Source organism: Fundulus heteroclitus, chromosome 23 (assembly GCF_011125445.2).
Source record: "Fundulus heteroclitus isolate FHET01 chromosome 23, MU-UCD_Fhet_4.1, whole genome shotgun sequence".
In the NCBI taxonomy this organism is placed as follows: domain Eukaryota; kingdom Metazoa; phylum Chordata; class Actinopteri; order Cyprinodontiformes; family Fundulidae; genus Fundulus; species Fundulus heteroclitus.
Window position 1 is genome coordinate 12,208,528 of NC_046383.1, and position 61,643 is coordinate 12,270,170.

At 39.2% G+C, this 61,643-nt stretch overlaps 3 protein-coding genes across 18 annotated transcripts in view; all 3 read right to left on the minus strand.

Moving 5' to 3' along the window:
* Positions 1–16,485, minus strand: part of prom1a (prominin 1a) — a 130,634-nt gene extending 114,149 nt beyond the window's left edge. For 10 of the 15 annotated variants that reach the window (XM_036126925.1, XM_036126931.1, XM_036126932.1 and 7 more), the window contains exon 1: positions 15,946–16,485. In XM_036126925.1, the coding sequence (XP_035982818.1) occupies positions 15,946–16,174 (229 nt within the window). In that variant the 5' untranslated portion in view covers positions 16,175–16,485. The remainder of the gene's footprint in view (positions 1–15,945) is intronic. The other 5 variants (XM_036126930.1, XM_036126927.1, XM_036126926.1 and 2 more) reach the window with 1 other exon arrangement.
* Positions 16,486–21,137: 4,652 nt separating this feature from the next.
* Positions 21,138–42,686, minus strand: tapt1a (transmembrane anterior posterior transformation 1a). Of its 2 annotated transcripts, XM_036127323.1 has the most exons (15): positions 42,466–42,686; positions 37,256–37,386; positions 36,182–36,300; positions 35,571–35,603; positions 32,507–32,669; positions 31,405–31,540; positions 30,874–30,971; positions 30,518–30,587; positions 29,171–29,251; positions 28,505–28,614; positions 28,349–28,408; positions 28,162–28,230; positions 27,901–27,977; positions 24,410–24,579; positions 21,138–23,388 (listed from the first exon to the last, which is right to left on the minus strand). In XM_036127323.1, the coding sequence occupies exons 1-15, from the start codon at positions 42,653–42,655 to the stop codon at positions 23,084–23,086; spliced, it is 1,812 nt and encodes a 603-aa protein (XP_035983216.1). In that variant the 5' UTR covers positions 42,656–42,686; the 3' UTR covers positions 21,138–23,083. The 2 variants fall into 2 exon arrangements, with proteins under 2 accessions (XP_035983216.1, XP_012726294.2); XM_012870840.3 differs by lacking the exon at positions 35,571–35,603.
* A 4,285-nt stretch (positions 42,687–46,971) lies between these two features.
* On the minus strand, positions 46,972–59,226 carry LOC118557402 (LIM domain-binding protein 2-like). Its single transcript, XM_036127355.1, has 2 exons — positions 59,203–59,226; positions 46,972–48,970 (listed from the first exon to the last, which is right to left on the minus strand). Exon 2 carries the CDS (start codon positions 48,962–48,964, stop codon positions 48,740–48,742), a length of 225 nt encoding a protein of 74 aa, XP_035983248.1. The 5' UTR covers positions 48,965–48,970; positions 59,203–59,226; the 3' UTR covers positions 46,972–48,739.
* Between the last annotated feature and the right edge of the window lie 2,417 nt (positions 59,227–61,643).

Consider the following 61,643-nt stretch of genomic DNA (forward strand, 5'->3'; position numbering starts at 1 on the left):
CTAGTTTTATTTGATGGATCTGCACAACATGGTCTAAGTTGTTGAAGTCAAATGAGAAATATACATATATTATATTTTAAAAAAAAAACAAGAAAAAGAGGACCACAATAAGTTCTATACGCCACAGAGCTGGGCTTTATGGAAGAGTGGCCAGAAAAAGCCATTACTTAGTGTTTAAAAGAAGAAGGCATGTTGTGAGTTTGCCAAAAGGCACATAGGAAACACCTGGTCAGGTTTTGCAAGCTTTAGCATTTTGGCATCAACTTCTTAAAATAAATAACGACACTGGGGTTGGGCTATTGTTTTTTGCATTCTTGAGAATACATCTATATTTCACGACTTGATAAAGTCTCCCTAACCTAATATGTATTGATACAAAAACCTTTGAAATAAAAGAGAATGTAGTTTTATCGTAGCCTGAAGGCCTTAGAGAAGTTCCCAGAACTTTTTATTGACCAGAGAGACACACCAAAAACTGTATGTGGGTCAGAAAAGCAGGTCTGGGAGCCTGAATAGATTTTTAAATATTAAAAAAAAACCAATGTGCATAGGTTGGGTTTCCCTTTCCATCTTTAGGCATTATTAGATTTGGAAACATCCTTACTTAATCATGAGCATATGACCAGGTTGACTGGAGCACATCTAAATGGACATGACGATGAATGCATGAGATAAAGCTCTCGTTTACTAAATGTGACATCTGGATGTGACACATAGCCCCTGTTCTGAGTCATTCAATCTTGTGTGGAAATGATCGTGGCGGAGACGCAGATGGTACATGATATGTTGACGCTTTGCTTGAACAGCTTCTGAAAGCCAAAAGTAGCACATGACACAGCTATCATCTGTTGCCAAAAAAAAAAACACTGAATGATCTCTTAATGCCTTTTCTCTTCTTGACGTCTAATTTTCAACTCTATCACCACAATATTCAGCCTTGGGCACAGCCGTTTGCACAGAGCAATTGTTATAGACACCAGAATTTCCCAAACAGAAAGTGCCGTATTTCACCCCTTTCCTCCACCTCATAGTCCTACATCTCTACATGTATCCATGCTGGAAGTTCTTCCTGTCATTTAGAGGAAGGTCAAAAGGGGAAGAGCTTGGAAACCCGTAGAGGCTGTGCTAATACACTCACAAGTGTATCTATTTTCTCTGGTTAATAGGTTTTTGCTGGCATAGAATGTCTACTTTATGTATTCCGCATTACATTTAGTATATTTCTGCTTACATCTTTATAAAATAGCATTTTGTTCTCCTTTTAAACTAATTATTATCACAGTAGTAATTAAAATGTGCTGCTTGGTGTATTCTGATGTATTAAATGGATGTTTTGAAACTGAACAACAAAAGTGATGTACGTTGTGGGCTGAAGCCTGTTGCAAGCTGTCCATCCGTTCATTTATTTTATCCTTTCAATTTAAAGCCACTTAAGAAGTGCAGCGTTGTTGTGGGGCTGGTGCGTCTCCAGCGGGCAAGTGACAGGTTATGCCCCGGATAGAACGCCAGATTATCACAAGACTTCACAGAAACAAGCAGGACAGACAACCATGCTGGCACAGGCACACCAAGGGCAATTCAATGTAAGCAAATAACCTAAAATGTGTATTTCTGGAATCTGGGAGGAGACCGGAGCACCCTGAAAAAGGTTTACAGGAGAAGGGATCCACATTAAGAAAGATTGGGATTCAGATTCAAGTATTAATTAAAATATATATTTTTATTTAGTAGTAGGACATTCCCACAGAGTGGTTGATGTATGTACGTATTTTATGGTACTCCGCTATGACCTTAAAAAGCCTTTTATTGCATAGCATTTATTAGAGGATGAGTTTAATGAAATTGCATTAGCTCGTTTTATAGCCGAGGTGAATATACCCTGTTTTTTTTTTTTTCCTTTTATAACCCACAGCCGCGTAGACGCTTTTTTGATTAAATACTTTGTAAATAAAGGAAGACACGAGCGGTCCTGAGAGTTGTACATCAGTTATTCACCTGTCAAAGCCTCCTTAGCTCTGTGCTACGGTGACGCGTTGCCTCTGGCTTTACGTTGGAAGCAAGTGAGAATCTGTGTCCTGAAGCTTCCCTCTGCCAAGGGCGATCACCGTCAGCACGACGACGTGACGCCACGCGACAGCTCAGAAACCGCAGCGGTAGAACCGTTCACATCACTTTCTGCCATGACTGGGCAAAGGATAATGTACAGATGCTGAACCAGTTCATCAAAAACCAGCCTTGAAACACACATTTGATGTTATTCAGAATAGATCGATTAACTGATGAGCGGGATGAATCTATATTTTCCTGTAGTTACGGTGTTGCATGTTAAAAAAACAGTTCTTGGTTTAGATCATGTTGCAGCGACATCCAAACTGATCTAAATGACTGATTGTTAAAAAATATAGGATGTGATTTTTTTTAACATTTACATCTTGGAAAATTGTATTTATATATTGGGTTCCATATTTGTAGGAAGTATAATTTTTCATTAATCGTTTTATGTACCAGGCGGAGTGATCCGGGTACTTTGTGCTGGTTCAGTGTGCATGCAGGTGTTCTGGCTGTAGAGGAGGGGGAAGAAGAAGAAATGAAGACAGGCAGAGGTTTGAACCTGGAGTTGTCCCCTTGGTGTTTCTGACCGTCTGAGATTCAACCCAAAGTGTTACTCTGAGAAAGACTTGTTACTCATTTCCATCGTGCCACAAACAGCCTTAACAGAGGCACTGAGTCGTGTTCAGACACACAGCCCTGTCGGAGGATTTCTGCCCTGTTGGTGCAGCGCTGCTGCCCATGACTCCAGTAGAAAAGGGACTAAAGCTGTGACATGATGTACAGAGACATAGAGCCAAGTTGCTCTAGCCCAGATTTTCAGTGAACCTGAAGGTTTTTATCTGCCATGGAATTTTTACTTCTCTTTAAAAAACCATGGCAGTTCAGTTTTGTGGTGCGTGGTCTGCTGGGGAAAGAAACTTTAAGCACATATTTAACATTTTCAGAAAGAGTTCTGGTCTCTGCTTTGAGTCGCCTAGAGACATTTTGTGCCTCTGCTGGTGAATTACATCTTACAAACGGGTAAAAGTACAAAGAATGTTACAATAATCAATAAAATCACTCCAAAAACATTCACATTTATTATCAAAAAGGTAAATAGTTATTGAAAGTAAACAGTAATAGTAATATGGGACATCAGAGCTTTATTTCAACATACATTAATTTATCTGCTGTTCTCCTACACTGAAAGCCTTGTAAAAATATCAATTTGTAAAAAAAAAAAAAGCCAAATGTTATTTCTATGCTGCCATTCTCTCCTGTCTTGTCGTTGTTGTCTCCCTCTTCCGTTTGCATTGTTTGCATGTTTAAATGACAATCACACAGCGGCATGTTTAAGCTGCCATGGGTGTGACTGATATCATGAATTAATGATGAAAGACACAAGAGTTTAGGTAACCAATTAAAGACCAGGAAGAAATCACATGGAAGTAAATAAGTAACACATGACGTCATTTATCTGGCATTCTGGGCGATTTTAAAATATAGACATATATATATATATATATATATATATATATATATATATATATATATATATATATATATATATATATATATATATATATATATATATATATATATATATATCCATCCATCCATCCATTTTCCGAACCGCTTTATCCCTCATGAGGTCGCGGGGGGTGCTGGTGCCTATCTCCAGCGTTCACTGGGCGAGAGGCGGGGTACACCCTGGACAGGATGCCAGTCTGTCGCAGGGCATATATATATATATATATATATATATATATATATATATATATATATATATATATAGATAGATAGATAGATAGATAGATAGATAGATAGATAGATAGATAGATAGATAGATAGATGACAGAAATAATGGATTTAAAACATTATCAATCTGTGTTAATCTATACTATGTGTTTCCCATAGTGAATTGAGTGACTGAAATAAATTAATTTTCAATAATATTGTAATTTGAGTAATATGTGTATATATACAGACATACACACACACAGATGATTGATTCAGGTCTCTCCCATATCTGAATTGTAAATCTAAGTCTTTGTGAGGGTCATCAAAGTCCCTCGTGGTAAACTCCTCAGATGTTGCTCTGCTCAGGAAGTCTCTAATTAGGAAAGGTTTTACCAGAAGGAAGGAATGTTGATCAAACGTCTCATGACTCTCCTTTGTTTCGAATTTTCCGGACTAAAAGAGTCGCCCTCTCCAACAGAGATGCTTCACGGTGCCACTGTCTTACACTCTGCACACTGCGTTGCTCAAGGACACTTCAGCCCAGCAGATGTTGGCTGTCAAGGGGCTCGAGCTGCAACCTTCCAGCTGAAGGACACTCTCTGTTATCACTTTAGCAGTACGCTGCTGTCCGACACCGCCCACGGCGTAACCCGGTCATCACTGTGTACCGCAAACTACCTTTAGGCACAAGCAGTTTATGTTCTGGCTCAGGCTTTTATTCTGCTTTTCCCAGTGAAGTTAAACCCTTGAGAGAGGACAGGCTCAGCTGAATTCAAGGTCAGAACAATGCAACCAAACAAAGCAGACACCCAGACAACCTCATCTCCATATAAGAGGTATTCTCAGGGGAAAAAAAGGTATAGCCTTCATATAGATGTATTTAAAAAGGTGGACTGTGTGTTCTGGTGAATCACGTAATGAAATTTTTATCAGCATCAAAAACACAGAACAACTGTGAAAGCAGTCTAATCCAGAACTAGCAATTTGCTATGCTTCTGATTTGGCTCTTGGCTAGTTTAATGCTCTACAATAATATTAATCAGCGTTTGTCAGAAACAAATCAGCAGAAATGATTAAACCTTGTTTTAAAGTGTTTGAGCTACATGCATATATTGTAAGAAATGAATAATGAACAATCTGGATTGTTGTGTACGACATTAAGTCAATGCAGATGTAAATGCAGGGATTCTGGATGAGGGAAAAATGGGTGTAAAGGAAAACTACACAGATTCTGTATCCACCATTATCACAGAATCAAGGAGCAAACAGGGGCAATGTAACACTTTGTTATGTCTGTACAATTGAAAATTAAAACTCAGAATCGAAGACTAAACAGTGTTTAGATCAATGTGTTCCACCATCGGTTCTTCCAAACACCTGCAAAGAACACGCTGTTCTGCCCTAGAGAACAGCGAGGTACAACTGTCCTGTTTTGGCGCTGTGGGAAAAGTCTCTATTGTCTTTAAAAGCTCTTTTTTTTTCATTATTTTGTCTAAAGAACACAAAGTACTAGAACAGGAAAAAACATTAGTGGTTTTCTTTTCATTAATCTGATTCATCAGAACTTACTTGGAATGTCTGTTAATGTGACGGCATGCAATTAAGACTTTGGTTGAAAATAGCGGTCTGACAACCTGTCCCAGAGAAGGACCATCGTGTTGAACAAAGACATTTATGTATGCAGAACATTTTTAAAAGTAGTTTAACCAAAGGTACTAAAAAGATTAAGGGTTAGGGGTTTAACCTTACGCACCTTTTAATTTAGTGCTAAGTCAGGGTAATGATTAAGCTTTTGCCACAATTATGTCTGTATATTTAAATATTTCTTCACTATCAGCTGCCACATACCTGGCTTTTAAGGATGGCTAAAAAATACATAATAATAGAGTTGAGGTGTGTGGGGGGGGGGGGGGGGGGGGCGTCCGAGAGATTTCATGTTAGCTTATTATAGAGATATTTGAAACCCCCCAGTGTTTTGTTTTGACTTGTTTGAATTTTTATTATAAAGTTGTGTTGCTAATTCTAGTTATGGTTCTATAAAACTAATTCAAATATTTTTTATGATCATTCTTTCTTGAGGAATCAATGATTTAACTTGGTCATCAGAAGCTTACAGTTGATGATATACATGGTCATGATGCGTAGATTTTTCATGCATTTTAAAATTCATAATTTCTTTTAAAAAAATTCTAAATATTGCATTCTACACTTCAGCTTTATCCCTGGAGGTGCAATCTTAATTTGCACAAGTCGTGCGTAAATGTGGTAAGATAGATAGATAGATAGATAGATAGATAGATAGATAGATAGATAGATAGATAGATAGATAGATAGATAGATAGATAGATAGATAGATAGATAGATAGATAGATAGATAGATAGATAGATAGATAGATAGATAGATAAAACTACCTGGTGTCGATTTCTCAGGACATAAAAGACTAAATAAAATGGCTGCTGCTCCAGTAGATGTGAAATGCAACTCAACAGGTGCTTTGATGTTTAATCTTTGTCCTTGCTTAGAAATGCTGCAGTTTCATTAAACCTTCTTTGTGTGTCATCTGCTCAAAGCCAAAGTTATTGGAAACCTTTTTAATGAGTGTTAAATAGCAAACCTGTCGTGACATCCAGGCTGAATACAAAAAGCATTTTTCTGATAGACGGGTTCTCCCTGGAAACTGTAACTTTCTTTGAATCAGCGGCAGATATTCTCGGATCCTCCTGGGGTTTGAATTCTATGTAAACCTGATTTTACGAAGCGAGGGAACACAGACACTAATGAGAACACGCTTTTCAACAGGGATCCGCAGCCTGACGGTGACTGCCATCTCTCCCACAGGCACAGGACGTTACCCAAGGAGCTTAATGCACCTCTGTTGTCAAGTAAAGTCTGACTTACACAAAGATTAAATTTAATACATGGGATTTAAATACAACTGAAAACACATTGAATGCACTGTTTATAATAGTCCTGTCATCAAGACCATTTACAGGGCAAGAATCACAACAAACTGATAAACTACACTGTCTTGCAAAAGTGTTCAAACGTCTTGATTCTTTTCACGGTACAACCCGAACTTATCTGCATTTCTTTGTTTTTTTTTTTTGTAATGCTGGTGTACGTGGCAAACCCGATATTCAATGCAAACGGAGTTACGTTAAAAAAAGGTTATTAATAAGGTGGCAGATGACAAAAGAGTGAGCAGATGATGCACCGGTGAGCAAGTAGTGGATGACTTGAACAGATGAATGCAGTCAGAATCAGACTGACCCAGAGTGGTAAGCAGAACCAGACTTTTTTTGAAGCTGCAGGAAGAAGCAGAACTGCACAGGAGCTGCAGGCAACATCAGACGTGACCAGTGGTTGTAGAGCGAATCCGACAGGAATCCTTCTTCCAGGCGGTGCACATAAGCACCAGCAAGCAAGCTAGCAAGGGCAGGGCGAGGACTGGTCCCACGGATAACAGAAGAAAAACGATGGAGCAAACAACTGATCAGAATCTGAATATTTTATTTATTTATATGTTATTGTATTTATTCGGGGAAACAAGATAAGACGTTCTGGCTGGGAGTGGTTGAATCTGGCCGGTATAAGTAGGCAGGGTGACAGGTGAACCGGGTGAGACTAATTAGTGGTGGCGACAGGTGAACAGGTGGACAGGTGGAACCAATCAGTCCAGAATAGTCCAAACACAAACAAAACAACTAAATAATGACATTTTTGGTGATATTGCAACACAAATTTGATATATACTAGCCATACTTTGACATAATAGATCATTTTTGTTTACAATGAATACCTAATTTTCCTTCCATGTTATGACTGTGCACTACTTTGTGTTGACTTATCAAGTAAAAATCCTGATAAAATACAATGCGGTTTGAAAACTCTACATTGTTTACCTTTTGCTAGAGAAAGACTTCATGAAATCTACCCTGAGATCTTTTCCACCTGTGGGAAATACTCCCTATCTGAAGATGCTTAAAGCCATTGTTTTGTTTTTTGTGCCAAAGTTCTTTGATATCTCAAATTCTTCATGTACAGCTGAATCCTGATTCCTCAACAATTATTCTTGGCATCGCTGATAAAACTGTGGCCTTCAACAGTGTAGATCGATGTTTTATATCCTACGGCATTATTATTACAAAAAAAATACTCATTGGGGAAAAAAGAGATGCTCCTCCCATAAAACTCTTATGCTTAATGAACTTATACATCAACATCTATACTCTCTCTGACAAACTGTTCTCTTCTAGTAAAGTTTGGGCTCTTCTTAGCTGGCTTTTCCAGTCATAATTTGTTATGGTCCTAGACTCCTCATGGTTGTATACTGTGACCTAAGCAGCTGGGACTAAGGTTATGTCTATGTGAGGGAGGCTTATATTATATTATATTATATTATATTATATTATATTATATTATATTATATTATATTATACTATATTATATTATGCTTAGTTATGTTGTAGGATATGTTATGTTTACCTTCATGATATAATAGAAAAATGGAGCAATGATCGGATATTATAAATTCCAGTACAACAATGTAAATATGTGACCTGCTCAATAAAATATATCTTGACAAAATACATTGAAGTTTGTTGTTGCACTTTGACAAAAATGTGAAAAAGTTCAAGCAGTGTGAATAATTTTGCAAGACACTGTGAAGACAGGAGCATCTAAACCAGTAATCTTATATACAAACTTATATACAAACCTCTATGAGTTTTATGCTCCTAATTGACCCAGATGTATGAACTAAAAGCATTAGTAATTCGTAAGATTGTGCTGTTCTGCTGTATTTTATGCATAGATTAACCAGTTTTAATAAATCATGAACTATTTTAATTGAACTGCTCTCATGTCTTTAGAGACGCTTTTATTGTTTGAGTGTTTTCCTGCCAGTCTCATACACCACAGCAGTTTTCCTTCAGTGACTTGGCTCTCTGTGCCGCACAAGGAATGTTACACATAGATTATCTGGAAACAAGCCTGTGGACCCCAAAGCTAGCCTGGGTTGTGTGGGTGTGGGCGTGACAGGGGGGGGGGCATCAGCAGCAGCTGTGGACCTCCACACTGCACAGAAAGACCAAACAATAAACGGCATTAAACACGCAGCCCCGTTCCTCGGTGCAATGTGGGTGTCCACGGTGGGAATTTGCTGCTCGTCTGCTATTAACACCTCCTACAAGCTCGCACAGTTTGATTAAACAGTTACTCAACTAAAACACAGCCAGAACACCCAACATTGGAAAACATTACATGCTGTGATTACAGAGAATACACTGATGCTAAATACCAGATGGTGACAGGAATCATCTTTGGCTCAACGTGGTCCAAACTTTATTTAAACAGATACAATTAACTGAAAATTGAGAATTAAAAATCAGCTGGCAACCTGGATTGGAAAATTGTCACCTTGATGATCCCTGACTGATGACCAGTCGGTCAGAGACTCAATAATCTCACCAAAACCTTTTCCAGTCAGTGAATGCACCATCCCAACCGTTCAGTGTGGGTGTTCTTAGTAAAGGGATTAGCTTTAAACTATTTACAGTGTCAGTGAGGTGATGTGAAACTGAAGTCAGAGGAATCACAGAGATGTAAGGAGCTTTTAAAAAGGAAACAGTATTTTTTTTTAACGCATACGTAGGGAGATATGTCACAGCAGATATTAGGAAGGCTGAACAGAGCACTGAAAATTAGCTGGGATTAATTCCTTAGTTTACATCTTCTAAATGAACCAGAGGAATCCTGCTAATCACGAATATAAGATGCTTTAGAGTTAAAAAAATCAACTTTGATCATTTTGTCTTTGGTCTAAAATGTTAACAATGTAACCCTGTTTTATTGAAGATGCTTTCTCCCACATGCATTGATCAATGCATCTCTACTTTTACCTTTAATTTGGATTTTTTTATTTTATTATTTTTACAGATGAGGCTCATATTTACTTTTATACTTGTATTTTAAACAAAGTCATACTAACAGGGAGACTTGAATCATTTTATGAAAAGCGTATTTATTCTAATCAGATACATAATCATTTTACCAGATACTCATCAGGGACTAAATTAATTATAAACTGTGCTAAGACAAACTTGTTGCAAAGATCTGTTGTTTATAGAGCAATTCAGGAATGGAATAAGTTAGCTAAAAACATCAGAGATTTAAAAAGCATACTTTCTTTTACAAGAGCACTGAAATCTAACATTTTAAACTTAAGTTTAAATTCAAGTCTATGTATGTAATTTATAAAATGTGACGTCAGATGAATTATGTGCATATCATATTTTAACGTCAAATTATCCTAAATGTGTATGAACAATTTTGCATTGTTTTAATTGGACCCCAGGAAGGTTAGTAACCACTTTGGTGGAAACCAACTAAATATTGCCTTTTGCAAAAGTGTTGCGTTTTATTAATTTAGCCCATATGTCTGAAACCCGAAATGTTGGGAGTCACTTAGACGAACAGTGCTGTTCAGAAGAAGAAACACAAATACTTGGTTCATGTTTGGGAGACGTTCAGGGAGAACCACAGTGTAACAATGCGTTAACTTTCTGTGCTTTGTGTTTTTGTCTTGTTGAAACACGCACCCAGGTAAGTGCCGAGTTCATGCGTGTTACCACCATTCTGCTTATCCACAGGTTTACGTCGCAGATGAACCACTGCTTTGAAAAGATGGCCGAAGTTCTCCACAAGAAGATTGAGCAGCAGGACACAACATGAAGAACTCTAAGGCTCATTGAGCAGGTTTGTGGATCATTGCTTATAATCTGGTGCATCTCATTTGTGGACAAAGACACACATAAACACGTTAATTCACGGTGCGTCTTAAAGCACTTGCTTTGCCCTTGTTGCTGACTGACAAGTGCACCTGTAGCTACCTGTGATTTTACAAATGCTTGGGTGGCCTCCGTGTGACGGCTGGCGGCCTAACAGTTCATATCTGTGTTGGGGATCACTTGTGGAATTTCCTTCATCTTCTAAACGTCAATGACTTGTTTACGCGGCAGCACATTTCCTGCTGGGTTTTGCAGAGCAACTCCATCGCAGCGAGGAGAGCTTGCAGCCTTCGAACACGAGCTTTATATCTCAGTGGCGACCCTGAAAAGCCAGTGAAGGAGTGCATCGTGTCATCAGGCGTTTCAAAAGGAATATTTTTCATTCAGCATTGAAGAGTGCTCATGATAAGTGCTGGTAATTAACTCGCTAAGAGTCAGCGCCTTTGTGAGGGAGAGTTGTTGTGTTTTACCTCCACATTCACGTTGTAGCAACAAATATCGCAGAACTTATAATTTGCACACTTTGATGAACTGATCCAATACCAGTTGTTTGTTAGAGGAAATTTTCCCTCAATATGGTCTTTACTTTTTCTCACAGTTGGTTAACTTTAATTTCTTTTTATTTATCCGACTTAACTTACGGTGGGGTCAGTTGTCTAGGGGAGTATTAAAATAATGAAAGCTTCATTTAAATTATGAGCTTTCAATGGGAGAGTTTTTTTTAATATTATCTTGTCTGTTTTTCTCTGCATTTAGTGGGAGAACTCTGGTGAAACTCGGGAAGATTTGGATCAGACGGTCATCTACGTGACTTAACACATACGACCTGAGCTTTCCATCTGACCTCAGGTACACGTCTGAATTAATTCAAAAGTTTCTGTTGATGCTTTTTGCGAAGTCCTCTAAGAGTTTGTTGATTTGGCCACAAAAGAGAAGATTGAGTTTTTTTTCTCATCGTGTTTTTTTACACTATGTGTACAACAGATTTAGTTGCTATAAGCTGCCTTTCACTGAAGCCACCATCTGCCCTACTGGGTAAAACATTCTGGCAACCTCATGGTGTTCTGATGCTCATTTACTTACTCTCATGCAGATACTCAGCATCATACTGTGGATTTTCTGCTGCTGATTGGACCAGTTAAAGCTTGTGAATCCTGCCCAAGAAGCATAGCCCTTTCTACAGCTGGAGCTAAAAGCTCGGATATGTTTTCATTGTGTAGCAATTTGTTCATTGGAAATAAAAAGAAATGTGGCATTTAACCTTATAATAGTATGTTAAAATGCACTTGTGTGCTCTTACAGTTCAATCATTTAGATTATTTCAAATACGGTTCAAATTAATTTAAAGAACATAGCAATTTCATGGGACGGTCTTTGTTAAGGAAACAGGAAATATTTATACACCTGAAACATTGTTATGTTTTTGAGTATTTTTGTAACAGGTAGGGTTATCAAAACTATTGATACTCTGATAGGTATCGATACTCAAACCCTGTAACCAGATACAATACTAATTTGGCATTATTTTAGCATATGAGGCAAACAAAAAAGGGAAACCCAAAGATCTTGACAAGCCTGTGTGCAAACAGAGCTTTAAAGTGGTGGAAACGAACTCGAGCAGCTCAACAAACGTGGCCAAACATCTCAAGGACGGACACCCTGGCCTTCATATGTTAGTGAATTAAAGTTCCCGTTAATAATTTAATACATTGAGCGTGTTACTGATACTACCGGGACAGGGGTCAGCATTAATTTTGTGTGGCGTGCTACTAGGCACGTGTCATATTATTTGCAGACTTATTTTAACTAGCATCTGTGATGCGGTTGAGAAAGCATGTCCCATGTTAAGATTGAAAAAGGTGAGTTTTTCATGTTAATAAAATATTTTTTATGCCTTTAATTATTTGTAATTACTTATCCTCGCGCTATTAAAATGGTTTCAAGTATCAAATATTTTATGTAAACAAACCATCCAGCAAATGATTTTTTGTTGCCTTTATTTTTCACTACATGTATAGATTTCTTAATTCAGCAGCTGTTTTTGTTGAAAACCTCTGGTAGGTTCAGCGCTTGTCATTTCTGGAACGAGACGTCTTTTTGATTTTTTGAAGCATCTAGCTGTAAATCAAACAAAAATGGCAAATGTCGAGTTAGCTCAGATACGACTAACTTAACCATATCAAGTCACTCCTACTCAATAATCCTGTATTGCTTTAATGTGCATCAAGTTCATTCGCTGAACCTAACCATCAATATGTTTAACATGGGCTTCATACATAAAAATAAGGGAAACAAATAAAGTTCAGGTCTGGAACCACCGGACATAACATTCTTAAGTAGGTCCAAAATACTACTGGTAACAAAAAGTTAAACAGACAAAGCAGATAATTTTTTTTGTTCGATTATAACTTCCTTACTTAGCTCAGCCACTAAGAGCTAGGGACTTCTGGAGGCAGAGGACTACTCAGATGTTTTCAGTATAACCTTAGGGCAAACACCTTTTTCAAAACGTCTATTCATGAAAACTGAATACATTTCCTATGAATATATAAATATAGTTTTAAATGACCTTTGTTGTTATATAAAACACAGACCTAATCTTTGAAAATCCCACTGGGTGTGACTTTATTTCTTTTTGGGAACTAGTGGGCTTTATTTGACAGTAAGCTGACAGGAAATGGGGTTGAGAAGGAAAAACCTCCAGCAAAGGTGCGCGGACTGGGACTCGAACACAGGAAGGCCGCGTCTGTGGCCTCCGATCACGGCTCATGTGTCACCGCCACACCCATGGTTTTATTTCTTAACCAAGACATTGCTGATATTTATGGGACTACTCTTCAGCAATTGGAAAACGTACCACACCGTTCCACTGCAACAAAATCTTCTTGTCAATCTCTCTCTTTCTTTCACCTTTTCTCCCTTTCTTTTTTTCTTCTTTTCTCATTTCTCTCTCCTCTTCTACTTTATCAATGTAGTGTCCACATAACATGAGTTATTCCCTACATAATAAAACTATTTACATAAATCAAGCAGAGCACTATGGCGAAAGCGATAATGCTCCACTTGTGAGAATAAAATCTGTTGGGCTCTTTCTGGCATTAAGACAACAATTCTTATTGCCACATTGCCAGACAGGACATACAAATAAATAAATAAATAAATAAATAAATAAATAAATAAATAAACAAAATCTTCTACAACTGGCAGGTTACCTCCATATTGAATCTGCAACGTCTCGGCTCACAAACCATCAGAGTGGAAACCTCTTTGTGTGCAGATCTTCATCTGCACTCGACATTTGCCATTTTTGTTTGACTTACAGCTAGATGCTGCAAAAAATGAAAAAGACGTCTCGTTCCAGAAACGACAAGCGGTGAACTTCCCAGAGGTTTTCAACAAAAACAGCCGAGTTAGAGTGCTGAATTAAGAAATCTATACATGTAGTGAAAAATAATGGCAAAAAAAAATAAATAAAAAATTTGCTGGATAGTTTGTTTACAAAAGTATTCACACCCTTCAACCCTTCCCTCATTTTGTCAACCCTCACCCCAAAATTTCTGTGTATTCAGGATTTAATGTGATGCAGCAACACAAAAGAGCACATAATTTTGAGGAGGAGGGTTTGCAAAGATCTTCAAAAGAAAATGGAAAAAGAAAGTTTTTGTATGCATTAAAGTCAAGTGCAACTAATTGGTTCCTAATTAGAAGTCAGCTAATTATTACATTCCCTTGAGTTTAATCTCAGTAAAAATCCAGTTGTTTTGTGAAAGCCTTACATAAGTGAACAACCAGCGTCGCAAAGACCAAAGAAGACAGCAGACAGGTCAGGGAGAAAGTTGTGGAGAAGTTTAGAGGAGGGTTAGATTATAAAACAATACTCCAAGCGTTGGAAATCTCTTTAGCTCAGTTCAACCCATCATTCAAAAAATAAAGGAGCACAGTACAACCGTAAACCTGCCAAGACAATCACATACATTTACAGGCTGGGTAAGAATGTTATTAATCAGAGAAGCAGCGAATAGTAGCCATGGTAGCTCTGGGAGGGCTGGAAAGACCCACAGCTCAGGTGGGAGGATCTGTTGACAAGAAACTATGAGTTATGCACTTCACAAATCTGGCCTTTATGGGGGAGTGGCAGGAAGTGAGAGATTGTTGAAAGAAAGCCATAAGAAGCCCCATTTCCAGTTTGCCACAAACTATGTCCGGAATAATGGCAAACAAGCTGAAGGCACTCTGCTTAGATGAGACCAAAATAAATTGTCTTTATTTTTAAAATCCCAATAAAACACAAAGCAGTTTGTGGTTAGAACATCAAAATTGTGGAAAAGTTCAGGGACTGTGAATATATTATCACAATGTCACTACAAACAAACTGTCCAGCAGGTTTGTAGATCTTTTTTCTTATTATATGGTTCTTTTCTTTCTTTTTATTTACATTCATACTGCACTCCATGCATGTTTAATTTTATTAAACAGCCAAGCATGAAGTGCAGTATGAAAGTCATGATCTGGGTGTTTAATTTCATTAAAGAGCCACACCTTCTGGTGTGACTGTCTTCTGGTCATTAGTGGCTACAGTCATGAATGACTAAAACTTCATTGAGCAAACAGGTCTGTCTCCAGCAGAGTTTTAGGCCAGGAGCCCCCTGAAAGCCGGTGGCAAACTGAAAACTAAGGGGCCAACATATGGCGCAGAGGCTTATGGGATTACTCAATTAACAAGGTGACTTGGAGAGCTAATCTTCGAAATGCTCCAAAAGGACTATGGACTCAGAGTGGGGCGTAGGGGCGCTCCCTTTTTGCGGATCCCTTACCCAGTTAAACACCAACCTCCTTTAAGTGGTCATCTCTGAAATGTAGAGGCGCAGTGACCGTCTCTGGGCGCAGCTCCAACAAACTTTTTACACACACGTAAAAATGTCAGGCAAACCAACCACAGTCCACCTGACGTTGACAACATGTAGGAGCGCTAATTGCAATCATCCTGACACACAACGCGCCGCAGGCATAAACACCGCTTTCAAGATGCGCTGCTGTGCGCACGGAGCCAGGCGCGCACCGCCTGGATGGACGTCACGCACACGCATCAGCAGCAAATCAGCAAGTGGACACATTTCCACGCAAAGGGTGTAAACCAATGATTCAAGCAGCACTGGACCTGTTTTGTTAAACATTTGGTGTGTTGGCGCTGTGAAATGACCCAATTGTTGGGATTTCCAGAATGTCCACGGGTGGGAGTTCATAATTTAACAATAAATCAAATATAGCTCAAAGGGAAATCACCACAAGTCCGTATAGCCCTGGTCACTTTAAATGTTGACGTGCTGCCAGTTCCTTGCAGCCCCGGGGTTTAACGCACATTTAGACCGGACGAAAACGCCTTACCGTGGGGGAAAGCGTTGGGTTGCACCGCGTGGAGGAAAGCGTGCACCAATTGGAAGAGGATTCCTATGGGTCCTGGTTCGTAATGGGCCAGGGTCTCATAAACTCCCGCAGGCACATAACCAAAATCCAACTTTCCCGGCGGCGGTAGTCTCCGTGGTTCCGTCTCCTGCTGGAGTTCGCTGGACGCCCACAGTACCGACAGTAGCAGCAGTGTCCCGGGCTTCCACATCGTGTCCAAAGAAAAGCCCAATCCACGCTAAAATTGCGCCTAGATAACTAAGACTGGACGATCAGAGCCAGGACTCGAGATTTACAGAGAATAACTGGTGATGAATCTTAAAGCCTCGGTGGATGGAAAGCAGGTCTTCAAGTACGGCTGCCCACGGAGCGACTCCTTCTGAGCATCCTACCCAGCGGTTCGGGGTTCCCTGTCGGATGCAAACCGGCTGATCTTCCCTCCACCTTGACCAGTCTTCGCTCCCACAGAGATGTGCGCGCCTGTCGCTTCGACTCCAGCTTCAGCGAGCAAAGAGATGCGCTGCGTCACGGGCGCGGGCGGGGGTGTGCGCTGTCCAGAGAGGATGATCCAAAGAGAAGCGCTCCGCCTGCCGGGAAAACGAGGCTGGGGGAAGGATGTGAAAGGCGAAATGAAATCTACCTTTAAGTCACTTTCCATCAAATTTGTTTATTGATGCTTAAAGGTATGACTTACTGTTAGAGTCGGCCTAAGGCGTAACCAAACCAAGCAGCTGCCTGAGCCCTCCTGACAGCGGAACCCTGAGAGCTTTGGACTTCTTATTAGAGCTGCACAGCGAATCTCAGTCATAATCAGAATTTTAGGACATGCAAAATCCTAAAATGTCTGCTTATGTGCGATATTTGGAAAGATGTAATATTTCAAGTATCTGCAGTCATCCTCTCCATAGCAATAAATCTGTCCTGAATGGATTCTTAACAATCCAAAAGTTATTATATGATGGTAACAGAAGCACAGCTTGAAAATGAAATCGCTGCCATCCAAACAAATATTTTCCTGTAATTGTGCAACCCTACATGTGAAGTCAGCTTTTCTGAATGGGGGACTGTGGGGAGAACACAGTTATGAATTGTGTTTTATGTAATTCATTCTCATCCTGTAAAAGCTCCTGTCTGAACAAAGTAACATTTTAGTTTTTAGAATTGTTTGGGACTCACTTTTTATGCAATCATCTAAACTTTGGGCTAAAAATGCTTAAAATATTGTCCGTATTTGAAGAAATCTTTGGCTTTCCACTTGTGATCTGGAGTCGATTTTTAGAAAGGGTAAAGATAAGTATCAGAGTTAAATAGTTTTCTTCCTCTCAGCAAATACTGATTTCTGGAAGCCACAATATTCAGGCGACACATGGTTGGTTATACAGTCCAATGACACTGAGACCATGTCGATGGTTACGTTAGATCGATAACACAAGTGATTTTACATAAATAAAGGGAATGTTAGTTGAGCTGCTTTCCAAACCAGCAGCTAAAACCATAACTGCTGGTTTGGAGATAAGTTTGCCATCAATTTTTACATATATGGGTTCAGACAGTTGATCATTCTGCAGGTTTTACTGCTCAGACGATAGTAAATAACCATTGTTCACAATTTAGTGACAGGGCTTTAAAAGTAGTTAACCAAAAATAATTATCCACCACACTAAAAAAAGTTACATTTGCTAATATGACTATAATGATTTTCAGTCTTTCATATATTTTATGACTGTAAACATCACCCAGTTTGTTTAAGGCAAATTTCCAACCAATATTAAAGACAAAACTTAGCCTTTATGCAGTATTTCATCAGAATCATCTTTTATCTTCTTCATTTGTACATTTTTTTAAACTGCTACTGTGAAGTTAGTGTTGGGAACACTTTCTGATGGATCTTTTTGATTCTAACAGTTTTTCTAGTAATGCCTTTTGACTCCATTCATCTTGAAAACATTTAGCACATGCTAATACCAGCTCCTTTTCTTTTCCTCCTGCTAACAGATGGTACCGTACCTGTGGCGGTACCAACCTGACCCGCTGGTGTGATCCAGCAACACAATAACGTCTTTGTTCTGTCTGGAACGCAGCGGGCCTCGTTGGCTCTGGCTCAGAAACATTTGATAGGTGGTTGAGATCACATTTCTTTACTGATAACAGAAAACTCATTAGACCAGCAACGGGCCCAGCTGTACTGCTATCTGCCAAGCTTCATATCCTGAGTTGGGACAGAGGACTCACCTTGGAGCTAAAATACAAATAATGTATGGTAAGAAATCATATTTTAGCATCTTCCATTTCTGAACATTTTCCCATTTCTGTTTAATGTTTTCCTTTTTACTAAGCCTGATAAAGATTTACAACCAAATCACTGCTGCTGCTCTCAACTTTGTCTGTTTAAGCTACAACTACACCTGTCGTCCACCCGATGAACAAGCTACTGCTAGCTGTAGCACGGCTGCAGCTTGTCTGGGCTCTCGCCAGCGTAAGGAGCTTATCCCTCTAAGAATGTCTGGTGCAGATTTACTCAGCCTGACCTCCGCTTCCAAACAGACACTGTGCAGGTAAAGGTGAGGTCATCATCCTTTATGGGAAGCCGTAAATAAAGAACAGAAACATTGCTCCAGCTTTGCGAGGGGCACTTTCAGCTTTGGACCTTTTTCATTTTGATTGATTTTTTCCCCCTAAATAGGATGAGGACGTCACCATCTGTAAAAGTATGGCGTCAGTACAATCTAATTTAAAATCTTACTTTAAACTTTGGCGTGAGGGATAGAGCTTGAACATGTTCCTATTTTTTTATTTAAAGCAACACCATGTAAGTATTCTTAAAGATTATTATATTCCTTGAAATTTCTGCTGCTCAACATATCTTCCAGTTCTTTCTTCCTTTAGTTAAAGCCACAGTTTGGCATGTTAGAATTATTAGAAAGATGTCATTGCTTATAGGTAGCAGAAGAGTAAAAATAGAAACAACAGTATTATTTATATACAATCACAGAACAATGATGATTACCAATAACTGGAGAAAACATGTGACAAGGAAAAAAAAAAAAACTGGCAAGAAACATATTTGAAAAACAAGATGGAAACTGGAGCTGCAGGAATATCCTACAAGAAATTGCTTAGCGGTGTGATGACAAAAGCCTTTTTTTTTCCTGTAAGAAAACATCCAGATCTGGCTATATTCTCCCAAAAACTTATGGGAGAATCTATTATAGTCTCATAAAACCAAACTTGAACCTTTGGCACAAATATTCCAAAGGTATTTTTGGCACAAAAACGACTAGAAGCAGCATTAAAAGAGGATCCCGCTCTCATTGAAACATGGTGACAGCGTTATGCTGTGTTTTTTATTTTTCATCAGGGTGTATGAAATCATAAAAAAGACAAGAATCTTGATTCAAATCAGAGTTCATTCTGATCAAAACCCTTCAGGCGTCTGTTGGAAAGTTGAAGATAAAAACGGATGTTATTTCTCAGCATCACAGTGGGTTGAAGCCCACATCCAAATACACACCAAGAACAACTTCATGTCTGCAAACTGAGGCCCCGCAGCCACATGGGGCCCTTTAGACCTCCTTAATAACTTTGGACTAAAATTCTAAAGAAAAGGGCCATGTTTTGAGGTATAAGGATTATTGTAATAATGTGATCTTTAGTTTTAGCCTATTTTCCACATCCTTAGATGCTTTCCTGCACCCCCACTATGCCCTGATCACTAGCAGCTCAACATAGTATACCTCTGCGTTGTCACCACACAACAGACCTCATTATGCTAACACGATGAAACTGGAATCATGCTAGCTGTTGCTCTAGATGAAGCCACACATTTCCCACATCAGGGATGTGCCTTAAAGGGGGCATATCCTGCTAAATCCACCTTTGTAGCCCTTAAATACATTTTGTTGTGTCCTTGGATCTCTAGGAGTGCAGAAAATATGAATGTAGTCAGTCCAGGTGCTACGTAGATATTTTTATATTCTGCGTGGATCATACTTTTCAAGCCGTTCAGTTTTGTTTATTATCGTTTTTCTATCAATTACGTCGAGTTACGAGTATTTGCTGCGGAACTGCTAAACAGGATCATGGACTTCTGGTTAAAAAAATTGCACATTCACCAATTTTAATTTGTTCATCACGATTTTGGAGTTTAGGGAGTTCAAGGATACCGAAGCTACAAGTGGATAAGAGAAAATGGTCGGTTGTTCAGTGCATTAACCCTCATGAATCATTATACTGTCTCCCAGAATACTAAAAAAATGTGTCCATACAGGGGTGGACTGGAACGCTCTGTGACCTGGAGGGGGGGCCGGGGTGCCTCCTTTAGGTTTAAAGGGACGGCAGCTCAGAACCAAGGCTCACATTTTCAAGGTCTTAGCATTTAGAATAACAATGTATGTGACAAGCAACAGATAACAGAGTTGCATTTTTGACCCCAAATAAGACAAACAGCAAATTGACCCAAAAACACATAATTAGAACTGCAACAGTCAGCTTTTGCATAGCCATAACGTTATATACAAATAACAATTTATATACAACTGATACAATTGTTTGTCATATTTGGGAGTCGTCTGATAGTGAACTTTTAAATATCAGTTAGTGAATTGATCTGTATAAAGAAAATAATAGTCAAAACTGTGCTTTTAAGATTCTTTGTATTTCATCATTTGCCGTTTACAAAAAAAAAAAAATCATATAAATACTTTTCAGTCATAGTGTTCCTTCTGATAATCCCTTACTTTTCTTTGGCATGGTTTATTTCTTACATACAGCAAACAAATGATAATCACCAGTGAGATCCTGGTGACTGAGTGAAATGTGCTCCACCCACCAAGTGGCTCACATTCAACCAACCTCTTGTTTCTGATCAAGGTTGCATTAAACCACATCAGAGAGCTCCCTCAAAAAAAAAAAAAAAAAAAAAAAAAAAAAAAAAAAAAAAAAAAAAAAAAAAAAAAAAAAAAAAAATATATATATATATATATATATATATATATATATATATATATATATATATATATATATATATATATATATATATATATATATATATATATATACACACACACACACACACACAGGAATAGCTGTTTTCTGTTTCAGATCTACAGTTATATAACAGCTGTTCAGTCATTGTCTTCCATAGCATTATTAAAAAGAAACATTTACATTCACCATTTTTAAAAAAAGAAAGCTTTTATTAATCCAAAAAGCAAATTTCATACATGAATTAAATATAAATCCAAACTGATGAAACAGAGCAGGCAGTGTACTGGACATAAAAACACTCGACTTCATCAGTTCTGTTGATCTCAGCTTCGGCCCGCCTCTGATTCGGCTGCCGTTCGCTGTAAACAAAGAAAACACTTCGGACGCCGCCGAACCAAACAAGGAGGAGTTCCGACCATTTGTTAGAACCATGCGATGGTTTCAGGACTCACATTTCACACGCAGAACATTTTTAAGAACTTACAGTTCCCCATGGAGAACCATATTCTTTATATTAAAGGCAAAGGACAATATAAAGATTAGTTTTTCCCCCAAATAGAATCAAATGGATGCCAATATGCATAAACATGAACTTTTATCTGTTTTCTGCTTAAAACATAAAACAATATTGTATTTCCCTGTTCCAAGTATATTCTTTGTTTCTAAAAACAGTGAATGGTGAAGAGATTAAATTCCTTCAGATGAGCCAATAGTTCATCTGAAATGTAGTTTTAGTGAGAGGATGTTTGTAATGGTGGTGGAAACAATAAAATATTATATACTATAATTTGATCCAAATATTCTCAAACTGCTTAAAATTGATATTTCAGATAAAAATGACAGGCTTTGCTTAACTTTCCACTGTAAAAATCTAATAAAGTTCAGAATTTTTATATTGTCCTTAAATATCCTGTACTTTTTAATCACAATAAAAAAAATACAGTTCACAATAGCTCTTTAAAGTCAGTCCAATCAGCACTTGTAAAGCACACATGCAAAAAAAAAAAAAAAAAAAAGGCATTCTGTTGTGGAAATATTGCTTCTATCTTTCCAAGATGTTCCTGTGAAAACATCAGCTGAGGTGAATGTGAAACACGACTGGATATAAACAGCATCTGGTCCATCAGTGCAAACATTCGAGACCAGAGGAAAAAAAAAAGAAACTTGGTACATTCCAGAAGAGGCGTGTCACTCGGCCAGATCCTGTCCTAATGAATAATGAGATTGTATGATGATAATATTGAATGATTGGTAACTCTGTCTATAAAAAGTGGGGATAAACATGTGCCACGTGTCAAAGCATAATGTGCGGACCAGCTCTGCTCTTCATCTGCTCCAGGAGTTCATGTCAGCAGGGTTGGGAAACAAGGCGCTCCTCTTAAGGCTAACAGTTTAAAAGAGATTTTTTTATTAATTATGTTTGTGACATCCCCAAATGATGCTTCACTTTGGATTTTTTACGTATTAAAAAGGGCTCAAGTTTTAGATTCTAGATTTTTTATAGACTCTTGTAATACATTTATAAAAAAAAACAAAAACTTACTGGCTGATATGAGCAGAAAAGTGTTTCCTGCTCTCCTCTTTCACACATCATGTCCTTGAATGAATTTAACTTAAACGCCTGGAAGGATTACTTAGTCTTAAAAAGCCAATGTATTGATGCTACTTCATCGGGTTTCCTGGTGGAAAATCAAACAGTTCTGGTGCTCGCTTCAAATTCAGCATCTTTAGTCTGTTTTCTGAGCGACATTTCGCTCCTTCTGGTCCCACAGCTGCTCAATGAGGAAGTGCTTGTGTGCTGTCACACTCACACATATGTCATCGCTTGCTTTCACACACACACACACACTCACTCACTCAGACTCACACACACACGGCAGATCGCCCAGACGACTCTGCTGCCACATTCACACTTTGTCTCCTGCTGTTCATCGGACACCTGAAGCTTTTCTGTGTCAAACTTCTCGACTCGAGGCGTCAGCCGCAGCAGAATCGTCTGACACTGTGTCCCTGTTAACAATAACTTACTGTATTGCCAATAAATACTCTGCCTTCAGCTCAGAGGACTTGGCTCAGACCCTTTGCTCTCCGTTATACCTGAGTGGTTACTTGCTACATCAGCGGCTGCTGCTGGTCAGTCGATCCGGTTGCCACAGATGGTGAAGCGGTCGATCTCCAGCAGGTCTTTATTGGGAGCTCTGTGGTTCGTTTCCGAGGCGTCGTCTGCCTCCTCGTCCTTTAACGGTGAAGCTGTTGGCGGGTCGGCGTCGGACTGAGGTTCTGTAGTCGGAGGGGAGCCGGCTGCTGTCGCCGGTGAGGCATCGGTGGGTGGGGGGGGGAACCAATCCGCCCGTGGGGCTGGCTGCGTGGTCACAGAGGACGGAGAGGAGATGGGTGGGCTGCAGGGCGTGGCAGGAACCTGATCAATGCTGGACTCGCCTGATGATGAAACATGCAGAGGAGTAAAAAATTATGTTTCCCTTTTCTAGAAGAAATAAATTAATAAAAACTAAATAATTACTGTAAACACTGGAGTATCTGTCAAGTCTCAACTGATTTATTTAGAATAAAATCAAAAAAGGCAGTAGACACTTCTCATCAGATGACTTTGTACAGGGTTCTTGTTGCCAGGCAACTAAGGCAGACTAGCAAGAAAATACATCAACTTGTTCCCAATAAGGCAAATTAGTGCGAGTTTGGTGGTTTTGTCACCGATCACACAAAAAGGATGCTTATTAATAAACCCCAGTGCTGCAGTTAGCTGACTTTTAACCCGCTGTGTTGGCTTGCATATGAACTTCAGAGACGTCCCATTCCTAATCCATAGGGTTTTCTTTGATCCACTGTATATAGGAAGATTCACTGTATATAACTGATGCACCTTTCCTACCTTTGCACCTTCTCTTATGAGCCAATGTGGCAAGTGAATTTCTCCAATGTGAGATCAATAAAGCCTATCTTATCTTATCTTAAAATGATGTTGGTTCACCCTCTGCATTTGACCCTTCTTCCAGATGTACATGTGTGAGCTCAGACACGGATGTTGGATGAGAATGACCGGCTCTCAGTCTCCGCTCTAATTCATCCCAAAGGTGTTCTATCAGGTTGAGGTCAGGACTCTGCAGGCCAGTGAAGTTCACCCACCACAGACTCTCTCATCCATGTCTTTATGGACCTTGCTTTGTGTTCTGGTGCATGTTGGAAGAGTAAGGGACCATTTCCAAACTATTTCCACGATATTGGAAGCATGAAATTGTCCAAAATTTCCTGGTATGCTGAAGCTTTCAGAGTTTCTGTCACTGGAACTAAGGGGCCACGCCCACCTCCTGAAGAACAACCCCACACCAGAATCCCCCCTCCACCAAACTTTACACTTGGCACAATGCAGTCAGTCAGACAGTAAAACCCAGCTAGACAAATCCATCAAAGAAAAAAAGAGGAAAGATTATATCTTATTTACCTGATGGTTTGGCACATTTACGGGGGTCAGCTTTGGCGGGGCTCTTTGAAGAGGAGGATGGAGCGGTCAGTGGCCCCTCAAACAGTTTGTCCTCCATGTTGGCTCTCTTGACGTAGACGCAAGACTTCCCCAGCAGCACAATACTGTTTAAAACTTTCAGCGTAACCATCCTACCATTAGAGCAGAGACAAAAATAACAATATTATACTCCACTGGCAAGAATAATTAAATAGTTAAAAAGATAATAAAGATTACCAGTTACTGATACAAAAGGCAGAAGTGGAAAAGTAGTCACACTTTCCAAGTAAAGCAGGTTTTAGAAATTTAGATAACGATGATTTAGGAGCATAGCAGAGAGGAACATTTAATTTATTATTTTCTTTTAATTTGGAGACAAAGCTATCTGAACACATCCTGTAAATCTCAGATGTCATAAACTTACAGGTCTCAATAAATTAAAATGGGATAAAAAAGTCAATTTATTTCAGTTACTGAATTTAAAAAGTGAAACTCAGAAAGCTTGATTACACACATTGTGATATGTTTCAATCATTTGTCCAAAATTCCTTTGGGCACAATACAACACTAACACAAAACCATACAAACATGTCTGGTTATCTCAAAAGCCAATTACCGTATTTTTGCACTATAAATCACACTTTCTTTTCATAGTTTGGCTGACCCTGGGACTTATAGTTAGGTGTGACGTATATATCAAATTACGGAGCCCTAGAGGGGTCATTGCAAAATGTTTTGCATGTTGAGAGAATGTGCGCTCGTTTTACTACATTGTGCGCTCGTTTTACTAAATTGTGCTCTCGTTTAACTATATTGTGCTCTCGTTTAACTATATTGTGCACTTGTTTTACTAAATTGTACGCTCATTTTACTAAATCGTGTGCACAATTTACTATATTGTGCTCTCGTTTTACTATAGTGTGAGCTCATTTTACTAAATTGAGCTCTCATTTTAAGCATAGTAAAACGAGGGCACAATTTATTAAACGAGTGCACTATTTACTCAAACGAGAGCACAATTTAGTGAACATGGTTATAGAACATTGTGTGCACAATCTACTTAAACGTGGCCACAATATGTAAAACGTGCACTCAATATTGTCTTGACACATGTAAACATGAGCACGTTATAGTATATTCGAGATCTCGATCTACCGAGGGCTCAATTTAAGGAAAACGTGCTCACAAATTATCACGACCTGAAAAAAAATATCACTTAAAGTGAGTTCTCCCGGGCTCCATATCAAATACAACGTATTGTTAAATGTTTATTCATACTAACCAACATGAACCAAGGAGTAAACATTACCGTCTATAGCCACAAGAGGGCTCTCTAGGCTTGTAAAAAATATATGCTGCTCCTGTACCAATTAAACATTAATTGAAACAATAACGTATAGGACAATAAAGACTTTTGCAGTCTGCATTCATGCAGCGGCGTGTTGCATGTTGCAGCTCGGAGGGGGAGCCCAGAGCGCGACAGAACCTCATCACTGGGCTGTCCGTGACGCTAATAACAGCTAGCGTTAGCTTACGTCGTCCGAGCAGTTTACATCTTCGCTGATGCTCGTTCAAGAGCTTTAGTGACCTTTCTATGGTGTTCTCAAACATCCGTGTCGTACTGTTAGCTTAGTAGGTAGCACTGTCAAGCTCACGGTCTAATTTCAGACCGTGAGCTTGTAACTTTGACAACTTTCAGAGTAACAGCTCGTTACGCTCAAATACGCTGGCTAGAACCAAGAGCCTCTTTTCATAATTTACCCCATTCATCCTTCCAGGTATGTTCAACAGTGTTCAACCTGTTGTGAATGCAATTGTGTAATTGAATAAGTTGCCTTACCAGATTAAGTTTCAGTTTTTAGCCTTGGATTGTGTGAAACACACTTTTAAAAAAATGCGACTTATATGTGTTTTTTTCCTCTTTATGACGCGTTTTTTGACTGATGCAATTGTTATTATGGAGCGATTTATAGTCCTAAAATACAGTAGTTAGAATATTAAAAAAGAAGTTTTAATGCACAAATCTTATTTTATTACGGCTGCACAATATCAGAAAACTTTGTGAGGGAGACATAATTTGTAAATAATGCAATGATGATATGAGCTGTAAAATCTGCCTATTGTCTTCTTTCTTTTCCTTCTCATCTGTGCTTCCATCCCTCTGTGACCTTTAACACTGCTTAAACACGCCTGATTCAAATAATTAGTTCATTAGCTGGAGTCTGTAGAGCTGATTGTTGAGGAGAAAATTCAGTCATTTAATTTCGGTGTGTTGAACCAGAGACACGTCAAAAGGTTCCAGGAAACCAGTCCTGAAGGATTGGAGTTTGAAAACCCTGCTTTAGAGGATTTTGGACCAACGCCCATTGAAGAGTTAAAGGGAGATTCCAAAGGTGTGTCCAGCGGTGCTTAAAGATCCACCCCTCATAAGACATGGATTACAATTGTCACATCCCTTGTGTTCAGCCATAACTGTAAAATCCGATGTAGGAAGTGACTGATCTCTGGGGTTTGGGTCAAGATGAAGACGATGCAGACGAGCTCAAAACTATCAAAGCACCCGTGGCTTCATTAGCACCTCGCCTACACTGTGCAGTACATGGACATACTTTTAAGTAGGCTGACATTCCTGCCTTAATTATTATTTTTTTTTAAATTGCATTTAAAATTCTCAGAGAAACTAAATTTAGCATTTTACAACAGCTGTAATAAATAATCTGGAAACAAAAAGAAATGTGTCCCTCTGAGTAACAGTTTCTTTTAAATCCAGTTACTAAAATAAAAAAGCTGAAGTTTATTGGGTCACACGAGTATTATAGTGCTTTCTTAAGATAAAGCCAAACCATTGTATACATCATGCCTCATCACTCACACCAGGAGGAGGATGTGCAGTAGCCTTCTGTTTGCAGAGCCTAGACTCTGACACTGATGAGTGGAAGACGGACACATTTGGGTCTGTGGAGCAATGTTCGCTGTGACAGGCCATTTGGAACCGAGATTGTGTCAGCTAAATCTTTGCCAAGGCACAGCGATATGCTCAAACAAGGGCTATTTTTAAACCGGAGCAAAGGGAAGGCCAGAGATGACACAAGAGATGAAAACATTGTGTTCTTCTCCCTGAGGTGGATCCTTCATCGGTAAGAGCCCAGTGAAAAGTGGGCAAAACTACCAACAGCACGAAACTGAAATACGGCTACAGTGCCGACGCTTATGGAAGCAGATTTGTGAGTTGAATGTGTCAGTGCGCCCTTATGAAGTTCAAAGTGTAGGTCAATTATAAAATAATACAATTAAATCTGTTAAAGATTCAGTAAAATTTTCTTTAATGAAAGACAACCTTCATTGACGATTTGGTGTGAAGAGCTACTTGCACCCAAAAAAAGTCTTAAGAGCCTTCTCCTTTTGGCAGCGGGCTAATAATGAGCAATATAAAAAGCAGAGATAAAATTAGTGGAGCTACGCTAAAGACTTACCCGAGATAAAAGAGGAGCACACATGTGTATGACAGAGCTCCCTGCACCTTCACAGAACTCATCACCACTCGGATTAGCTGCAAATAAATAGCAAAACATTTTAAGGTCGGAAGCTTTTCCAACAACCGATAAACCTAAAACCAGTGAGCGGCAAGTTGACAGACTGCTGTCACGACGGGTTATCCTGAGATCTCACCCGGGTGTCCTGGTTTTTGGTTTTGTTTATGGTTACTGAGCTGGGAAAAGACTGCAGTCACTTACCAGGACAGCCAGCGGCAGAGGGATGAAGCCCATCCTCCGGGCCACTGAGTCACTGTAGTCAGTGTAGGCCTGCAGTGACAGACACAGGTTACACCTCCTGACATGTCAGTCTGTTAGCTGCATGCCCTTTATGATCCTAGACAACAACTACGCTGATATGAGAGCAAAAAAAAAAAATGATTCATACGTTCTTTTGCCGACTGCTGACGAGATCGAAGGCCAAGCTGGCTCTGTATTCACTGTACACCTGGAAGATATACGGCGTTATGCACATGCCCGGTTAGAGGCTTTACTCAGTAAGCGACGCGTAAACGAGTTATTGTGGCGCCGGCCTGCTTCTTACGTCTGCTGTGATGTCGTTGAACTTTGTGATGAACGCATGTTTAATGATGTCGACGGCGACTTCAGACAAGACCACCATGAAAACATCAGGGAACAGCATCCACAGGTGGTCTGTGGGAAAAAAAAGACATCACGTTTTAGTAAGCACGTGTTTTAGTATCAGCGGGTGAGCCACACCATGAAAACACAATGATGAAACATTTTCAACATTTTCAGAACTCGGTGATTTCTACCCCTCTTTAGCTAAAGGACACGACAACTGTACTGCTTCAAGGCGTTTAAATTTCAGCCAGCAGTCAACGTCTGTCATCGACCGGGCGTCTGTGTTTTAGACTGGCAGGAGGAGCAGAGTGTTTTCAGAAAGCTGTCAAACTGTAACGCCCAGCTCTCATCTCTGACTTCACTCCCTTGTTGACTGAAGGTTCTGGGGGGGGGGGGGGGGGATCCCCAAAGTCCCACAGGGGTCAGAAGGAGGAGAAAGAAAGGAACTGCTCAGCATAAATATCAGATTTTTATTCATGGCAAGCGCCGAGATCAGTGCTGGGACATGAATACAGCTAAATGCTTCATAGTAACAACAAAAACGGGAGTGATGCAGCTTTTGTTTATATTTGTTGCAGTTTAAATGTTAATGAAGCCTTAGCTTAAAGTGAACACAAACAATTACCTGGGTTCCAAGAGAACTGCTCCATGTTCCTGAGACAGACGATGAGGAGGAGAACGTAGCTGGTAAACCGTTCTTTTATATCTGCAAAACCAAATAAAAGCTTCTAAGTTTGTTAAACTGTATGTAAAAAAAAATAGAAAACATCATCTCTCTGAATTCAGGTGGAATTTTTATGTGTTTAGTGCATTTTGTGTTTAAAAACTCCTATTTTGTATTTAAATAAGTTCCAATTTATTTTACAAAGGAGTCACGGCCGTTAACTTTTTTCTCTCACATTAATGTCACATCTAAGCCGAAAAATCAAGAAATGTTCTTTTCTTAATGAGCTACAGTTATGGAAGCCTGTACTAAACAAACAACTATAATTTAAATCCTATGAGTGGAAGTCCAGCACATCATTCTGTAAAGTTTTAAACATAATAATGAACACTGAAGGTTGCAAGATGAATATAAACAGTGAGACGTAAACTGGTTAAGGCTCAGTGTCTTCACTTGCCATCTGAAGACAGTAAGAGTAACTGTGATTATAAAAAACATTTTTGCCAACCGAAAACATCTTTCCCAGCTGAATCAAGAGACATAAAATAAAAAAAATTAAAAATATCAAAATAAAATAACTAATATTTCGGCTTTTCCTGTCAAAATTTACTTTTAATGTAACTATAAAGGACATCCAACTTATTGTATTTTTCTGACCTAAGGCGCATACATATTCTTCCCAAGCATATAATATCACTCCTTCATGTCCACAGCTCTATCCGTCTCTGATCGGGAGGACAGAGTAGCTGGACTACACTGCCCTGTTTCTAACATAAGGCTAAAATAAACACAACTTTTATATTGGATTAACTTACTAGGTTTATTGTTGCTTTATTGAGACAGCCGTGCTCAACCCCCCCCCCCCCCCCATACACACATTTAAAAGGTTTGATTTCTTTACTTTTATTCTTATCATCAAGTTTGTTGAAAGGCCTGTTAATCAGTGGGAATATAAAACAATGCTGAAAACATGATACTGTGGTTAATATTCTGCTAAACAAATGCAATCACTGTTGAATAGTGAAGAAAATAAGACACGCATTCAAAAAGTGATTTTTCTTGACATATTTTGTATTATTGCTCATGGGTTTGCAAAGAGGGTCCCTGGTCAGAAGCTAATGCTGTATATGGAGAAGTAATCTGTAATCTGAAAAATAATCTGTGTAGTTAATGTTGTGCAATGGGAGACCTCAACCCCTTTGTCCTCTTAGGATGACTTTTCCAGAACATTTTATGGTGCTAAGAATGAAGGCGATGAATGAAAAAGGATATTCAGTGGGGGGATAAAAAAAAACAATAACTACTTACCACTGTTAGACATTTGGAATAAATTGTTCTTCTCGAATTTCTTGAACACACTTCCCTTGATCTCCACAAACTGTGATTCATAAAACACACATTAAAAGGTCAGGAAATCTATACTGTCTCAGAACACAACGTCTGCATAGCTGCAGCAGTGAGATCTCAACATCTGAATGCTAAATTAAAAGTTTTAAGCTTCCGGAACGTAATCATGCAAAGTTTTAGTGCAATGTTGCATGTTAGCGTCATGCTTGGACAAACATCTGAGTGGGTGGGTGCTTCCGCTTTAGAATATGTGGTTTACTGAGACGTAGCTGTGTGTGTGTGTGTGTGTGTGTGTGTGTGTGTGTGTGTGCACTAACATTGTTGGACATCATGATGGTGAGCAGGGACTTGTTGTGCGAGTTGAAGGCGACATTAAGAGTGGAGGCCTGCACCATGATGAGGATGGAATGAAGGACTGAGGAAGAAATACTGAGGAAAAACACTCTTTAAAAATGAAAGAAACACAACAAGTTCATTTAACACAGTGGGTAGGTATAACACTTGTAAACTTATCTTGTGGACCACATCCAGTAGCTGTGAAATCCAGAGATTTTCTGAGGCATTTTTAAAGGAGATCAGCTGATGGCTGCAGCACAGAAGCCACACCAAAAATAAATATATATTTGTATATATTTTTTTGATCTGGTCCTGAATTTGGCATCCCAATATTTGAAAAACTGATGTATAAAATTAAAATAACTAGATCTATCATTATAGATTTTAAGCAGTATTCATGGGCCTCGTTTAAATTCAGGGTGATCACTATTGCTTTAAAGGAGAAAACACTACGTTAAAGTGATCATTCTTCTAGACAGTTTGAGTTTAACAAAGATAAACTGGAAGGATACAGACATAAAAGACAGCCATTAGAAAGTGAGGGATGACTCCTATATTGTCTCTTTTCCGTTCTTTGGGCTCGGTGGCCGTCCAGTACAGAGCATCCAGGATGTCTTGCCCGAAGGATGAGAAGAGGCGATCTGCAACCTTGCAAAGGAAACACGGGCTGGATATTCAGTTTCTCTGCGATCTTTACAAAGGCGGTAAATGTCGCCGTACTGGTGTCATCTAGCAAACAGTTGGTTTATTCTGTTAAAGCAGCAGCACTACATCAAACCTGGCATGAGGAACTTTAAATAATGTGCTTCGAAGTATCAAAAATTCAAAAAGCTAGAGTCTGTCTGTCATATTTGCTTTTCTTACAAGATTGGAGGGTTAATTTAGTAAATGTGTGTGAGGGATTTTTTCTGAAAAGGAGGTTCTCACAGCTAAATATGACCCGCCAATTTATTCAGCCATGAATTTTACACTTTAATAAGCCGCTATACTACTGGACAGTTAGATGGGTCTGCAGAGAATTTAAGAAGCACTAAAAGTCTCAATTATTTCATCTTATATCCCTGAAAACATCATCTGTACTGAGCTAGGAGACTTAGCGTGCAATTATTAGATGTAAAAAAAAAAAAAATATTTGAAAGCTAATGATATTTTTTTTATTGTAGCATTTCCCAAAACTCTGTTCAATGCATCTTTAACAAGAAGTAAAATCACTTTGTCTTTCCCTGAAGAGAAATAGTTCTTTTAAATACTAGAAATAGCAATTTATTTCAAATACATCGACAAACTAATACGTTTTCCTCTGGATTTCATGCAGTGGAACAAATTTCTACACGTTAAAAAAAGTTAAAAACAATAAAAATAAAATGGTAAATAAAAACAACCACTGTCTTAGAGTTTTACGACACAAAAGGAGAGAAAACAAGAGAATCAGCATTTAAACTATTAAAGACTAGCATATTTAACACAGAAATGTAGAAAGTCTGTAAATGTTGATTTAGTAGCACTTTTTGCAACTCCACCTCAGCGTTAGACAAACAGGATAGCAGCAACAGACGAGCATTACAGGCTTCTTATTGTTTCTGTTTGTTTTTCAGTGTATGGCGTGTAGGGTACCTCCAGCATGTTGTAGATGATGTAGAGCTTGATAACAGACTGCCCTCTGATCAGGTGGTACATCATGGAGTAGTCCACGTAGTGCATCATGGAGAAGCACAGCACCAGGATCAGGCCCTTCAGCACGTCACAAACTTGCGCTGGCTGCAGCAGCCGTGACCCACTGCTCACACAGACACAGGAGTACGCTCAGAAAAAGGAAAAAAAAAAACCTCATCGGCTCACTTGTGGTATTTAATGCGCTGATGCATGCTGAGCTGCAAGCTGCTCTGGATCTCCCAGTATCAAACATGCATGAGTAGATGTGTTCACGTCACGGTGTAGTGTGTGCACCTTTCATCTAAGACATTTCCAACCATTTGAAGAATCATGCACACTTTTTTCCTTCTTTTTTTTTTTAACTCCTAGCTGACGCATTGCAGCCCGGCTCTGACACACAGTGAGGCTGAGAAGCTGAAACGAGAAGGACGCCTGCCAGCCTCACCTATTACTGCAGGTTACTCAGGCTCAATGATCTCTGATTTTAACCTCACCACGCGACACAGAGAGATAACACAGACAGGGAAATATTTATTTTCCTGCTCAAAATGAGATGAAACATTAGAAGAAGCCACAACAGATGATATCAACTAAAGCACAATATGAAATATTAAAGATATTATCTCCTTTATATGGCACTTATCTTAGAGACCAGCTGTCCATTTAATATGGTTGTTGTAGAAATATGCTGCTCTGTTCAGAGTACATTCGTAGAAATAAACCCAGGCAGTTCTTATCTACCAAACAGACCAGCAGCGCCAGCGCCTGAGCCTCGCTCTTTATTAAAAAGCTTCACTTAGGATGCAAAATTGGATTCAACATTTTGGACAGAAATGTCTAGAACAGAAAACAAACGAACGTCAGCCGTCACACCCAACAGTAACATCAAGGCCCGTCTTCTGGGGCTAATAAAGTGCGTCAAACATGCAGCTTATTTTATTAACATCTGTGCTTGGCAGTGGCAGCTCTGGAGCCTGTTAGGAGAAGAGCTGACAAATCCATAGGAGCGCTTATTTAGTTAGTGTGACAGGGGCGACTGGGAAGAGCTGAGGGCAGATTAGTTTGAACACTTTCTGCATATTTTCCACGTCAGCTGTGTGTGGTCTGGACGTGTGCAGAACCGCCGTGGATAAGATGCCGTTTCCCTTCTAGGGCCGTGGGCTTCGTTGTGACGTCCAGTTTGTTAAAGGGACCGTTTTTATTCTATTACATACCGTGAACGTTTCCACACAACTAATCCACCTTTAAAATGTTGATGGAGCCCAACTATCCTGCTGATGGTTGCTTTGATTAGGCTTCACACAAAGTTAAACATCGTTAGCAGCTCTACATAAAAATCTGATATACCAAGAGGAGGTTAGGAACTACTCAAACAGCCGCTGTTACCTTGGCCGACCTGGGCAGCAGATGACTACTAACAGCAACAGCAGCAAAAAAAAAAGAACACGTTTTAGACGGCTGGTGGAGGTGAGGCTGACTCGCTGCACATCTGAACCGTTATGTTAGCTGACAGCAGACTGAAAAAGCAACAAAAACGCGCTCAGTGCTTTCAATACACCATTCCAGATAATTAAATAATTATCCTTACAGTGAACTTTAATCAAAGCTGTTATCACGTCTTATTTTCTATCAAACGTTATACCGAAGAAAAAGAATCAGCGCATGTATTTAAGGTCTGCAAAACATGTTTTTGTTGTAATGTAGACTTCTGGTGCTCTACCAGCATCTAGTGTTCAAATGTGGTAATAAGCTGTGGTACAGAATGATTTGAAGGATGAATGCCATCCTGACCCACTTTCTCTCTAAAGCAACACATCAGGCTTTTCTGTCAAACGAGTCAAAGTCACTTTAGATTTCATCTGTCACTTAAAAAGTAACCTGGTCAGTTCATTTGTACGCTTAAGATAAAATATAGCTTCTTTAGGAATGAGACCAGATCAGAGTTCTGTTTGGCTACAGAAAAACATTTGAATCAGGTGTAAAAACAACTAAACTAATTCTAAATTAAACACTTGGAAGTGGTTTTTGAAGAGGAACAGCTGGAGTGGAATGGACAGATTTCATTGTTAAAGTCATACGGTAATTATCTCCAAAAAAAATTGTTGTAAAAACTGTCTGGTCTGAACTGTGGCTTCCATTAAGAGGACTTCCCAGTCCCGAAAACATTTCCTGCAGAATCCTGTTTCACCTGCTTCTGACGCCATGTGTGAATGCAGGGAGCACAGACTTATGAGCAGTACCTGATCCCATCAGCGTTATTACAGTCAACAGCAGGGACATAAAAAGTTAAAAGATTTAGGGAATCCTGCAGACTGAGTACTTGGCTGTGAGAATAAAGTAATATTTTCTGATTTTATTCCTTGAAATTTCCTTTTAAATTCTCCATCCGGTTATTTCTGCTAACAGAACTAATGAGAAAGGTTCTACACAATCTTAGTTTTATTTTTAACTAGAAATGCTCCAATAAATTGGCTAGAGGTTAGAATCAATAACTGTTCATGTCAAAGTATGGTAGAAAAAGCAACACTTGTTTTTTTATTAATTCAATGCATCAAAACTGTTTTTTTTTTAGAACATGAACTTTGCTTCAAGTAGAATGAAGATACAGATAAAGTTTGGTGACAGACGCAAACATCCAGATGATGCTTATTTTCTGATGAATTGATTATCTTCATTAGTTTTACTTTGTAAACTAGATAAAAACAATTGAAATCTAAAATCTTAGCCGCTGAAAGGTGTAACTACAGACAACACGAACTGTGCCACATCCAAAAGCAGTACAGTAGTGGGTGTGTCACTGATGATGGAAATGACCAAACATGCTCAGCAGATCTTTACTAGACCAGACAAGAAAAAAGAAAAAAAAACACTAAAACCAACTTGGGAGAGCGGACCATGGTGTGTCGTGCCAGGCTGTATCTTAACAAACAGCATGGAGATGAATGGAGACCGGTGACTTGAAACAGAGGCCAGTTCACGACAGTGATAATGTTTAGGAAGCCACAACAGGCTCGAGGTTGCATACCTGCTTCTTTTGCAGTAGGGGCATGTGCGTGCCCTGCAGGGGAAGGAAAGTAAGGGGAGAGTCAGGCACAAGAGGGGGGGCAGAAAGTGACACTGTGCCTCTGATGAGGGCAAGCGCACATTTATCCACGTTAGTGAGGCAGCTGGACTATTAACCACTGTACCTCTCAACCAACTGCTCCAGACCATACAGCGTGTCAGAGCTTTAGAGGGAAGGCATTGTTCCTTAGGGGCTCTTTGGTCTTTTCTGGAGAACCGAAAACTTCAAAGTGCACATCTTCTAATGCCTGTAACTTGTCTCTAATGTTCTATGTGAGCCTACAACTAAGATGGTTCTGGGGATGCAGAAAGAATCATAAAAACCTGACTACAAGTCATAGGATTAATAGAAATATCTGTAAGATTTAAACTTTTCGTCATTTATGCTCACTGCCCTAGTTTTCTCCACAAGCAGTACATTTTCCTTCAGCTGGTTTTATTAAGGGAACACAGAATAAGCAGAGCGAATGGGAACCATCACGGTGAGGTAGGAATGGCTGCCAGTGTGTGCAGGTGTGAGGTTTGTTTCCATGCCGTGTCCAGACAGAGCGTCATGGACGTTTCCAATCCTACCTGAAGCCACAGCACGGCAGGGTGAGGAGGCGAAGCAGAGCTAGCAGCACCCGCAGGGGCAGCAGCGTGAAGATGTACAGGAAGGCATCGGCACACAGGAAGAAGCCAAAGATCATCAGCTGGAACAGTCAAACAAACAAGAACATCAAACCTCCACTGGGGTCATTAAAGGTGTGTGAGCTGAATTTTTTTACTTTTTCACACATCGTCCATTTCTGTTTCAGTTGGGAAGAGCAAAGTGAAAGCTCCCCACCTTAACAATTTACAGTATTTGGTTCCTGATGAGCAACGGAATCTCCTTTTTTTTAAAGGGACATTTCAACAGTCTAAAATCTTCAATTTCATTCAATAAATAAGAATCAGTTTATTTAGTGCCAAATCACATCTCATCTCAACCTTTTTTACAGTACAAACAGGTCCAAATCATATTCAAATGCACGGATTGCATTGCATTGAATTTAATTCAGTCCATTTAAAGTCCAGTTTCTGAGACTTTGGTTTGGTTCTAATCCAGGACAGCAAGATTCTGCTGATTTTAAAAGGCCAACTAGTACAAAAACATCCATGTGTGTCCTTTTTAGGTTGTGCCACTTATGTTATTAAAAAGGCTAAAGAAAATAGTGGTTTATGTTATAATAAATGCACAATACTTTATGCTTCAACAGTGCCACCTAATGGGTAACAAGAAAAACTACATAGAATATCTAAAAACTCAGAATTCCAACCATTATTGTGTGGCTAATTGGGATTTATCACCAATGCATATTTTTAAATAATAATGATGATTATTGTTCTTAATCATATCCAAATGAATTAATGTTAAAGTCAAAATGAGTAATAGGATGCACACATTTGGTTGGTTTACTTTAAAAAATAAGGGATTAAAAAAAAAAAAAAAAAAAAAAAACACTGTTTATACAGTTTTCCATTAAATGATCCCCAAACATTCGTCAGTTGTTACAGTTTAGCTGCGGCTGTGTTTCCAGGAGCTCCAGGCTGGCAGGAACATACTAAGGCAGGCAGATGGACAAAGAGAGCCGGGGTCAGGAGTTCAGGGCCGTTGCAGTACACTACCTTCTCCAGCTCCTTGGGAATACGCATGCATGTGTATACCCTCTCCCTGCGCTCTGTGTACTTTGCTTCGTTGTGCTCCAAGAAGTAGCCTCTGGTGAGTTCTGCACAAATGAAGCGGGTCAACGACGGATCTGGAACAACAAGAGGGCCACAGTGTTACCACAAAGCCATTGTCTGTCCCAACTAGAGCTGTCAGCACAATGAGACTCCAGCGCTGGGAAGGTTCTGAGTGATGACAACCAAACCGTACCTGTTCTATGGCAGCCTGTACGGGTACTCGACTCGTTTGTAAAAGCAAAACACCCTGAACACAGATATTCAGCAAGCTTTTGTGATTATTCTCCGGGAAAGCACAAGGATTTATAAAACTTGGTCAAGTAGATGCAGACATGTCAGACTTATTTAATTAAATCAACAAAAAACATATTATTTATTTCATTAAATGTTTAACTTGCTGTGCAAAATATCAGGAAAAAAAACATTAAGAGATGAAATTGTTTTTTTTTGTCTTCAGGTCGTAGAAGTTATGCAACGTTGGGAGGTTAGTTTGTCCAACAAAATGTCCAGCAAACAGGAAGGCAAACTTTAGGTTCCTGTTATTGAGAGAATTAGCATAAATGTATGTGGATAACTAACTGACCTGTTGATCTGCATAATAACTTTGCATCGTCTTGCTGTCAATGTCTGAACGGCACATGGAGGCGAGAAAGTTTGTAGGAAAGCAAAGTTGAGCAAAGTCAACTGTAACTTAAATATGGACGCCTGTTGTAACTTCAACAGCAAAGTGTTTTTGTGCAACTCGGCCGATTATGTAACCTAGCTTTGCTTTACCGCTTGCACTTTATACTTTTCTGTTTGTTTAACTGTTCTGATGAGATCAGATGTCCTTGCCACCAGATAATGCCTATATAATTCACATTAACAGCCCAGGAATTGTAGGGGAGATCGGCACCAGCCTAATTTAAGTAACATATTAATTACAGAAATGCCAAATTGGTATTTTAAAAAGCACGTTTTCTTGCACTTCTTAAATGTTTGCATCCTGTAAACAACTGTGATGCCTCTTTGACCGTATCTAATAGGTAAAATTTCAACAAAAATCTCAAAGGAGCAAAGGTTTAGAGGTTAAATCTGATTCAGAGCTTCACAGCATACTGCATCATTATTCTCATGCCAGACTTAACGTGAGTATCCCAAATAAATGCTTGGATGCACTTCCTGGTAGGATATTATATTCCAAGTGTTATGCATGAACATTCCTTATGCCGATCAGACGTCTGGCCACTTGGATACTGTTTCACTGCCCTCTGTTGGCCATACTTGACGTATATTTTTGGTGGTCGAGATGCTACGGCTTACAATGAGAGGTTGACATCGTGATGAAAAAAAAAAACAGTAAGAAAGTAGGCAGAAAAGAAGGGTTCATTATAGCCATATTTGAAGCAATATCTTCCCATTTCCATTCTTTGCTTATATTGTGCAGTCAAGCAAATATCTAAAACATCAGTCCACCTTAACCATTACGTTTCTGTTCATTTAGCACTTCAATTAATGACTACACTACAATTAATGACTGGTTCGGCTAATTTATAAACACACTTTATCAAATGTTGCATTCACTTGTCATTTATTACTTCCCTATCACATGTGATGTCTCCCCATGAAACGTGACACTGACTAAAACACCATTGATGCTTTAATAAGTTGTATATGCACATGTTTACATTAACAAGCCCCACCTACAAAGAAATCAAAGCTAATTGGTCCAAAAATAAGGTCATGGGTCAAAAAGTAGAATGACACAGGGCGCAAGTATTGGACGCATGCATAGAAAAGTACTACTTCATGGTAAAGTATTTTGGGAATTCAGCTTCATGATGAATAGAGTTGCACTGCTTCACTAGGATTTGGATCCATTTTCCACCTAAAGTCTTCAGTTGTTGATGGTTCCAGGGATCCACTTGGATCTTTAGTTCTTTCTATAAAGACTTGGATACAAGTCAGGTGATCAATGCTCATTCTAGCAGTTTCATCTTCTATCATCGAAGCTAGCTGGGGGTTTCCTTTGGTGCATTTCTTGCTTGGAAATCCACATTTTTAGATTCTTATGAAAAAAGCTCAGGAGCATTTCTCCATTCATCCTTCTCCAGAACCCCCCCCCCCCCCAGATTGGATGTGTCCATCCAATCTGACCAGATCATATTATCCAAGTATGTCTCAGACTTGTTGAAATCTTCTGCAGGAAGCATTAAAAAGGCTTAAACTTGCTTTTTCTTCAGAAGCACAATCTTGTGCAGTGAGCTGCATAGATGGAATTACAGTGTGTTGCACAACTCGTAGCTTTTATGGGATAAAACTAACCTGCATTCTCCAGGTTTTTCTGAAGCCATCCCCAGAAGCACCTTGGCTTTTGCGAAACTCTCAAATATTGTTTGGACATCCCTGTTAGAAAGCTCCCAAATGCCCAATACTTTGGTAGCACACAACCTTTTATTTAGGCAATCAGTTAATAAATGAGCTGATGTCTCTTTTGCACATGGCAGCAGGAAGGCTTTCTAAATACTGAGTTCAGCTGGTTTCTTGACTACCTACCTGTATCTTTTTGCATATCTGTTTCCTCATGTGTTCAATACCCTTGTGTTTTTATTTCTTCTTTATTTGTATGCATAGATTAATTTGATTCAGCCAGTGGGAATTTAATGTCAGTGGCTCGATTACAAATATTGTATTTAATTTCAGCTTTTTGCTGCCGGCTAAACACATAAAGATATTATTAAAATCAGATTTTTCTTAATAAGCTGTGTGTTATGAGTAGACATAACACTGTTTTCACCTTTAAGTTAAAAGCCTTTTTAAGCTTGACCTTTTTCTAGGCCAGTTTAATGGCTAAATATGGTCAAGTACAGGTACAACTCATTAAATTGGAATAATATTGAAAAGTACGTTTATTTAAGTATCTCAACTCAATAAGTGAAATTCATTACACACAGTTAGGCATGGGCCGGTTTTGCGGTATCCCGGTATTATAATTACAGCTCCGGACATGTCATTTGGAAATATCTGCATTTAAAACCAAGCTGCTTTCAAATGCAGATATTTTTATTGGGGTTGGACGATATTGAAAAAAAGCACATCGATAAAACAGAAATCATATTGATCAATATTAATAATTATCAACAAATTCATATTTTAAGTGCAGCCCTGGTCATTTTATGCTGTTGCTTAGTGACCTTTTTCTAGATACATAACACACAAACACTGGATTCAAACTCAACCCTTTATTCAACCAACCCTTTACCAAAACTGCCAGTTTTTACAAAAGAAAAAATAACTCTTTGAAGGGGGCGGAGCTTGGTTCCTGGGTCTGCGTTTGTGATTGGTTAATGACAGCAATATTAACCTACATGACTAGAATGCAAAAGGAAGGAAAACTTTTATTCTATTGAACTTTTTATTGACCCTTTTTTATCTATCATCAATATACTTCTATCAATTGATAGATATTGTTATTGAATTATCATTTAGCCCTAATTTTTATAACTTTAAGCTGTTTATTTTTTATAAATATAGAAAACATGGAACTTATGAATTTAAAAAGAAATGCATTCTTTCTAAATAAAAAAGCAATTGTTGATGTGCTGCCGTAGTAAACTTTGTTGATGGCAGCTGTTTTTAGAAATACACGTTTCCCTAAAGCCTGATGCCAAAGTCGAGCTCGTTCAACACGGCATTAACTTCAAACTTTTAGCAAATACTGATAGGTGGTGCTCCAGTAGATGTGCTATCGTGTTATAGTCTGTTGTCTGCCAGAGTCTGTAAACACGTTCTGCACGTAGGGCAAGACTCTTCCTCCAAGCTGTGGTCGTATGTTTTCTTACGGTAGCCAAAGTATCCTTTAGGTGGGGGAAAAGTTTGGGAAGCTCACCTCCTTCAGCGGTCATAGAATCTGAGCTGCTACACAAAGGGCAGGGGGTTTGCTCTTCCATGTGACCTGAGGGATTTGCCCTCCAGTTTCTCTCTGACGAGGCATAAAGAAACGGCACGATGGAGATATTTTGTGGTTTTGAAACCATGACTTTCTCATGCTGAGTTACACCGTGAAACTGGCAACCGGCCCATGCCTACACCAAGGTATATATTTCAAGCATCTGTTTTAGTTCATTTTGGTAATTATGGCATACAACGAATGATAAACCCCAAATTCAGTTTCATAGAAATTAGAAATTTAAAAAAAATTACTTCTAAAAGACTTTATAGTTAGTTATATAAATAAAAAGGAACACTGCACCAGCGCCAGCAGATGACATGGATCCCCAAATCATCACCGAATGTGGAAACTTCACACTGGACCTCAAGCAAATCCACTCTTCCCCACTATTCTTGGCTCTTGATTTCTAAATTAGATGTAAAATTTGCTTTCATCTGAAAAAAATGGCAGCCAAAACCCTTCTCGTTTCATCGGGGTAAAAACTGGCTTAAAAAAAAAAGAATGAGGCCGATATATTTTGGATACATCTACATACTTCAGCTGCAATCCACACTTTGTGGGTATCGTTCAGCCTTTTTCCTTCCACTCAACTTTCCCTTATTGTGACTGGGTAGAGTACTCTGGGCAGCAAGTTCGTTTTAAGTGAATACCTTTTGTTTTGCCATAATTGTGTCAATGACTGGACATTTATACCCAACTTGAAAAATTGGTCCAAGAGAAGCTTTGGCAGACATTTTAAAAAGGGCAAAACCCTTGTTCAAAAGCGCCTAAAATATTACAATTTGGTTTATTTTAAACAAAAAAAAAAAGGAGCACAAAGGACGTCAGAACCTTGGCACAGTGGTGGTATTTGTAGCCTAAAATAAAGTAATGTGAACAGACTTTACATATTTACAACAACATTAGGAAGCTGCACAAGCAGTTTTGCCAAATGTCTTAATTAGCTGATTCTTCCGCTAACCGGCGGTTTATTATTAGCTTGGTAATTAAGCTAGCCCAGACTGTAAACAAACGGAGCAGCTGTCACCACACCGAGAGAAGTCGTTTAGCTTGTGCAGCTAATTTATTAGTGAATCCACTCCACTATCGACAAAACCTTGTAGCCGTAGAGTCGCGTCAAGTGCTACCCGCAAATAAACGTCAAAACCGACGAGAATTAAACGCTTTAAGTTGTTTAACGTTTGTAGATGCGGCTTCACAGCTGGGCAGAGCTCACGGTTACCTGCTGAGAGCTCCTGCTGCTCCCTCTTCACCGCGCTAATGTCGAAAAACCCCAGGGTCTCTGGCAGCTCTGCAGCTAGCCTGATCTTCCCAGACCTGTGAAAATCATCCCAAGGTCTTTTCTGTCTTTTCTTGAGCTCGATTTTGGTCTCTTTCTCTTCTGACAGCTCGGTCCCCGACACGTCCGCCATCTTTACTGTGGTCGACGCACAACGTCATCGAAGCAGCGTCGGTCAACACGCGCGACGCTAACTGGAAGATTGATAAAAATAAATGCATCTTTAAATGATACTGGAAAAAAAAAACATCCGTCTAAAATTACGAATATATAATAAATAGTTTGTTTCGAAAATTTTTATATTTTAATATATTCTATCACCAAAAAAAAAAAAAAAAAAAAAAAACACGTTTTGTTGGTAAATCCACTTAATAAACACAAATAATAATAATCTACAAATTCTGTCTTCAACCACAAGCTTTGCAAATGTACCTGGAGCCTATATTCTATAAATTAATAAAATTGTTTTAATACAGTAATGTGCAAAAAAGATTTTCTGCTTCTGTTTGAAAAAAAAAACTAACAAACAAACAAAAAAAAAATAAAAAAATAAAAATAAGCAAAATCAATGTTCTAGATTTAATAATTAAAGTTAAATTGAAATATTTCCTTTTTAAACCTAAGGATGGCTGTTGCAACCAGCTTGAGCATATGGTGTGCGTTCTCACGATGTTCCACATGGTGGTGCCAAAGTTCCATCAAGTTTTCTTAAAATTAAAGTCTACCCAACAACAGTAGTGTGCTGAGGCCCTTGGCTGCAAAATATAACTTTCCCACAACTTGTGTTTACCAGCCTGAACAGTGTCAGGGGTTTTAATTTTACCACTTAAATCATACACACTGTACACATTACACAGTTCTCAGAATATAACCTTCCATGTGAATTAGAGAGACTTGCTCATACAACTAACACACATCTATTTGTTTTAAAAATAAGTTTAAGAGAAGGAAATATTTATGCATGAATGAGTAGTTAAGGGGTTTAATTTAGCAATTAAAAGTAAAATAAAATTATTTGCATTTATTTTGGTCTTACGGTACAATCTCTTGTCTTTTATCCTTGTGTGTATCTGCATGCTTCATTTCCCTTAAATTTTGCTAATGGTACTCCTGAATTTCCCAACCTTAGAAGAATAAAGGATATTTAATTTTTGCTGCTGAGGTATTTCAGTGGTGTAGCCTAGACAATTAGCATGTTTCTTATTCTGTAAAGCAGTGTTGTTTTTTTCTTTGGTAAAAATACCTCTTGTAGGGAGGTGCCTATCGTCAGTGATCATTGGGACAGGTCACAGGTCCACAAATACTCATGACCTGATTTCTAAGGAGAACTTACAGAGACAAATTGATCTCACAGGCACGTTTAAATATTAGTGGAACATGTAGAAAAGATGCATGGGGAGGACATGCAAACTGTATGCAGGTCACCATGTGGGACTGCAGCGCAAGACCTTTGATGAAAGGCAATAGTTCTGTTCCACTGAACAGCGGCTCTCATAGAATACCAAGATTTTAAAAAGTTACACCTTCAAGCCTGCACAAATGTTCTCATAAGGTTATTACAGTTTTAAGGCCTTTTTTAAGATGCACCGGAGGCACAGCGATAATGCCCCCGTGATACCCACTGTCAGTTTGTGAAATGAAGATTATTACAAAATTCTCTTGTTGACAACAAAGACAAGATTTGGCAGTTTCAAAACATTTTCTGGTGCAAAAACAAAGCCTGTCAGTGTGAAAATTAAAGCAGCGCAACCCCTCAAACTCTGATCTAGACACTGTCAAACTATCAAACTGTCAATAATTTGTGTATATTTGACAGAAGAATAAGATTTTGATGTGAGCTAAACAGTTAATACACTTGTTATGAGGAAAAATAAACCAACAAATAACAGGGAAACCAAGGAAGCTGAGAATTGCCTAATGTCGGCACCAGGGGGCAGCGTAAATGTTATAGGAGAGCTAAAATAAAAGTTAACTTGTTTTGACAACTTTATTGAAGAGTAATGAAGAGTAAAATCATGATTTCAGTCAAGTTGGCTTCTAAATCTCTTTTTGTATGCGTCTGTGTGGTGATTGGTTAACCACACACATCCTAAAACTAGTTTGAAGCAGCCAGACTATTAACCACTTTACCATGAGGTGAAAAAGAATAGGTGACACCCCAGAAGCGTAAATAAAACTAAAGAAATTGAGCCTGTGAACTAATAATAGTACAGTATCTCAAACCAAATGCTACGATACTTGGGGATGCAGGTAGACTAATATCTGTTGTTTTCATAAGAATTACAGATGAAGAGGACTCAGGAAACCAAATGCTACGATACTTGGGGATGCAGGTAGACTAATATCTGTTGTTTTCATAAGAATTACAGATGAAGAGGACTCAGCTGTACCATAGGTTCTCTGCAAAATAAATAAGCAATCAGGTGAACTTCAGCCAGGATATCAAAATAACTTTTTGAAAAGTAGACCACAAGCAACTTAAAGGGTGTCAATGCTGTTGTTTAGACACAATAAGTGAAAACAGAGGATTTTTAACTGACTGAGTAGCTGACTGAGCAGCTGAATGAGTGGCCTGGCGACAGATATTTTCACTAAAACCCGGAAGATAGAGCACATCGCCCCAGTTCTAAAGTCCTTACACTGGCTCCCTGTATCTTAGAGAATAGACTTTAAAATACTTTTGTTAGTCTATAAATCAGTAAACAGCTTAGCACCTAAATACATTAAAGACCTGTTGTTGCTGCATCAACTCTCCAGAACACTCGGATCTTCTGGTTCTGGTCTGCTCTGCATACCCAGAACCAGAACCAAACGTGGAGAAGCAGCATTCCGCAGATCTGGAACAAACTTCCAGAAAACTGCAAATCAGCCGAAACACTGAGTTCATTTAAACCAAGACTGAAAACCTGTTTAGAGTTTCTTTCAGCCATAATAACAGCAACAATGACCAACATATTTGATGTGTATTGATGTTTTCACCTGATACAATTTAATGTTTGTACCGGTCTCACAAACAGCGTCCGTTTTGATGTGTTTCATGTTTCTATGATGTAAAGTGCTTTGAACCACTTTGCTGCTGAAATGTGCGACACAAGTAAACTTGACTTGTGCTGAAAGAAGAAATTTAATGTGATGTTAAGATGTCACGCTACAAACAGCATGCCTGTTCAGCAGCCAACTGCAGTCTTACTGCACAGACTGCATTATTAACCAACTAATATTATCTTGTTATAACTTCTGTTACTTCATAAACAGCAGAATAGCAAGAAGTGATACTATTCCACACACTAGACAAGTGGAACTTCTAAATTCAGAATGTTCTTATCATATTTTTGATAAAAACAAATAGATTATATTTAGCTGTGATATGTCCTTTTTCGCAGCACATTGCATTGCTGTTTTAGGTAAAATGAATTAGTGTGGTTCTAATAAGTCTTTGTTTAAATTTATAGTTGCAGTGACTCCAAAATGAAGAGCATGATAAATTATTGCCTTAAATAACATACTTGCATGACTACACACATCATGTACTACAAATGCACAGCAACACAACCTTGATATTTCTTTTAACATTCAGTATTTTTGAGTTCAAACCAGCCATCACTTATTTTCTTGTATTTTCTTATTTCATGTACAAGAAATGAAGTCATGGTCCTTTGGCATTTGCTTTTTTTACTAAATCTAATGGAAAATTTGTGCAATTACTTGAGAATTCACCTATTCACACCCTGACTGTGGTGTTAGTAGCCACAGCTGCCCTGGGGCAGACAGACTGAGACGAGGCTGCCATACATCGGCGCCACCGGCCAGCAGGTAATTCAGGTGAAGTGTCTTGCCCAAGGACGAAACGACTTAGATGGTTGGAGCGGGAGATCGAACCAGCAACTTGCCGAATGTAGGATGAACTCCCTAACTCCTACACCACTGCTGCCCAAAAAGAAGACTAAATGTTGAAACCAATCGAAAATGTTATTTTTTTCAGGTTATTTCAGGGGCTTAATTTTCTTCTTTTTAAAATAAATATTTCCCTCCCTAAGAGATTTTATTTTGCTATCCCAGTTGAATTATAAAGAACACATGTCACAGTAAGGTTGGAGAGTGAAGAGTGGCTGGAGTACCCTGGAAAAACCTGCACACGTACTGGGATATCATTGAAACTCCACACCCAAAGACCCAAGGAGCTGAAATTTGAAGTAAAAACATTTTCCGTGTAAGGGGGCAGTTCTAACCACCAAGTAGCCCCAGCAGAAAAAAAAAGTAAAAAATGAAAATGTGTATCTCTGGAATACTGTGCAAAATAATGGGAAAACAGCTTTCAGTTTAGAAAACTGTGTCTGATTTTTATATGTTTTGGAGTTAAAAGCTGAATTAAAACACATACGGTTCAATAAAGAAACAGGAAAAGGATAATCTCTTCACACCCCATGTGTTAACCAAACCAAATCCAGCTTTTCTGTAAGCACGGTTTATTGGCACACATAATGGTAAAGCATACATACCAGACATCAGATATGACACTGAACACCTCTGCTATATAATGTACAAATGGTGTCTAATAATACTAGGCTCAAACATATTTCCAAATGTGTTAGCTTCCTTACAAATACACAAATAAATACCCATTAGATCCAGTTGTAGTTGTAAGACATCTGTCATTGTCTTCTTGCCCGTTTTTAAACAAACCAAACAAAAAGATCAGGGATATACTGGGGTATCGATTCAATTGAAGATTAAAGAACAATCGTGAACACAAACACAGGGGTCTTAAAGCATTTCTGTGGGGTGGATGAGATTTTATATCAATATTAAAATGTAGAAATAGTTTATTTCCTTCAGTTTGTCATAAAGTAATCAACAAGTATGATCATGTGTCTGTGTGGGTTTTCATTAATTTCTGGCTTTGGTTCTGGTACTAGCTAGAGAGGTCTAGGAACATGAGAAGTTTTGGTTCAAAATAAAGCACCCAGCATCCATCCAAACCACCCAACAGAAATGAGAAACTGGTAGAAAACAAAAACAGCTGCCATATCCAAACTGCTTTCAGTGGCTGATTTACAGTGGACAAAATAGATTCCACCTCTATTTACAGAGCTACAAACCTTGTTACAGTGTTCCCAAACTGACCAACAGAAAAAAGAAAAAGAACAACCGATGCGTTTCAAAGAGCACATTAATCAAACCAAATAAAAAGTGTATAAAATCATGCAGGAGAAGGATTTCGTATCAGTTTGGGAGTAGGTCATTAAAGGGAAAGAAGTCCTACTTTCCAGGAATAATAATAATAATAATAATTAAAAAAAATAATAAAGCGTCAACATGTGTCAGCAAAGTTCACAAACTGATTGGCAAAATTACAATGTGACTTCAAAGGATTCAGAAAGAAGCAAAATACCAATAGACTACAAACACAATCAAACTGGTTTGCATGAAATCACAATCTGTGACAACCGCAGTAACGTTAAGAAAACAATTCCAGGACGAGATTTTCCTCATTTGAAAAAGCATCCACTTTGTAGAGATCTTTTATTTCCTCTTAATTGGAAATGAAACTCGAGCAACAGTAGAAACAAACCAACGGCCGACTGAATTTCCAATAAAAATGCAATTGCCTCCAACAATGTTTCATTTGAGTCCAATGTGGTGAGACACTTCCATGGGCTCTGCTGGCTGCTGAAAACCACCTTCCCTTCACCCGCTTTCTATTTGAGAGACATTTTGTTTGTTGTTTTTACTCTTCTTTCCTTCCCACTGTCCGCGGTCAGCGTGATGACTTGTGACCTGCAGGTCAACCAATCACAGCTGAGGTATTCCACCAGACAGCAGGCTTGTATCTGAGGGTCCAAGAAGGAGAATTTGATCCACAGTTTCCCCCCTGAAGGAAAAAGTCGCTCTGCAATAATCATTTTTATGTTACATTGCATACGTCTTGTACGCGTTTGTTGTCTGTAGATACTTCGGAGCAGTTCAGCCAGTTCTGTGTGTGTGTGTGTGTGTTTGTTTTTTTTTTTAAAGAAATTATACAATGATTCAGAGAAGAAAACATCCCGGATGACACAGTTTGGCTAGACATACCAGTGATGAGTTTGCAGACGGGTGAATTTGTTATGTGCCATAGAAGCGCTGCCCTCAGGGTGAGGAGGAGATGTTTAAATGTCTAACCCACATGGAGCCAAGGATCTGTTGTTTTCTTCTTTTATTTCATTGGTTTATGAGATTTTTACTGCGAGGGCTGGGGCGCCGTGCTCTCGGGCTTGCTGTCCTGGGCGGCAGGGGGTTTGCTGCTCCAGGGGGCGTTGTTTCCCAGAGCTGGGGAGCTGTTGAAATCGTCCTCGTCGTCCAGGCCGTTGGTGGCGTCGTACTGCGTGTTCTCCAGGCGGGTGATCAGACGCTCATCCTCGTCCCCAAACTCCCCGCCCATGAGGGTCGGCTCGCCGACGACCATCACGTCCTGCAGAGGTGGAGAGGGAAGGGAAACGGCTTGATCAACCAAAACTCGTTCTCATAAAAATGTTTTTAAAAAAATGTGTAATTCAAACTATTTTACGTCTACAAAACTGTGAAATACAGGGCTGTGAAAAAGTATTTGCTCCCTTAGAGATTTGTTTTCTTCTTTCCTTCTTGTAACACTTAAATATATATCAGATGGTCAGATAATTGGTAATACCAAAGATAACTTTTGCAAATATAAAATGCAGATTTAAAATTCTGAGTTTAATTTACTAAAGGAAAAAAAACTTTTAAAGGTAGGGCTGGACTATATATCGCAAATATATTGTTATGGCAATATTAAAATCCCAAAGGGCTGTTTACAGTGCAACAACTTTGGCCTATAAAAGGCCAGTGTTATGATCTTTTACATAATAATGTAATATTTAGCCAGTTGGACAGAGCCTTATGGCAGCAGATTCTCCCACAGGACACAAATGTCATTGTCCAAAACACTTTAAGTCACAAAGTTTAGGGCACAGATTGATTAAAAGATATACACAAGAAAGACAGGGCATAAGAAATTGGGCATATATTGTACTGTAACTGATATCGTCATCGCAATATTCACCAATATTATCAGCATAGCAAGATTTTCTTAAGTTGTGGCGCACTAATAAACCCATCCTGGCCCTATTTACAAAACCTGTTTAATGATCTGAAGCACATCAGTGTGACAAAAATGAACAAAAAAACAGAAGAACTCTGTTAGGAGGCAAATACTTTTCACAGCGTTGTAGTTGCTGCAAACCGCTTCTTATTTCTTTATAACTTCTATAAAAAAATTTCTTTCCTCTGAGAAAGAAACATTTTCAAATTTGTAAAATTGTCTATTATTGTATACATAACATTGATTTATTCCTTAAGTTTAGAAGTAAGTTCATTGCCTGAATGATTTGCAGGTTACAGTTTAACAGCTTAAGGTTCCTCTGAAAATGCTCAGCTAAAGGACTAATAACACTTTGAAAAGTTCAAATGATTTTTGTTTTATTTGGTTGTGGACACTAATAAATTAAAGTATTAAAGCATTAAAGTTAAATTGAGCATAGCAAAGTCTGCTTCCTGATAAGGCAACATGCTGCTTTGTTTTCTATCTGAACTTGTTAGTTCACATTGTCCTGTTTTCTGTGTCCTATTGGTCTTTGTTTTGTTTTATTTTCTATTCCTAATTTTATGAATTTCATCATATAGTGATCTCTCAGCAATCTCTGGCTTGGGTTTTGAAGAACACAAAAAACGAAAGCACTTTTTAAAAAGCGATAAAGTGTTTTTGATTATGCCCTGGAACCAACATATGCAGCCAAGAGGCGATTTGAAATGTTAATTGAACGGAAACAATCATCACAGCAGAAACAAATGCATATATTTTTTATCTGATTCTCAGACCAAAGCACCACCGGAACCTCAAAGGGACACTACGGTACTTAAAGAGACTTTTAATAGTGCTTCCATTACTTTAAACAAATGATGATGTTTGTTATGATATCATCGGCCACCTTTAAACTGAAATACCATAAGGGCAAAAAGATAAATGTTGACTTTTAAAAGGCCTTTATGGTTATATGAGGTTTTCTGTCTGATAGAGAAACATCCAGCTGCTCCACACTGAACGCTGAGTGTCTTCCTGCTTTAAATGCAGACCCCCTGCCTGCAGGTGAATGACAGCAAATGTGTGTTTGAGTGTGTTTAGTACAAGTGCGGCTGTATCCAGTGAACCCATCCGAATGGGCGACCCCTCTTGGTGCTCCCCGTGCAAATGAAACCTTCCCGTCCACCGAGTGGATACCCCTGGTGCTCTGTACCCGGGCCCGATCAATACTCATCATGTAAGACATATTTCACAGAGATAGCCCTCTCACGCTGGGTCATGGAAAAGATGGAGAGAGATTCATCCATTATCTACTGATATCTGTGACTCGCGAGATGCGAAGGAATCCTGATGGAGAGGGATGCTCCCTGGAAGTGCTTGTGTTTAGTCATTTTAAACTCCTGTGCAAAAATAATCAGCGCCGTGCAATAAATTATTTCAAGCACCGATCAATAAGGACCTCAATTACAGCTATATCTATTTGGGAGTTCTCGTGTCTCATCCTTTGTTGCCGGCGAGAGTCTGGACCTGCAATAGTAACCTGGGAGCAAGCCGTACGGTTAAATGGAGTGCATGCTTCACTGGCCATGTGTGTCAACGCTGCCTGGTTGGGAGATCTCACTCTCCGCAGCCATCTCCGCCGCAACAAATACACAAATATAAGCCACGAACGTGCATGTGCATTGGACAGAAGCCAAGACAAACCCACCGCATAACCGCGCCGTTGCAAACAGTTCCACACAAAGGCAGATGAATGCAGATTAACCCTGTCTGCACGACACAACCTGCTCCTGTCTTGAAAACAACAAAACGCGCGCACACTTTGATGGCAAAGACAACAAGGAAATCCAGCTCATGAATCCGAGCCATCTCCACCCTCTCCCCCCCCCCCCCCCCCCCAGCGACCACTTCTACACCTCTCTATGCCTTAATCAGGCTAATTAATTTAGGTGAGCTTTTCAACTAAATGACAATATCCACACTGATTTGTCAATTTGCATAGCTAATTAAGTCATTAGCTAAAAATGTACTGATTGCCAACAAGCCTTGCATTCACCATCTGTTCCTGTGAGGAGGCCTGTCAACCTACCTCTGGCCAATTTTAGGCAACCCTCTCCCCCCACCACCACCTCTTGAAAAAACTCCCTCCGACGATAACAGCTGGTGGCTAGTCTGAGACTGGGGAGAGCTAATTGTGAGCTAATTAATGCTGTCTACTTGTCTACTCATCTTGTTAGAGGAGTTTTCTTTCGCACTAGCCGAGCGGGGAGATTTTGAATGGGCCAACGCAGAGACATACCCCCCCCCCCCCCCTCTTCTCACTTGATTTCCCTGAGTGTTGCATTAGCATGTTTTCACAGAGATCAGCAGAGGGGAGCGAGAAGGACGAGTCTGCTCCTCCTCGGACCTCCAAAACAACAAGTGGGAATCTGGTGGGATAGGGAAAGGATGGAGAGGGTCGCTCAAAGCAGGACAACCAGGCGACTGATTCATTCATTCCTTTATGGATCACGTGAAAAACAACCTCGTTTGCACCACGAAGCTATACAGCCAGAAAGAAACTCTGCGATAAAAAAGAAGGTTCCCAAAATGAATAAACTTTGTAAAAACAATGATCAAATAACAAATTATTACAATTATTCAGGGTAAAAAGTCTCAATTTTGAACATCTTTGACCGGACCGTAAGCACAAGATTGCTTATTGCCTGATCGACTTTTCAAAAACATTTACCTACAGGCCATTTAAGACAGATCTAGCATTACAACGATTAGGATGGGAATTTCTCTTATTAGGCTTCATTTTCTTGCAACAAATTTGTCTGGCTGACAGTGTTTTAAACCGTGTTCTAATGAACTTATTTTCATTTGAAGAACCTGTCATAGCTCAGCTGGGCTGTGGAGCTGGAGACTTCATACTGAGTGGATTTCAAAGATGTTGGATCGGTGTTAGAGAAACTGGTAATTTACTTTTTTTTTTTTTTTGGTCAGAATATTTAAAGATTTTTTTTTTTTAACTCATTCTTTCTTATTCAATAAATCCCTGTCAGAACCTTGCTATGAATAATCTTGCTAATGCAGGAAACTATACATCTAAAATCAAAGCACAATAAAAAGAGAATGCAGGGATTAGAATCTGATTCTTTTGGATGCGGGTCTGGAAATGGTTGCAGAGAAAATAATTTGCTCACTTCCTGATGGGCATCCAATCCAATGTGCTGGCGGAATCAATTGTTTTAGGAATGATTGTAATGCTTTTTCTCACACATAATTATTGTATTTAATAATCACTTCACGTCACTCTTTGCAAGGCTCAGAGATTATTCAACAGGCAAAAAGCTTTGAACTCCAGAGAAACCTGCTAAACAGTTCCAGTCAGAAGTATCCATACGCTCATCAACGGCATTAATGTCATATTATTTTGGAACCTTAAATGAGTTTTGGTTGTATTTCTTTTTTTCAGGTGCACAAGTTTCAATTTAATGAGGATTTTTCCTTATGTTAATTAAAAGTTTTGTATATTATCAGTTGGTATCACAGCCTCCCACTTTCTATGACCATCTACAAGATCCTGGTATAATTTCAGCTCGTCTTTATTGAGAGGCATTCCCCTGTCTTCATTATTCCAGATGTTTTCTATAGGGCATCAGTACCAAAGGGCAGGGAAACGTGTCCTCAGTATGATGCTAACTCTCCCCATGCTTGGCAGATGTCACAAGTTTAAAAGCTTCACCTTCACTTGTCCTTGCAGCCAGGTAGCTCAAAGAATCCCCCTCAGGCAGGCACTGCCTTCTTAGTCAGCATACTCACAAGCCATACTGATGGTGTACTGTCTCGACTTTGGAAAGTGATGCTGGAGTTCAGGCTAACACCGGTTTATGGTAAGTTTCAGTGTTGGTGGTTCCTGGGTTGGACATCGTCTTTCCTTTCATTAAATTAAAGATTAAATCAAGAACCTTGACTGTCACCATGTTTTACTATTGGGACATTTTTTGAGACAGACAGAAATTTGGACGGACATTTTGCCCAAACACCCTTAAATTTACCGCATGGCCTCTTCAAAGCTATGACCTCGACCCTATTGAAAATTTGTGGACTACACTCAGAAGCCAGATTTGTGGCAGGAAACCAACCAACTTAAATTGACTTTACCGATTCTACATGTGGTCAAATATCTAGCCAGAATCAGGCCAGCAGCTCCTTTGACGACCACGACAAGTGTGCAGTTCAGGCCCAACTTGCTATGGGATATTTAACATTTTAGATAAGGTTTAACTAAACAGTAGTGTGTGTATAAAAACACAACCTGCTATATTCAACTAATGAATCCATTTATTTCTTTTTTTAATGCTAATAAAAAATGTTTGATCCCTAATCATTAAACCTCCTAAAAAACAGCAGTTTAAATTAAAGCTCAAAATAAGTTTAAAACTCCTGTCCATCATGAGTGTATGCACATTTCTGACCTGAACTGCATATGCTACAATATGAAGGCTATATAAATGTAGTGTAAAAGTGGAGTAATAGATTATAAAACAAGACAATTCAAAGATGATTTCAGTCTCCTAGGTGAAAAACGTCTCAACAGCTTGCGCCTTTTGCTCTCCTGGAAGACCTTCATACATGTTCGTACCTGTGACCACTAGAGGTCAGTGTTGCTCATTCTATGAACCCCCTCTCCATCAGCACCAGTAACCCCCCCTCTTCCAGTTGCCAGGGTCCACTCCTTATTGTTATTGGACTCACGTAGGCTTATGTTCAGCCACAAACGAACAACTTCTCAGACAAAGACAGCAGGCGCGCAACATATGTAACCAGCATGTTACCGACCGCGCTGCCCGTCTTTAAGAGTTGTGTGAATGCACGACACAAGTGGGGATGTGTACATGTGTGTGTTTGTGCGAGTGGGTGGGTAGGTAGGTGGAGGTGATGAGGAAGGGGAAGAGGGAATGGGGGTGGCTCGGGTTCAATGATGGAGCAAAGACGGAGCATGTGAAGGAGGAGGAGGAGAAGGGGGGGGTGTATACAGATATCTGTGATAATGAGAGCTGGCACAGAGCCACGCTGCCTCCCAAAGAGAAAACAATTTGCGAGCGCTGTGTGTATATGTGCATGAGATGTACATTATGTATGGGTGAGACGAAGGCAGGCAGGTAAAAGAATAAGAAAAGATGAGGCAGCCCGAGTCCGTCCTGTAAATATAGAGGGGTCAGTGCAGAAAGTGTGTAGGCTACCAAGGGTGTGGGACATTTAACACTACTGTACAGCTAGAAGAACAACAAAATAGTACATTTGTGCATTCACTCAGTCATAAAACTGGTCTCCTTTCTTCAAACCCGTTTAAAAGGACTAAAATATTCTGGATGCCAGCCCCCTTCAATAACATATCAAACACCAAACCTGCTTCTAGTGAGCACAGAGTAAAAATTCTTCTCCTAACGTCTGTAGAGTAAAATAACTTGGTTGAAGTGGGAGAAAAAGCAGTTCTTGTCAAAATTTGAAAAAAAATAAAATAAATTTGTAACAATGGTTGTAATGCAATGTAAGTGGGGCTGGCCTAAGGCAAGTATGAACTAAGCCCCTACATGGGACCATGATAGTTTACAAAATAACTGATTTGAAAGAATTTCAACATCTTAATCGCATCAAATCAATTGATAAAGCATTTAATCTGAGCAGTATTGACCCTGTAGGTGAAGAGTACTCTGTGTAAACATATGAAGTCAAATGTTCATAGTTTAACAGCTAACTCCAGGGAATCGATGCATTAATAACCTACTACTGTGGTTTAAGAATCTCTGTCTCTTGGGTTTCTTGGAGTCACCTTATATCCACACTCTGTTTGCAACTAAACTAGAAGTTTGTGAATGTAAGTGCATTTAATTAAACCTCCCCAACTATCCTGAGCTAGTACTTAAACGGCATAGACCAGAGAGCAAAGCTGTAAGTTAGAAAAACTTTCTGCAATTTATTACCATCTTTTACATTCTAAACACTTTATGTTGTATTTATTTAATTAATCTAACGAATGATGAACAACTGATTGGTCTAATTATAATACAATCAAATTAAGGAATTGTTGACTAACCTGTTATCTCCATATCTACCATCTGCAAACAATTAAGCAGGGAGTTGCTGCGGTGGCTTCCAACTTAAATTCAAATTTGATCCCCAATAAACCGTGGGCCGTCCCCGAGTCTCCGTCTGGTTCCTACATGCAGGTCTTTTACAATCTCCCCCCTTTTTTTATAATTTATGATAAGATTAGGTCTTGTTTTTGAGACAAATGAACTGTATATGGACATCTTTACTGCCAGAGTGGGCAGACACTGTATAGAAAGCCAGTAACAGCCTTAAATTTCCCATTAGGCTGAATTAGTGCCGAGGACAAGACGAACGCACATTAATGCCAACCAGCGACACCTTAACAAAAACAAATTCCTTTTATGTTTTGTATCAGTGCACTTTTCGCTGCTCTGAAATGATCTGTGCGGAGGAACAGCGGAGTGCTGTGCCGGCGCGCCTACAGAACAGTAAATTGGAAGCTGGGGAGTGAATGTAATACAGCATGTGTATAATGAGCATTGTGTGGAATAAAAGAGCCTCTGCAGACAGCACACTCACAGCGGCATCCAATCCTCCGGGGAGGTGCCAGGCATGTGGTGAAACACTGAACTGTTTAGGCGGCTGTTTAACCTTTAAGTACGCCAAGTAACCTTTTATAAAGCCGTGTCGCCGGATCAGGCACTTTAAAACTAAGACAGGTTATGACGCTGCATGCCTTTAAAATTCATTTCAATTCTTACAGGATTTAGTTCTTAAATCATTAAAAAGGTGTTGTTGTGATCGTTTACTGCTAATATAAAATAGTTTAATTACTCACGTGTCCACATTTATATAAAACTTCCTTATATAATAGTAAAAAACGCACTGAGTTGGAAATTGAAGTAGAGATTAAATAACAATAATGGATTTCTGATGTGGTTTTGGTGATTATTTTTTTTAATACAATGAAACACATTTAAAAAAGTAATCTTGTGAAAAAGTTAAATTAGATTTATGTTTATCACATGCAGATTGCAAAAGCAGAAATTACCGCATGTTTACTCTACCATGCTTTGTGAAAAGGTGTTAGAGGGAACATTGACTCCACTTTTAGCTTTATAAACAGCCAAGCTGCCTGACCAAAACTGGCACATATATAATGTTTAAGGTGCCGTTTATTACACATTCACACAGAAAGTATGTGTGTTTAAAGCCTGCTTGTTATGGCATTCACACCTTTGTGTAAATTAAAAAAGTACACACATGTACATCACCCCTCCACATTTATGGCCCCCAGTAAATACGTGTAAAAAACACCTAAATAAATGCATCTTTTATCGTGGTAACATAATCTCACCCTGTAAAATATAAAAACTTTCATTTGAAGCTATTTGTACAGTGGGTAAACACATTATATGTTAAGAATTATTATTATTATTTTTTTTTTTTTACAAAATCACAGGTTCCTTAATGATTGCCAATGCTATATAACACGGCTGGCTTGCGTTCCAATAGCATAGAAAAATTACTTTGATCCAGTTTACAAAAAATAACACACCAGTATCCTATTTGACACTGTGGCATAAACAACCTGGCTTCAAGCTAAGTCAGGCTTCTACAGATGCGTTGGACATGTCAAACAATTCTGCAGCATATATACCACGCATAGGAACTACTGCTGCAGAGTTTTCTGTTTCCACTCCTCTGAAAGGCAGCGGAAAATCTATTTAAATCAGCCTAATGATGTATGGGGAAGCTGTCAAGAAAACAAACTGCACGACACCTCCAGTCCAACCAGTGGCGGTGATAACAAACCAAAGGCATCATCAGCTGTTCCAGCACTTGCCTCAGGGTAGCTTTTGCCGCTCACTTCGGCCAATGAGCCTCCGTTTGAATAATCTACTTAAACCCCGCCTCCAACAACAATCCTGGGGTGTTCTGAAAGTCCAACCCACAGACCAGGGCATTTTATAAGGGAATTTGTGGGCGCAGAAAATTAAAATTACTCAGGTAAAAATATTTCCTAACACACTGAGGGCTTTTAGAATCCCAGTTAATTGTTGAACGTTTCTTTAATAGAAAAGGGGCCACAAAGGCCTACTTAAATAATTCTTCAAACCAGGATATACAAGAAAACATGTAATTTAAGTGAGGCAGATGTACTGTATACTAATCAATATAAGTCAGGAAATGGTGACAAGGAAATATACTCAACTAAATTTTTGCATATCATTGTCAGATCAAAAAGGACAAAAGTTTACAAACAGAACTATGACAAATAAGCCCAGACAAGGACTGTGTTTTATCTTGTCCCCAGGCACAGGGTGGAGGATGGTAAAGGAGGTAATAATAAAAAATCTCTAAAGCCCCCTTTTAGGCTGCATTCACACTGCGCAGAGTACTGTGTCCGCACAGAAAGGTTTGAGCGTAAAGATGAAAATGCAATGTAATAGGTGTTGTAATACCCATGCCAGGCCAGGGAGTGGCGCAGCAACATTGCCACAGAAGTAAAGAAGAATGAAGAAGAGCAGGGCGATAAAATAACAAATTAGTGTGTATTTCATGTTTTTGGATGTGCTTATTATTTTTAATCTGTCCTATCTCTTGTTTGTTTTTCTTCAAATTATTTTAATTATCCTGTGTATAAATGGTGCTGGTCGTTTTAATTTGCCTTTTCTTGCCTTGCTGGAATTGAAATGAAAATATTGGACTCTTACATCTTTACCAGAGTTGCCATGAATTGTGGAGTAGCTGTAATGTTATTGAGTTATTTATGCCACATAACTGAAATAATCTGCATTGATTTTTTTCAAACTTTTCTCAAGAAAAATAACAGATTGACTTATATTTGCATTTCCGACATGGAAATATACACACTTTACCTTAAACATTTCACAAAATGTGTTTGTTTTTATCTGCTAGCATGGTGCCATGCTTCACATCGATATCTGAGTAAAACTGAGTGCTCTTGGGCAGTCGTTGAGTTAACTGCCTTGCTCAAGGCCTTGGTCAGTATGGTGGCTGTGAGAGGTCAAACCGCTATTCTCACCGCCCACGTTTTTCTGTTTGCTTCCAAGATTTTCTTTCCTTTATTTAAAGCCCAAGGCTTCGGTCACTTGGATGAGCAACAGGGCCTCGTTGCTGATTGGTCGTTCAGAGACGGCTGCCGTTTTTCTGAGAACCAGGAGAGCATTTAGGAGGCAACTTTAATCATTAGTCACATGGCAACCCAGAGAAACAGTTACCTTCTAATGTTTCACTAAAACCCTTTTCTTGCATTTATCATTTCAAAATGTTATCATTTTATTTCCTTTCACATAACTTTTTTTTTTTTTTTTAGTTTTGAAGCATTTTCTTTCATTTGAACAAATAAATTAATCTGTGAAAGCTGAAATGCCATTAGGAATTTCTGGTGCTTGTCTGAAACCCTGCAAACATTCAACTGCGGCTACAGAAACCAATTAAGGCTCCTTTCTGAGATGCTCGAAGAAAAGCGACTGCTAAATGGCTGTATGTAAATAAAAAGAGGAGGCAAACCGAGAGGAGCCGATGCTTACAGGTACCTGACTGGAGAGGCTGAAGTTGGTGGCGGGCTGCGCTTCTTGCTGGCGGCGGTGCCCACGCTGCTGTTTGGCGCTGCTGGCTGAGTTCTTCCGTTTCCTCCTCTTCGTGGTCGTCTGTCGGGCAGGCTCAGCTTTGGCGCGACCAGCAAAGAGAAACAGAGGCCATGCCAAGAACATAATGCATACAGACGGAGACAAGGTGTAGGAGTGTGTGCAGAGTGTGCAGTGTGTAGGTGAGCTCATGCAAACTTGTTCCCGGCGCTTCTACACTTTAAAGGCATGCAGACAGACACCCCGCAGACATGTTACACAGATAACAGCCTCTATTAAACAAGGATGCATGCTTTGTTATCTTCAGAGGTGAAACCACACGAGCGTTAACATCTCCCACAACATGCAGTTATAAGAAAGAACCCATGTTTCATTGGCAGAGATGCTCAACTATGGACCCTGATGCGATTCAAAGTCCTCCAAAACAAGAGAAAGACTAGAGCAAGAAACACATTTGGAATCTAACTAGCATTGCTGCTCAGGTTTTATTCTTTCTATTGTGCATTGGTGAGTAATAGCTTTAATTACAAGTTCTAGCCAAGTCTTTGCATGCAGTAAACCTTCAGCACACGATCTATCAACAGGCAGCTGAGCTTGCACGTAAACATGTATTTCAGTCCATCCAAGCGAGCAACACACATGATGCTGCTTGACGTCGGAGAGCTTGACGATTGTTAGAGAAGAAGATACCTTTTTTGTGATTTGTGGGAAATATTTCCGTTTTGAAGTTCTGTGGGTGTCCAGCTGAAACCGGAGCCAAAAATCAGGTTTGTATTACTCGGTTGGTTAAACAGACAGAAGGATAACAGAGGTGACAACAGAGAATGGCTGAGCAGATGCTAATGACATCACTGGGTAACTCAGCATACATTAAGCAGCACGTGCAATTAAACTACAAGGGAAATCATTTGTTTTACAAAGTTACACAGGTAAATAGTTCAGCTTGTCCCTTCATCCCTCACTGTTTCACTCGCTTTTATAATGGAAGAGATGCAATGTGCATCATTTATGAGGTTTAGCAAATGCTCCCGACATTTGTTAGAAAGCATTATTCTTTTCAAATCTCTAGAGAAGACAAGAACATCCAGCCGTGATCTTCAAACAGATGTCTGAAAGTGAAATACATTTTTTGAGGTTCTCTCTAATCACGCCAAGGGAGATGCTCTCACATTCAGTTATAACAATCAGAGACTCATAATGCATACAGAAGCAGCACTATAAATCAGAGGCCAAACAATCAAAGGAGTTCTTATTCGTATCTAATCTTGTTTGATTCCTAAATTTGACAGACGTGTTTGTTTATAAAAAAAAAAAGAAAGGAAAAAAAAAAGACGGGCCTATTGTGAAAGACAATCATTTGTGTTATCCAACGGGTTTCCTCCGATGCTGAGCCTGTGACGCACAAATATCGCTTCCATTTCCACAGAAAGGACTTATCAGAGCATAAATGCGCCCGTGGCTTCCTTCCTGCCAAAATCCCAACCTGTGTCCGAGCTGGAGAAGAATCGCAGGAAAAGTGGAACAACACGCCGCCAATAAGGAAAAACCCCAATTTCAGCTAAACTGCAAAGATTGCGCCACAGATGTGTCAAGGTGTAAACGACTGAGATGAAATAACCTTTATTTAAGGGGTCAACACGGAGTGGAGTAATTTTAAAATAAAAATGCTGTGTTTTACCTTAAATTGTGTCATGAATTAGGCTTTACATTTAAAAGTATCATGCATAGAGGATTTCAAATATGCTTATCCTCTTCTACCATGAACACAAATAACTGTCAATGCAGCCAAGAGTCTTTATTATACTCATAAAATGCTTTCTTTTCCTTTCTCTCTGAGTTTTTTTTTTTTTTTTTTTTTCAGTTTCTTTGAAGAATGTCGTCGACGCTGGGGAGCCACTGTCCGGGGAGCAGGATCTGCGAGTTTGATTACAGCCGGCACTCTTAATTAAAGATACACAGGTCTGAGTCAAAGGCTTTTTGACTGGTGTTGGTTTTTAAAGACATCTCGTCACGCCTCGCTAAGCATTGCTGTAATTTGCAGCCACTCCAATGTGTCCAAAAAAAAAAAAAAAGAAGCGGCCTCGGCTTACTCCCTCTCCGGCTTAAGACCGCGCAGCCAATTTAAGCTCGGTACTTTTCAGAAACCAGCCTGCAAACATCAATCAAGGGCGCCTGAGAGGCCCGTTACAGATTGGCAGGGTTGGGATTCAAGAGGCAACCCTGAATTCTGATGATTTCATATACCTGACAGGCAAAAAATAAATATTTCAGGGATTAAGATGTATAATGGCAAATTTGGAACATAAATGATGCAATAAAACGCACTCTGAGTGCAAATATTCTTGCAGAGTGATGGATGGTGGAGTGGAAATAACAAGCTGTTTAAATGG

Excerpts from the sequence above, each read along its gene's own strand:
- tapt1a (XM_036127323.1), bottom strand. The coding sequence starts at position 42,655 with ATGGCGGACGTGTCGGGGACCGAGCTGTCAGAAGAGAAAGAGACCAAA. Across the intron at positions 35,604-36,181 it reads CTGCCGTGCTGTGGCTTCAG|GGCACGCACATGCCCCTACT; the intron begins GTAGGATTGGAA and ends CTTCCCCTGCAG. Across the intron at positions 23,389-24,409 it reads TAAATGTGCCAAACCATCAG|GCGAGTCCAGCATTGATCAG; the intron begins GTAAATAAGATA and ends TTTCATCATCAG.
- LOC118557402 (XM_036127355.1), bottom strand. The coding sequence starts at position 48,964 with ATGGTCGTCGGCGAGCCGACCCTCATGGGCGGGGAGTTTGGGGACGAG.